The sequence below is a fragment of the Sphaerodactylus townsendi genome, linkage group LG04 (assembly GCF_021028975.2).
Source record: "Sphaerodactylus townsendi isolate TG3544 linkage group LG04, MPM_Stown_v2.3, whole genome shotgun sequence".
Taxonomy (NCBI): Eukaryota; Metazoa; Chordata; class Lepidosauria; order Squamata; family Sphaerodactylidae; genus Sphaerodactylus; species Sphaerodactylus townsendi.
The window spans coordinates 97,692,610-97,743,102 of record NC_059428.1 but is presented as its reverse complement, the minus strand read 5'-3'; the positions used below and the strand labels follow the sequence as shown (position 1 = coordinate 97,743,102).

At 42.1% G+C, this 50,493-nt stretch overlaps 1 protein-coding gene across 5 annotated transcripts; it reads right to left on the bottom strand.

Annotated features, from left to right (window-relative positions):
- Positions 1-5,406: 5,406 nt before the first annotated feature.
- LOC125432154 (interleukin-1 receptor type 1-like) lies at positions 5,407-33,364 on the bottom strand. Of its 5 annotated transcripts, none has more exons than XM_048495546.1 (12): positions 32,921-33,364; positions 31,069-31,272; positions 27,353-27,416; positions 24,746-24,965; positions 21,856-22,033; positions 19,918-20,086; positions 18,205-18,273; positions 17,983-18,103; positions 15,772-15,920; positions 12,430-12,573; positions 7,141-7,305; positions 5,407-6,157 (listed from the first exon to the last, which is right to left on the bottom strand). In XM_048495546.1, the coding sequence occupies exons 3-12, from the start codon at positions 27,408-27,410 to the stop codon at positions 5,766-5,768; spliced, it is 1,665 nt and encodes a 554-aa protein (XP_048351503.1). In that variant the 5' UTR covers positions 27,411-27,416; positions 31,069-31,272; positions 32,921-33,364; the 3' UTR covers positions 5,407-5,765. The 5 variants fall into 5 exon arrangements, 4 of the variants coding, with proteins under 4 accessions (XP_048351503.1, XP_048351505.1, XP_048351504.1 ...); XM_048495548.1 differs by having other exon boundaries at positions 31,213-31,272; XM_048495547.1 differs by having other exon boundaries at positions 33,236-33,364.
- Between the last annotated feature and the right edge of the window lie 17,129 nt (positions 33,365-50,493).

The window sequence follows — 50,493 nt, the reverse complement described above, 5'->3', positions numbered from 1 at the left end:
TCACACAGACTCAAAGCAGTGCACTGACAAACCTCTGACATCAGAGCTGGAGCAGTTGGGAAAGTTGATAAAACAACAGAGATGCTCAATATATCCAAGTGTTGAATTTATTTCCTTTTGAGGGAAAAAACATTGAAAGCAGGGGCAAAATGGAAATATGAGCAATACTTATCACTATTGTATCCAAAAGCGAACTACAAATACTCCCAATATTAGAGATGGAACTGTAACCTTCTCAACTGTAATTTGCCATTTTCCTGGTACCAAATTTGGGCACCCCTATTTGCTCATTATGCAAATAGTGGACAAACTATGAAATCAAGTCAACTGTGTATTTTGTACCACTTATTTTCTCCGTTAATGGAAGAAGTCACACTACAGTATGGTTTCTGAAGGTTTTGGAGCAACCCACACAACCTGCTCAAATGGTCCACTTTCCAGGTTCTCTCTGTGCCCTTGGTATGTACTTTCTCAAGCGGCCGCAGCTACAATTTTTCCAGAAATAACACAATTCAAGCATGGTAGCATACCATTTGAATAAGAAGCTGCAAATTTTCTAAGGCTCTACCCATACTGGCACCACTTTTTTCTGCATCCTCTTGCAGCTGCCAGTTCACCTCTGCACCACTGGAAGACTTTTTGAGGGCTTTAAAACATTGGCACACTACATTATAGGGCCATAGTCATTTCACCTTTTTTAAAAAGTCATCCAGTGGCATAGAGGAAAAAATGTAGGGGAAATGATGGTCGATGAAGTGCACAGAAAATGGTTCTGCATTCACAGCAGCAACATGTGCTAAACAGAGTATCTTGACTGTGTGGATTCAGTCTAAATTCATCTTCTTTCCTCAATTCAGTCCTTTAGACAATCTTTTAGCTCTTAGACATCCAGTCTTTTAATGCTAGAATGTTAGAATAGAATAATTTGTTAGCTACTGTTTTAAGCAGTTACATTTTCAAGCATTTCATAATGTTCTTTGCAAAAAGCAGGATTTACTTCCTTATTCAGAATTTAATTCCAATCTTAAAGTCAGTGGCAAATTAGCAACCCGGGGAGGTTCAATTTGTGAAGGTGGTGTGGGCCCATGTTGGCAGATTTGCACTCCCCAGGTCATTTATCCCAATAGAGGGGCAAACATACTGGCAGACAGATGCCTCAGACCTCCGGGATGTGCTGGGTGCTATGTCAGCGCTCCCACGCCGCCGCCGCCGGCTTTGTCGGCACAGCAGGGGCATGCCAGAAGCTCCCATTCCAACTTTGCAGCCAATTAAACTGTGACCTGAGGCTGTGGAAGGCCATTCCATTCCTTAGCCTTTATTGGCATCATATAAGTATTAACAGCACACAGAGCACAAAAAATAGGATTACATAGTTTAAAATTAAGTTATAAAACTCCAAATACAATATTATTAAAAGAGAAAAAAGGAAATAAAACCCATCAAATCTATCCTGAGATCATTTAAAAATATGGGAACTGTAGTACAAAGTCCTACAGATTAACACCACAACAAAGCTCTATTGCTACTTGCAAGAAACTAGCTACATCTTTGCATATAGTTGGATCAGAAATATTTAATAAATGATAGCTTTAAAATATCAGGAAGTCCAACTCTATAGATTAAGATGGGGTTTATAAATTTCTTGCAGATCACCTCATAACAAGGACAGTAAAAAAAATGTGTATTACAGTTTGTTTATTTGTTTGTTTGTTTGTTTAAACAAACTTATAGGCCGCCTTATCCCCAAAGGGCTCAAGGCGGCTCACAATATGGCTGTACAATCGAACAGCAAATCTACAGCATAAAACACTAAAACCATTTAAAACCTAAGCAGCAGTTTGCAACAGTAAAAGCTATACATTAAACAACCAGATTTATAAACAGAGTTGTTTAAGACAGGCGCCCGATCGAAGGCCAAAAAGAAGGGGAGGGAGTGGGCAGGGCCTGTGATGGAATCCATAAATAAATCAGGCCCAGCCATAATAAGATGGGAACGGCAGCCTCAGTTCCAATTTCGATTGTAGTTTCGGTGGGGGGCAGTAGATCCACGGCCGGCCTCTCCAAAGGCCCGGTGGAATAACTCTGTCTTACAGGCCCTGCGGAACTCACCAAGGTCCCGCAGGGCCCGGACAGCTGGAGGTAGGGCATTCCACCAGACAGGGGCCAGGGTCGTAAAGGCTCTGGCCCGGGTCGAGGCCAGCCGTATCATCGTGGGACCAGGGGTCACCAGCAAATCTGCCATTGCCGAGCGCAGCGACCTATGTGGGACATAAGGGGTGATGCGGTCCCGCAGGTATGTGGGCCCCATGCCACGTAAGGCCTTAAAGGTCAATACCAGCACCTTGAAAACGATCCGGAACTCCACCGGGAGCCAGTGCAGACGGCATAGCACAGGGGTGATATGGTCTGAATAACCACCACCTGTCAAAAGCCGTGCCGCTGCATTCTGGACCAGCTTCATGTTCCGGATCAATTGCAAGGGAAGGCCTGCGTAGAGCGAGTTACAGTAATCCAGCCTCGAGGTGACCGTCGCATGAATCACAGTGGCCAGGTCGGACTGGGAGAGATAGGGAGCCAGCCGCCGCGCCTGGCGAAGATGGAAAAACGCAACCTGGGTAACATAGGCCACCTGGCTCTCCATTGATAATGAAGAGTCCAGGCCAGGGGTAGGGAACCTGCGCCTGAGGGGGGATATGATTGAAGTCTACAAAATTATGCATGGGGTAGAAAATGTTGACAGAGAGACATTTTTCTCTCTTTCTCACAATACTAGAACCAGGGGGCATTCATTGAAAATGCTGGGGGGAAGAATTAGGACTAATAAAAGGAAACACTTCTTCACGCAACGTGTGATTGGTGTTTGGAATATGCTGCCACAGGAGGTGGTGATGGCCACTAACCTGGATAGCTTTAAAAGGGGCTTGGACAGATTTGTGGAGGAGAAGTCAATTTATGGCTACCAATCTTGATCCTCTTTGATCTGAGATTGCAAATGCCTTAACAGACCAGGTGATCGGGAGCAACAGCCGCAGAAGGCCATTGCGTTCACATCCTACATGTAAGCTCCCAAAGGCACCTGGTGGGCCACTGCGAGTAGCAGAGAGCTGGACTAGATGGACTTTGGTCTGATCCAGCTGGCTTGTTCTTATGTTCTTATGTTCTTATGTTCTGCCCTTGCACTGTGGCTCCACGAGCCGAGCCGCCGGCCCCATCCTTGCCCGCCCTGCAGGCAGCAAGGCGGGCCCACCAACTGCCCACGGTCAGCAGGGCCGCGCTACGGGCTTCCCCTCTCGCCCGCCCCGTTGGAGCGGGGCGGGTGCTTTCCTGGCGGCCGGCAAGGCTGAGCCGCCGGCTTCATCCTTGCCCGTCCTGCAGGCAGCAGGGCGGGCGCATCCATGCGCTTCTCAGAATGAGCGGAGTAAAAGGTTAAAAAAACCCTATATATATAGTGTTTATTTTAAATGTCAAAAATTATCTGCGGCTCCAAGTGTTTTCTTTTCCCGTGGAAACCGGGTCCAAATGGCTCTTTGAGTGTTAAAGGTTCCCTACCCCTGGTCCAGGCGGACCCCCAGGCTGCGAGCCAGGGATGTTGGGGCCAACGCGACCTCCTCCAAAATAGGCGGCTGAAATTCCCTCGGTCTCTCCCCCCGGCCCAGCCACAGGACCTCCGTCTTCGTTGGATTAAGTTTTAACCTACTCTGTTTCAACCAACCAGCAACCGACTCCAAACAGTGCTGTAGAGCTGCAGGGGCGGAGGCCGCTCCCCCCTCCATCAACAGAATGAGCTGGGTGTCATCCGCATATTGGTGATAGACCAGCCCAAAACTCCGCACCAGCTGAGCAAGGGGTCGCATGTAGATGTTAAATAAGAGCGGGGAAAGCAAGGCCCCCTGAGGAACCCCACAATTAAGTGGGGCTCTGTGGGAGGCCTCATCCCCGCACCATACCTGCTGGCCCCGACCCTGGAGAAACGAGGCAATCCATTGAAGGACAGTGCCTCGTATTCCAGAGGCAGCCAGGCAGTGGATCAAAAGGTCGTGATCGACCACATCAAACGCTGCTGTGAGATCGAGCAACACCAGCAGCGCCGATCCACCTCGGTCTAGCTGCATGCAGAGCACATCTGTGATGGCAATGAGGATGGTCTCCGTCCCATGCCCAGCACAGGAGCCGGACTGGAAGGGATCAAGCACCGATGTGTCCTCCAGAAAGCCCTGAAGCTACTCCAACACCACTCTCTCAATTACCTTCCCCAGGAACGACAAGTTCGAAACGGGGCGGTAATTTGCCAGATCTCCAGGATCTAAGGATGGTCTTTTCAAGAGTGGGCGGACCACTGCCTCCTTCAACCCACCCGGAAATACTCCTTGCTCAAGGGACCAGTTAACTATATTCAACAGGTGGGGTCGTAACTCCTCCTGGCAAGCTTTTATCAGCCAGGAGGGGCACGGATCCAGAGGACAGGTAGTAGGTCTAACAGCAGCTAGGGCCCTGTCAACATCGGACTCACAGAGTAGGGAAAACCGGTCAAAACTAGGACCCGAAGATGGGACCCGAAGAAGTTTCAACAGCACCCGCCCCACAGGGGGTTATGGAAGGCTTTCCATTGGTAAGGGGTTTTTTTTTCTGCCTCCCCATGATGCCAGAAAGCCCACTGGAGGCAGAGAGTTGATGCAGCAGCCGCTCCATCCCCAGCTGCCTGGAGCTGTGGATTGGAGCTGCCATGACTCAAACACGACTTGCCACCCAAGTTTTCCTTAACCATGACAGAATAACAGTATGATTCATATTGCATGGTCATCTGTTGATTAAAGGCAGACACAAGAATTCATAGGAACAGTTTTATTATGCTATCGGTAGCAATTATATATAATTATAAAAATATAAAGTTCTTAGAAACAAGTTTATTGCAAACCTCTCACATAAAAAATAAAGCATTTATATTTAACTACTGCTCATTGCAAAGTGCCCATAACTGAATTAAGTGTTTAACTGTTTGAATACTGTGCAGAGGCCTTAAGTATTTTTTTTAAAATCCTGTCCTACCACCCAACTAATATCAAATTTAATTTCATGATTTGTCAGAATTAAAAATCACAGTTTTAACATTTCACAAAAATATGAATCAAGCATTCTTTGTTTTGCATTCACATTTCGGCAAGACAACCCACCAGTGTTCTGTTTCTCCTTAGGAGATACTATAGTAATTATGCACAGTATATAAAACTGTATTTTTTAAAGGCTGAACAAACAAGAAGAAGAAGAAGAAGAAGAAGAGTTTGGATTTATATCCCCCCTTTCTCTCCTGCAGGAGACTCAAAGGGGCTTACAATCTCCTTGCCCTTCCCCCCTCACAACAAACACCCTGTGAGGTAGGTGGGGCTGAGAGAGCTCCGAGAAGCTGTGACTAGCCCAAGGTCACCCAGCAGCTGCTTATTGCAGCTGCTTATTGAAACCCTTGGCTTTTTGGCTAGAACATTTAAAAATGTGCATAAGCTGAAAAGTTTCTGTCATATTCCTTTCTTTTATCTATAGAGTAATACTTTGATATAAAGTAGCAGCTGTCTTCTTTTTCCTCTCAAGCATCCACATGATAGTTCCCACAGTAGGTCCAAAACCTCAGGTGAATGGCTGAACACAGAGCATTTCTGAAGAAACTCTTGAAGTGTTTCTGGGGATGATTTTAACCTTGTGCACCCATAAGCACTTTGGCACCATTAGTTCGAAAAGGAACAAATAAACACTGCAGTTCAGCCACAGATTTGTCATCCTTCCGCTATTCGAGAAGCTGTAAGAGTCACTGGCACCAAGTGATGGTCCAAAGAAGGTGGATTTTGTCTAACTGGCATCCGATACCTCACATTTTTCCAAAACTTTGTAGTTGCTAACTGAGACTGCTCTGAGAAATCTCCTTTCCATATGAGTACTCCATGTTTTTGTTTCAGATACTTTATAGATTCTGGCATGCTGGCATAGTCTTTTATTTTGCCCAGTAAAATCAGTATAACTTTAATTTCATCCCGAATAAGAGCACTGTACATAGCTATTTGTTGTTCAGTGGTATCTCTCTGCAAGCTGGAGGAATATGAACCTGGTGCTAACACAATGATCACTCTTCTGCTTAGTCTGAGAACTTCATCAATAACAGTGATGATAGCTGTGGAAACAAGATAACATACATGAAAAATGAAGCATTATTTTTCTGAGACGTTTACCATCAACCTTTTACAGACACCAGTATTATGACCATTTGCACAGAAAATATCTAATTCAGAGATGACCTACTGACCCTTTTACAGCCAGCATTCATTTTTCTCTGGCTCCCTATATCCTTCTTTCTTACATACAAAGTTCCATTTCTCACCATTCATGAAGAGGACAAGACATGATTCATTATCCACTGAATATCTAGTTGGCACATCCTATGCTGGTGTTACAACTGGCCATTGGCTCTGCTTGAGTAATTTCATTTGGCAAGTAACACTGGACACCCCAAAAGGAGTAGGAAAATGATGCTGTGCTTCTCAAAACCCAGAAAACAGATGCCCACTCAATCAAACAGCTTCTGAAGACAAGTCCAAAAGCAGTGCATTTTACGCTCACAAGGGAGCACCACTTCTACTGGGGAACACATAAGATGACAAAGAACCACCCAAGAAAGCTTGAGACTAAAATTCAGCACAGGAAGAAGAGCAAACATAGTAAGATAAGGCAAAAAGTAACATACATAGAATATTCGTTAGGCTCCACATATTTAAGCTTGACATGATGTCGAGAGTAAAGGGGTAAATGTGTGTGGGGGGTCCATTGAAGTGGGTCACGAGAGGAAAGAAGTGGTTTGACACATCTCCTCTTGCGAGTAAAACTAATTTACCCAGCCTTCAAAGGTCATCAGCAGCTCAGTGAAGAGATGGCAGAGATCAAGACAGGTATCCTATTTTTATTTTCCTTCCCTTAGTTTGTGTACCGGCTGTGTATCTTGAGTTTAAAAACACTGGCAAAGCCATGCTGGACTAAGCCCGCCCTCACACACTCATTATGACAGTATTCCAAAACAGGGCACTCACACAGGTTCGACTTCTGTTTGACCACTAGACCAATATTCTCCTAACTGTAAATATGTATGTTTCTAGTACATACCTTGCCCTGGTAAATCATCCCTGCCACATATGAAGAGATTATATCCACACTGTTTTTCCAAAACTTCAGGTAGCATTTTCAGCACAAAGATATCAGATGAATATATGCTGTTTGTTACGTTTGAGGGGTATACCACATAAGCATCATAAAGCTTTCCATCTGAAACTAGACAGAAGTATAAGTCTGATCAGTACAAAAGATTCTTCCTTGCCACTACTGATTTAAGGTTGTTTCACACATGCACATTTACCACCTTTTGACTATAGCATCAAATTATAACTTGAAGGTAGCAAGTACCCAATGAACGAGAAAACAAGAAAACTTTCCATTCCCCCTACACCAATTAAATTGCTTTTTCCCCAAGACAACAGTCAACAGACACAAGCTGAGTGTTATCTAGGGAGCATTCAAGTGATAAGAGTCATGTGTGAACCAGTTCTGTAATATGAGCTTTCATCAGACATTATTATCATCCCATGTAAATCTCTCCTCGAATCAATCTTCTGCTGTTCTGTTGCTGCTAAACTGTTGAACTACCATCCATCCCAAGTAACTTTTAAATATTTCCCTGAGTTTAAAAATCCTTCCAAGATAGCTGCTGGGAATGAATACAGAATTGTCTGAAGATTCAACTCACAAGTAGTTTCAAAGGAAAAAGTTACCCAAATCTTTAAACTAACCCTAAAGAGTGCAGATGGTCATTCTACTACTCTTCTGCGAATTTTGTTAAAAGAGAGGAAATTACTCCTCTTGCTATAAAAGACATACATGTATTAAACACAGTTTAAGCAATAATATGCACAATTCTCTCTTTGCAAAATACAATACAATGTATAGGAAAATGCCCAGATCATGACTTTCTACATGGAGGGAAAAAATAATATTCAAAGTAATTTTAATTCCTAAGGATTCCACAATGATATCAGTTATCAAATGTCAAGACAAGTTCCAAAGGGATGGTTAGTATCACTGAAGAATTTTGAGGTACTTTAAAGATTAACAAACTTATAGAGGAATCAGCTTTCATGAGCCAGAACACCATATGCACAAAGCATTAGATTCATCTGGCAGAAAGATTTCGACCCACAGCTACAAACAGCAGAAGGGTGGAGCAGAGGTTATTAAAAACAAAAAGTCTGAACATCCAGTTCCCTAAGATGAGGTATGTGACATTACATTGCACAGCACATTCACATGCATTGATAACATTTTTACTACCTGAGAAGAGAGTCCCTGAGGAATTCTACCAGATCTTCAACAATTTCCTCCCCACTATCAGTTCAAATGGTGGTAAGCTGATGATGCAGGTCCACTTTAGAAATAATCACTTTATACCAACAGCCTTCTGAACACACTCTCCCACTACATGCTGCCAAGTACCATCACAAGCACACTGTATAATCCATTGTTTACAGCCAAGTCCTGAGATAAAGTTCAATCTGCAGCATTCAACAACCATTCCCAAAATTACCTTGCTGACCTGCAAAGGTAAAGAAACAGATCAACAAGGCTAGAGAAGTTCCTAAGGATCACCTTCTACAGAAAAAGCCCAGAACAAAAAACTACAGAACACCTCTGCCAACCACAGCTAATAGGTAAAACCTCTCCAGATTATCATCAGGGACTGGTAACTAATCCTGGAAGATGATCCTTCTCTCATACAGGGGCTAGGGGTCTGTATTTGGGAAAGCTTGGCCAAATACACACATACACATTTTTGTGCCAGAAACAAATAGCTTTTTAAACTATAGCCAGCATCCCAATTCCAAAAAAGCTGAACGAATTGAGCTTTTTCAGGATCACTGGCTACAACAGCAGAAAGGGAAGGAAACTCTGTTAAAAGGGGAAGAATCCACTTTGGCACATTCACACCAAATTCCACAGGGCTTTAAAATTTAACCCTCTCTTTGGCTCCATTATAGCCTATGTGGAATCTTTCTGGGATCCAGAAGGGCTTTTTTTTAAGGTAGAGGCACAAAATCTGCAGCATAGCTGCCAGTGACTCTCCTTAGAAGAACATTCAATTTTGGTAAAGATTGGGTCAGGGGGTCCAATTTTATGGGCTCCCAGAGAGGGTCAATACATGAGATGGATTGACTCTATCAAGAAAGTCACAGCCCTCAGTTGGCAAGGCCTGAACAAGGCTGTTATCAATAGGATGTTTGCAAGAACATAAAGACATCGTGAGATGAAAGTGACCTGATGGCAATTAACACACAAAGAGAGTGCCCCCAGGATGGGAGCCAGCAGAGGTGGGATGCAGCCTATTCGCATCTATTCAGTAGAACTGGTTACTAAAATTTTCCTCAGTTCGGAGAACCGGTTATTAATGATTAACTCCACTAGGAACAAGGGGGTAATCCCTGTTCCGGGGAACAACAAATCTTGTCAATTGTTGCGGCCCCCCTGCTCCCCATGGCACCCCCTCCCCATGTGTGTATGAATGGTATGAAATAATACAATATACAGTAATTCTATTTTTGGGGGGGAAATTGGTGTAAAGGTTGGGAAAGTATTATAGGTAAAGATTTTTCATTTTTTTCCCCTTGAAATTTATATTGGAAAGAGAGGAGTTTAAACTGCTCTTTTAGATTAAGGATTTTGGATCTCTCCCTCTGTTAGTTTTCTTTCAAGTGGAATAGATAAAGTAGTTATAGGAATCTGAAGGGGAAGTAGAAAGTAGGGAGGGAGGGAAATATGGGAAGGAGGGAGGTAATATAGGATGTTTTATTTGGGGGAGGTTGAGAGAGAGAGATAATTAGATATGTTTGTAATATGTTAACAATTGTAAACAGTTTTTGGTTTCTCTCCTTACTTATGTTATTATTTAAAATCAATCAATATAATTATATTAAAAGGAAACAGTACACTACCATATGGTATATTGCTTTTTTAATACTTTAAACAGTCATTATTTGAATCTAGAGGCGGGGCGAAGGGGAACTGCACCTGCGTCCTTGCCACAGCCCCACCCAGGAATGCCCCACCCCCAGAATTCCTGGTCACGCCCCTGTTGTGCCCCGCCCAGCCCCATTGGGGCTACGCCACTGTTTGAATCCCACCACCATCGGAACCTGTAACTAAAATTTTTGAATCCCACCACTGGGAACCACGACTTGTTCACTGGCATAGCATGATGTGTGCTGTCACTGTGGCATTTATGTTGACCTGACAGCAACCATGGGTTGGAGAGACATGTTTTTGAAACATACACTCCTCTGGTTTCTCAGGCCTTCCATTGTCAGAGCTGAGAAATTAAGATGTAGGTACAGGCAATTGGCAAGATGACTCACAAAAAACAGTCAGAAAGCATCTCAAAATTCCCCTATTACAGGGGAAATTCTGAAAATTTTGCACCACAACAAAGGATCCAAAAATATCACTAGTAGAATTTGGTTCCAATAGTAGATGCCCAGAATAAATAGGATAATGAGTAGCATCACTCATTAGAAAAAACTGATACAATCTGATACCCAGAATTGTTATCCATCACTGGAATCACTGGTCCCTCCTTTCATCTGGACCCAGCCCGCATCTACCACAGAACTTATTCAACTGCATTCGGACTGCTGGTTCAGGCAACGTTTGATACTATCCGGTTCTTTAGCAAGCTTCCTCTCTCACCCTGATCCTCATGGCCTTTCTCCCTAAATATAAACCTTCTCTTCCTCCATACTAAGTGCTGCTCAGACAGAAAAGTCTCAGCCTTCCGCTTTCTTGCTCTCTTTGGGAACAGTGAACATTCACAACATACAATGAAGGTGGGTTCAAATTTGGACTTGCCCAAGAGAGAAATATCTAGAATAAATATGATGGCTTCCATGAGGAGTACTCCAATTTGCTTATTACTTATTCCACAAATGCCTGCAGTATTCAATTTATTTGCTTCATTAATAGCCTGCCTTTCTCACTGAGACTTAAGGTGAATTACAGAGTACAGGCCATCTGGGTACTCATAATTCCCCCAATTTTTATTTTATATTGCTGTCTCAATAGTCAGGCATTTTTCAGCTTTTCTTTCTGTTACTGTTATACATTCAATAAGGATTACAACTCAAAAATGAGCTCCCTCATTTGTCTGCTACTTGAAATGCCAACATATGGTACTGCAAAATTTTGCCCATTCCAGCACAGGCAAAAGATCCCTTGATCTGAGATTCTAGACGTACTCTTGCACAAGAGTACATGCCAGAATTTCTGGTAACATTTACATTGGTCAAACTGAATAATCTCTTTTCAAGAAAATAAATGGACACAGATCACACATTGAAATAGAAAGCAATGAGGCAGCTTTTACACTTCCCTAGACCTCCTATCTATATCTGGGGGAGATTCATACCTAATCTAAGTGGATAGTTTTTTGTCTGAATAATCTGTGCTCTGCAATACATACATTGATCTGAGAAACAAGGCATCCACCTGAATTCTTTTTGTAACAGCTTTTCACTCCTCTGATGCTTTTCTGCTGTTTGTAGCTCTGTTTCTTTCTCCCTACTCAATATAGACATAGTGTATCTGAGAGGCAGCCCCATCCAAAGAACCAGACACAGCGCCACAGCTGCCCCGCCCAACCGTTCCCAAGGGGGCTTTCTGGTGGCAAGGACAGGCAAAGAACACAAAAAAGCCTCTTCTCCGCCAGAAAGCCCCATTGGGCTTAATGGACTTACACCACTGAAAAGGTGATGCAAGTCCAAAGTTCCAGCCACCAGCATAACAGGAGCAATGGCTGGGTGGAAAATGACAAGCTTCAGCTCCTCCCCTGACCACACCCCCTCCCCATCCCCACTATGTCAGCGGCTGGGGCACAAGGATGCTGGTGTGGTACTCAGCATTGCATCCCACTGCTTTGAAGGGCCATTGCACCTGTCCAGTGGCAGATCCACCCCTCCACTGGGGAAAATGCCTCAGGGAGGGCAAATCCAATGGTTAAGCCAGGAGCCACTCCCAACAGCAGATTCAGCCCTTCCACCCTTTGGATGGGGCTAAAAATGAGCTCCAACTCTTATACCTTGTAAATAAATTCATCTTTAAGATTTCATGGAACACCTATTTTAGAGGAATTAGGAGGACATATAAAAAAACAGTTGTTTGTTCTTCAACTTAAGTATGTAACTTTGATTTATATTCTTTTTCTCAGTTTAGAGGAGTTGAAAAGATGTGTCCCATCTAAAAGGACAAGGAAGGGAACAGAAGGGTCATTTATTATTACAATCATTCTTACCATTACAGCAATTCTAGCTTTGCTTGCTTCAGTCAGTAGAGGATGTGAATCTATAGACCTCAACATACCTTCTTTCCTGAGAAGAGGCTTACAGGACTGTCGATACCACAGCACAATGTCAACTTTAAAAATGTTGTAAGTAAAAACTGCAGCCAGAATAAGAAGTATTGGTGAAACCAGTCCTCCAATCAAATAACCCTGAATATTTTTAGCTGTTTTGGCAAAGAAAGTAAGATTAGTGGATGGCATGAAAATTGGATTCAACAAATAAATGCATTACATTGTGATTATTTTGCAACAGCTATTCGAGGTGACAGCTGAATCCTGTTCACTCAAAATTCACAACTGAATATGACTGCCCCATCAGACTGCTTAGTGGAAGTGCACTCCTATGATTTAGCAATCATTTAAAAAGTACTCTCTGGTTTATTTGAGGTTCTCTGGCATCCATACAGTATAGAATCAGAGATTTTGTAAAAGGTCCCTAAGTCCATATTTTTATAAATTTCCTACATATCATTTTAGCAGCACGTTAGAATGTCAGTAATGAGATATCCTATAATTGATTTTACAAAGTCTCACATGTGTGAGCCTAATTTTAAACACCATAATAGAAAATAATCTAACACACTGGAGATTCTTACTGACTCCTGGACTTTACTAGAAACACCTGAATTATAAAACTGCACCCAGGAACTTCAGGAAAAAAACAACAGAGAGACCATTCCAGACAGGCACTAGGGATCCTTAAGAAAGGATGGGGGTGGGCAGTATAGAAGTCAAATAAATAAATAAATAAATAAAAAGCTATGAGGCACTTTCCTTGGAATCGGGAAACTGAAGAAATTTTATTCATAGCAGTTTTTCCCACTAGTATAAACCAGTGGGGGGGGGGGTTTGGTGTTGGGGGGGGGGGGATAGGGGAATGCTTGATGAATATGCTATAGCAATATATTGCCACATTTAAAACACCATTTCTGAGATTTCTACTGGCAGCATAAAATGCCATCTGTATTAATGTAAGGCACAACATTTAACCAAAAGCAAACTAACAGCACTCATGAAAAAGAAAGGGTGCAGTCAAAATTCCAGTATGTGGAAGAAGTGTGTGCCAAAGCAAATATTCAAGTGATCATTACTCTGACTGGTATTCTTGGCTATTGTCCAAGTGACCTAAAGGAATGAACAGCAACCACAGCGATTTTTTTTTTCATACAGATCTTTGCCATTTATGCATTCTACAGCCAGGAGGCTATGACAGATTACTTGTTGTAAAATGATTCATTTGTTATTTGCTTAGACTGACTAATGTACCTATCAGATAACCTGTTCCCATCACCCCCTTTGTCATGACTGCCTGATATGCTTACAACTACCTCCATGCTGCAGAAAAACCTTCAGGGTGTTTTCACAAACCCACATGTTTGTTTATGAAAAAGTTTAACTCCAAATGTGGAGGCAGCTGAAACCACCGCCAAGAAACTATGGACAGAAAATCAGTTATAAGAGAATTTGGCTTATAAAACTGTCAAGGCTTGCCCTAGGCCAGCCTGCACCTGAGAAGAAGAATCCACAAACAAAGAGGAACTCCCCACAATGTCCAAAGCTTCAGGAAAAACCAGCCTCCTCTTGTCCTCTCAAGTTCTCTTGGAACCTGTAGACTAGGAATGACCTCTGAATGGACCCATCTACCTCCTGCAGTTCCAGAGTCTATCCCCGCCCAGGACCAGAGGGGTCAAAGCTAAAGCCTGAAACAAATGGAGCAGTGCATACTTGACAGCTGGGATCCTGGCCCCTTCAGTCTCTCTCAGAAGAAAGATGCAAAGGATCTTGGTAGGATTAAGGACTTAATATGAGATCTTTGTAAGATCCGAGACCTGGCCGTCAGCACAGGGTTGAGGAACACTCTCAGTTCCATCTACAATTCTACACTCTAGTCTCAGTTTTTCTGGTTCTACATTTCCTGTCAACATGCTTAATATGGGTAGCAGTTTATTGCGCTTGTCTTGACCACAGGATTCTGCCCTGATATTTCTTGTGCATCTCCTACACCTTTGTGGTCAAGCTTGCCAGATACAAAATGGCACCATAAATCCTATCTGTCTTTATCTGCATAAGGCTAAGCAGTTTTTCCATCATTAGCTATTGATTTTCATTTGCAAGGATTCAGACCCATAAATCAAAATGAACGCCACTTTACACCAACACATGTTCAGTGATTGTAATTCTCGACAAAAAGAGAAGAAGATATAATTCTTCCATCTACTAGTTCTACCCTAGAATTACTCCTCACCTACACTGGGAACATTTTAATCTGCAGTTTCAAGATTTTATTCATATTTTTAAATAGTTTCTGATCTGTTAATTGGGCTTTAGCTTTTTTTAGGTTGCTGTTAGGTAGTCTTGTAATAGAAATGTATTTTTCCAGTGAATGCTTTTTCCAGCAGACTGCTAAGAATTCTACTGAACAGGTTTTCCACATTCAATTAACATCAACTTGGAAAATGATCTGTTTGAAACAGCTGAGTTTTGACTTAACTTTAATAAACACAAAATAAGTAAAACTTTTTAAAAAAAATTAGTGGGGCAGTTGAACACTTCTACCGTATCAGTAGAATACCATATCAGTACCATATCAGTATTTAAAAATGTTAACAGTTGAAGCAAAAATTCAAATCCTAGCTGAATACCAAGACATAAGTTATCACAGGCACACCTCAACTTCCTCTCTGCAAAAGTACTGGTGATGGTGGAACATGCAATCAAGTCACAGGTGACTTATGGCGACCTGTAGGATTTTCAGGACAAGAGACATTCAGAGGTAGCTTGTTGTAAAATGCTTACCTCTACAAATCAGTATTATAGAATACTAATTTTGAAATCAGTCTCCAAAAAAAAGGTAGACTATAAATGAAGTGAACAAGTAAATCATTCTCACAACCATCTGTTTAAATTAAAGATGACTGCATAGGATTTCAACATTTGTCCTTAGGTTCTCTAGATTTCAGTCATATTTACTGCTAAGAAAAATAGGGTTGAATCAAGTTCCTTGCCAACTGGAGTGCAATTTTCTACAAGAGGTTTTTCAAGGCTGGACTGATTCACTATGAGAATATCAGAGCTATGATACTAAGCTGACTGGAAGATCTAACTCAACAGACTTTAAATGCAATCTATTAGAAAAGATGTCTGAAAAAATTCCAGTGGACTAGGGACCTCCATAACTGTTGACAACTGAAAAGTGCTAAACTGGTCCTTGCAAAATTAAAGTTATGAAAAACTTCTTAGATGCTTATCGCTTAGCATGCTATGCCAGCTGCATATGTGTCTGCAACCGTGCATTATCTATCATGAATTTTGAAAAGCATCTTGTCATTATAATATATCAAAAAAAATAAAAGGATACTTACTTGGACGTTGTAGCATGATATACACACTTGTTTGTTCCAATTTAGGAGTCCATACAATACACAGAAATGTCAAGTAATGTTTATTTTTCATTGCAGTGATATTAAATTTTGTTCCTACTATCCATTTTCCAGAAAGTGATGAATGTCTACTGTTAAAAGACAACATCAAGAAAGAGAACCAAAGGAATTTATATTTGTGTGAAATTATTGGAAACTGTCTGTAAGAATGCAGGAAGTGTACCGCTGTACTGACCAAGGGTCCATTTAGTCTAGGATATGTTTTCACACAGTGGCCAAACAATTTTTCTTGAGAGCTAACAAGGTGGAAAGGGAAGTTGCCTCATGACAGTGTATTCAGAGGTTTATTGCCTATGAAAGTGGAGGTTCTCTTTAGTCATCAAGGCTAGCAGTTACTCATGGACCTCTTTTCCATGAACCTCTCTAATCCCTATTTAAGCCCACCTGCAGTCATGGCCATCACTACATCTACTGATCTTTTTTTCATTCTAAATATGCTGTCAATCATACCAAATAACACCAAGTAGGGGTGTGCAACCTTTTTTCAGTATGTTTCAGATACAGGTTTATTGGACCCAATTTTTTTTAAGCTGGAAAAGCCAAACACCCATACTGGTAGATGGTTCCAGAGTCCACAATTCGAGACATGATGTACGTCTGTCAACTGCTCTGGGCCCTACACAGCTGGCACTGTGCAAACTGGATCCTCTGTTACCTAGAAATGCTTCTAGACAGAGAATGTAAGGGGGTACCCCATGCTGACCAGCAGCTGCAGGCATTCCTGGAGCTGCCTCCTACAAGGAGTTTCGAGCAGGCATACTGTGTCTACGAGGCACAGGAAGAGATGGCTAAAGGGAAAGGGGTTCAGATGGCAGCACCTTGGGGTGCTCCTCCATCTCTTCCTCTTGCACCACCTCTGGCCTCTTGTCCTGTCTCCCTTCGGAAGGCCTGCTGGACTCTGGAGGAATCAGAGAAGGAGACAGTAAACACAGCCCCTTCTCTAGCTTCTCCAGAATTCTCTTGATCTCTGAGTTAGCTCCAGAACTGACACACTCTTGTCCCCAAAGCATATCCCAAAAGACAGCTCAGGCAGCTCCTCCTCTCGCTGGGATGACTGGAGGAGGGGCAGCAAGAACAGCAGACCCCTGTCCAGTGCCATAACCTGCAGTCACCTGTGCTCAATGATCAAATTATTGACTGGGCCTGCACAGCATGAAATGTTCCCACCAACCAAAAAGCTTCATTAGCACAATTCATTGTGGTTTTTATGCATAATGCTGTTTCTAACTAGGATATCTGGAGAACTGTATATTCCCACATAAATCTATTCAAAAATTGAGTCATTCTTCAAGTAACTCCTACTTTCAGAAGTTAATCTGGGTGTGGAAGGGTGACAGACCTTTTCTGTAATGGATCCTCAGTTTTTGAACCCCCTCCTCAAGGAGATTTTCTTGGCACCATGATTAGCACGTGGGTGAGAAACTAAAGTCAATCCTGATCACCCAGCCTTCTCATAATGTATTTTAACAATATTCAGTGAAATCATATTTTATACTGCTGACTGACAATTCTTGTTAGTTTTAAAATTCTTTAAAGTTTGTTAGTTGCACTGAATTCTTAATGTGGAATTAAAGACTCTAAATTGTTTAAAACAATAAAAATCTGTAACACTGTCTACTGAGGGGAGAATAAGAGTATAAAAGTGCAGCTGCCACTATTCTATGCTTCTCTGGCCTCTTGCTTCTGATTATTAGGCCTACTGAGTCAAGGTTGAGCAAGTGGCAATTAAGCAGAAATGAGATTGCTCACTCACTTATCAGATTGTGGTGATATCTGCTAACAACTCTTCACTGATGGAAACAACTATTCCTACATAGTTGTCAAACTTTATTTCCAGGTGCTTCAAGAGTTCAAGCGAATTATTAATCCTTACTGTATGAGATACACCAATGTTGTTTCCATAGTGACCTCAAATGGAAGACTAGAATTGGAGATGTTCCACGTGAGAAGGCTGACCAGGTTGCTTAATTTAATTTTAAGGTACTTCAACAGACAGGAATATTTTTCCATGGGTCCATCTGAGGGGAAGCTACAAGTGCTTACAATGTTAACCATGATTGAGCAGTTTTAATGCAGAATACCCTAAATATGTTCTATGCTAAAGACGAATGGAAATTCCATTTATGTACTTACATATATGTTTCCTCTGTCAACGTGTTGTCAAAATCTTCAAGCACTGTTCCATTGACCTCCCAGGCTGTAAATATATCTTGCGTGTCTCCGGAGGCATTACACTCTATGAGAACACTGGATCCTACAAACAAGATGACAATACTGCAAATAAGTATACAGAATGTTTGGAAAACTTACACAGTATTTTGGGGAAAAGTTCTGAATATAAAGATAATTGCTTACCAAGTTCTACTTCAATTGAATTGTTTTGGGGATAAATAACTTTGGGGATAAGTAACTTCTGTGGAGAGGCTAAGAAAGGAAAATACAGTGGTATTATTCCACAGTCTATTGTACTGGTACATTTTATGTTAAACTTAATTATGTTACTTTACTGGTACAGTGACTAACATGCACCTAATGAAGCAACTGCTGGCTCAAGATATGTTATGCTGGAATTAATTTTGTTATTTGTTAAGGTACCACTTGATTACTGTTCTATTTTAATAATCCACACTTAATGCAGAGTATACTACTGCTACCATTGCTGTACAATACAGCAGAGTTTGGTCTACTGGTAAACATTATAATATTCAGATACAAACAGAGTATTTTGGACAGCCAGAAACTGACACAATTCCATTTCTAGGTCTAGACATTAGTCTTTGCAATTTCACTGCACTCACTAATACATAAAAGAAAAAAGTTAACCTATTAAGAACCTCAAAAAAGCAAAGCATTTCCACAACGCAAGTACAACAGTACAATCTAGGCAACAAACAACCAAAGAAGAAGTGTGACTGTATATTTATTATCTCATCCATCTCTTTTGGAGGGCACGAATTCTCCTTACTGGGCCTTATAGCCCAATCCAGTTCCTCGGGGGTGACCAGGAGCCACACCACCTCCAGAAGGCTTCCAGGCAGCGTGGGGAGGCAGCAAGAAGAAAGAAAAAGCCCCGCTGCCCAGAAGCCCCCCATAGGGCTTAATGGAGCTATGTGATACGAAAGGACAGCACAACTCCAAGCCCCGGGCCGTGGTTTTCATGACCCTAAATCCGTGGTGGCGAACCTATGGCATTCCAGATGTTCATGGACTACAATTCCCATCATCCCCTGCCAGCATGGTAAATTGGCCCTGCTGGCAGGGGCTGATGGGAATTGTAGTCCATGAACATCTGGAGTGCCATAGGTTCACCACTACTGCCCTAAATCCTAGGTGGAAGCTAACTAAAGTTGGCTCCACCCTCAGGAACACCCCAGCTCACCATGCTGGCATCCAAGTAGATGCCAGTTTTGCTTTGCAGCAGCCCAGACTTCTGGGTTTTGCTGCCACAGTGCTGAGGGGCAGCCAGGCACCAGCATTTCTGTCCCTGCCACCAACAGGAGCAGAGGGGGCAAATGCATTATCACAGCCCTCCACCACTTCCTGTGAGTGTTCAGCCCCCCGATCTGGACTGGGCATTAAATCTTGGCAAAGATGTTGCAGCTAGAAGAAACTCAGTCTTTCCCTTCACCCAGCATCTGACACCATTTCATGTCACAAATGTCCTAGGGGAGAGTGAGACAGAATTTTAAGATATTGAATTTAACATGCTCAGGAAAAACAAATCTGCCACACTGGGAAAGTGCCATATGGGGAGAATGATTATCTCATAGGAAAGGAAACAGTAAAGGGAGTGACAAAAGGATCAACAACAGGAATTAATTCCTTTTTATCCTGCCCTTTATCCAAAAGAGCTCTGAGAGGTACATATTATTCTACATGCTTCCATTTTAATCTCACAACAACCCTAGGAGGCTGACAGAGCAACTGGCCAAAGGACTCCCAGACAACGTCATGGCATTGTGGGAATTTGAAAATGTCCCATGTCTTATTGCAATATAACAATATCATCTCAAGGATCAACTACTAAATCCCTAAGCCAAATATAAACTATAAAAAGACAACACATACCATAAGTAATCAGATCAATGGCTCGTGAAACATTATAGGTTTTTCCCATGTACGTATATGTTGTTTGGCACACATAGATACCTTTATCTCTCTCATTTACATTATTAACTGAAAGGCTATGTGCCAAAGTTTGAAATCTCTTATCTTCAAATAATCCTGGACTGCAAGCCTGAAATGTAATTATCATTCATGTTATTACCACAGAGGCAAGAAATAACAAACTGAATTATTACACAGGGATGATACAAGAAAAAATTATTAGTCAGCAACAATTTACTTTTTACAAGCTAGAACAACCAGGTTACAAGTATGTAAGAATTTTACTTTCCAGGCAGTGCAGACTTATTGCCCAGGAACATTAATAATCATTCTTGGTCTTTCGGATTTGTATTCTCATAAAAAGGTTTACTACTTTCCTTAGAGAAATTCATGGAATTTCAAATCTATAATAATTAGGAATCGGTCTATCTGTTCTCAAGTAATCTTGGGCATAATTTGGGCAATTGGAAAAAATCTGTTCATGACAACCATGCACTTAGTTAACTTCTCTCTCCCTTTAGCATGGCACATCAGGATTGTAAACAGAAGTGGTGAAGAAGCCTAATTACTGCGAAAGAAAAAAATCCAAATTAGTAAAAGTTGTCAGATTTTGATTAATTGGGATCTGACTGATTACATCAGAGTTCAGTATTGGCACATTTGGGGAGAGGAAGGGGCATATTAACTGCTGTTTGAGTATATTAGAAGTGGTGGTCACATGTTTCTATTGCTGTATAATTTACATTGAGTCTTTTATCATACAGTTTATTTATTCTATACATTCTCAACAATTTTCCTAACACTAGTTCTTTTCTGAAGTGATTTTTAACATCTAGGCAAGAAGTACCACTTGTGGGCACATTTGAAATTCTGACACAGAGCAGAGGACACATTTTGCGGCAGCCATTTTGTGAATGTGGCCACCACTCTGTCAAAATTTTAAATGTGCCTGCAGACTCAAAAAGGTTGGGGACCTTTACTAAATTCAAACCAACACTAGCATACTTATTAAAAGCACATAAAACATTAATTAAAAACACAGGGCAAGAAAAAAAATTACTGTGGGAAAGACATTGGAAAAAAAATCTTCACTTGCTGACAGAAGACAGGGAAAGAAGGGGACATACAAATATCCCTGGGGAGACAGCAGGAGCAGACTGGAAAGTAAAAGTGCTTCAGGAGCAAGGCTAAAACTCAGTACTGTTGGGGTCAACTCAGTGGTGCAAACAATGGGAATTAACCCACCCACTACTTCCTCCTGAAAACTTGCAGTCTGAGCCAAGTACACCTTAAGGCTCTGGGAATGTTGCTAGAGCTTGGTTATGCTTGTTCCTAGCCAACAGTAGCCTGATAGGGCAGTGGCCCACTGGAAATTTTTTCATTAAGTTAAATGACCAGTCCATCCTGGGGCAGAGTTCCATCGTTCTGGAGAAATGGCTGAGAAGGCTTGCCAGCCATCTGATCTCAGAAGGCAAAGGCACCCAAAATAGAGCCTCAGAAGATGACTTTAGCAGTTGGATAGGTTCATAAGTATCTTTCAGGTATTTTGACTGACTACAAAACTATTCACATTTGTCTGTTTTCAAATGGTAGAAATGTTATTTGACTCATGGTATTGGACACCATCCTTAGTCCCTGTAGACACTGTCTCTCTGTATGTACATGTGAATGTTGGTGTACAAATTAAAAACTAGCCAAGATATGTATTTTTTAAGCAACTGCACTCATTCAGGATAAAATCCTTTGGAAGCTTTTTTAATATACGAAAAAACTCAAGAAGAGCAGGTTTACCAACATTTTTTCAATAAACATTATTGCTTTTTTGTTACTGTTATCTTAAAGAAAGTGACATTCAAAGTTTCATTTATCAAGTAGACACACATACACACATTACATTACCTTGGACCACTGTAAAACAAGTGGACTATTTTCACTTTCAAAATACTCCACATCAGGACAAACCAAATATCCATTGTTTTCTAAGGGTAGCTTTTGTGGATAGGCTGCATTTTTGTTGAAACATAAACCATCATCATTCTCAACAACTTGAAGTTCCTTGCGATCGATTTCTGAGTTTCTGTAAAGGGAAAAAAACCACATTGGTACTTGACTTATGTATTATATACACACTAGTGACAACACCAACATCCTATCAACCATGTTTAGTAGAAAAAAAACTAGTAGCATAATTATAAAAAGATCTAGAATGTTAGAAATAATATTGAAGGATTCAATACAGGACAGAAGGAAAGACATAATGAACAGATTAGAAGGGGAGAAGGTGGACAGGAAGTTCATTTCATAAGGCTTATAGAGTACTAGAAGGAATTCCAACGTAATAGTTGAATAATTCTGTTGGATAAAACTTTGTGTTTACATTCATATCCTATCCTATCTTCAAGAATCACAGCATAATATTTTATTGTATAGTCAAGAGGCAGAAACCTCACAAGGCTCTCCACTGATGTTCAGTAACTGGGAGAAAATGAATCTGAACCTAGGTCTCCAACCTTATGCTGTAGCTAGACAACACATCCATACAGATTCAAGATGATCTATTTGAAAAATACGCTCAGAGATCAAACTCTGGGTGCTGTTTAATCGACATCTGATCCTCAAGCATATTGATTTTGTAGTCCAAATTATTGAAATAACATTTACTTCTATCACATTGTGAACTCGAAGCATCCTTTTCAGAAGTTTATAACAATCATGTTTCCATGTTCAAGCACATCAATTACGAATGTTTGCATGAGACGGAATGGTTCTCATCTTCTCACCAGATGAAAACTAACAAAAGGATTCATAGATGCTGTAACAGGTTAAAAAGATTTGCGAGCCCGACTATCAGAGAAGCAATCCAATTTAAACACAATCACACTTCAAATGTAATCTGTGATCATTTCATGTCACAAAATTAAACAATCCTGAAATTGGAGATGTTACTAGTGTGTGGGTGGGGGAAGGGGAATAAAGCCTATTCTGGTTGGGATTGGGCTCATTTTAAAGGAGCAGATAAGTAGCTTGGGGTGCTCCTGGATCTACAGTTGGCAGTGACAGCTAAGGCATAATTTACTAGCTTCAGATGGTGAGACAGCTGCAGCTGTTTAGAGACAGAAAAGATCTTGCCACTGCGATGTATGCCCTGTTAACAGGTGGATTCCCGCTATGTTCTCTACATGGGACTCCCCCCTGAAGTCTATCCAGATGCCTCAGTTGGTGCAGAACACTGAGCCAGAATGCTGACAGGATTGGGTCTTAGGAACCTAGTTAAGGTTCCTAGTTAAGTTAATCTTGTTATATTTGCACTCACTCCCAAGTTTCCTTTTGGGCCCAATTCAGCTAGCTGATATTGACCTTTAAATCCCTATACAGCTTGGAGGCAGTGTACCTGAAGGAACACCTACTCTCATATGAATCTATTTGACCTCTCTGGTTATCTTTAGAGGCTCTTGCTTCAGAAGCCTTCTCTATCTGAGGCTAGTCAGATAGCAACCTAAGAAAGAGCTGTCTTGGTTACATTGCCAATACTTTGGAACTCCCTTCCCAGGGACACTTATCTGTCTCCCTATTATAAAGATAGTTTCGGAGGGTAGCCATGTTGGTCTGCAGTAGAAGAATAAGAAGAGTTAAGATTTATACCCCACCTTTCTCTCCTGTAAGGAGACTCAAGGTGGCTTAAAAGCTCCTTTCCCTTCCTCTCCACACAACAGACACCTTGTGAGGTAGGTGGGGCTGAGAGTACCAAAGAACTGTGACTAGCCCAAGGTCACCCAGCAGAAATGTGAGAGTGCAGAAACACATCTGATTCACCAGATAAGCCTCTGACACTCAGGTGGAGGAGTGGGGAATCAAACCCAGTTCTCCAGATTAGAACCCACCTGCTCTTAACCACTACACCATGTTGGTCTGAAGGAACAGGTGCAAGTAACAATTTAGGGACCAACAAAATTTTGGGAATATAAGCTTTCAAGAGTCAATGCTCCCTTCTTCGGATACTTGACAAAAGGAATCTTGACTTTTGAAAGTTTATACCACAAAAACCTTATTTGTCAAAGTGGTACTAGATTGGAATCTAGATGTTATAACTCATATTGGACTGTCTCAAAGTTTCTGAATTTTTATGTGTTTATATGTCTATATTTTTGTGTCTATATTACATTTTATTAATTGTTTTAAATATTTTGACTATATATGTATTTTAAATGCTTTTAGTGTCTAAAATGTTTTCAGGTTTTGTTGTAATGTTTGTTATCTTGGGAACCCTGAATTGGGTGGAAAGGCAGCATTACACGTTTTAAATAAATACATAAATAAAGAGATATTTAGTTAAAATTCTTTTAAGAATGCCAAGGTATATACATTTACACAGAAGAATTATGAATTATGAAGAATTATGCCAACATCATAACCACTGACTATCGAACTAGTCTTAATGCTTGAAACTATATTAATATTTTAGGGCATAAAGGCAGACTGTAGATTATTGTCCTTAAAGTAAAGTATTTGCGACTGGCATGAAAAAACTTCAGTGACTGGGAAAAATATAAAATTTAAATACATAACCAATTGCCCCACTGGCTCTGTTAATATGAGTCAAACTCTGTTTTGACACTGTCAGATATTTACACTCTGCCAGAAGAGTTGTTTGTTTTTACCTGGAAGTATCAATTCAAGATTTTATATGTGCCTTCTTATCACTATTTCTGAAGTAATTACCATTCGGATATATCAAACTATAATATTGTTTTTTCATCTTACAGAAAGTATTAACTTCACACTGACATACCCTCTGCGACACTCATAAAATCCCGAATCTTCTGTCTTGGCAGGGATAAGCCAAAGCAGGTTTCTTCGCTGATGGATCCTCAAGTAGTCGTCTCCCATTAGCGGTATAATGCTACCATTTCTGTACCAAGTCACATTACTGCTGGAATTCTGCGAAGGTAACAGCAGACAGCTGATAGCCACGGCCTCTCCTACAGGCACAAGGATGACAATATGTGACCCTAAAAAATGCAAATAAGAATTACTTAAGTGTGTTTGCAGTCCTGCTTCAATGGATACTTCTCGGTATCAAAGATGAAAAGTGCATTGAGCTTGCATAAAATAACAGCAAATTCTGCTCAGTATTAATGTGATACTGATCTATGCGAATTTGACTTTTGCTGTATTGTTCATATGGGGGAAAGTTAGTTCATTGTCCTTATTTGTCCTGCAAGTAAATCAGGAATCTTAAGTACTGTTACTGGCACTGCCTATTAAGAATCTGAAGAATTTCTGGCTATCACAGGACAATCAGTATAACTCATCCCCTCTATCTTCTATTGCTCCTGGTCTTCACCTTTCTAGCTGAAAATCTCTGAATTGCACAAACAAAATATGCAGTGCAAATATTTTTCTCATAAATGGGGACCTCAAGTCATTTATATGGTTCTCCTGTATTTTATTCTCCCAACAACCCTGTGAGGCAGGCTAGGCTGAGACAGTGTAACTGGCCCAAGGTGACTTAGAAAGCTTCCAAGGCAGAGTGGAACTGGAAACCAGTACACCACACTGGCTTTCAAATATCAAATTAAACAATGGAACTGTCAGGCATAGTTGATCAGCGGACACAATTTGGCTTAACAAAATTGGACATACAAAAGCCCACAAGGTCAATTTTGTCCCATTCAATATGACACATTTCACAAAATGTGCATAGGCCTAGTTGTTAAGGTAAGCTGACTCTTTGGACTGTTGATTTCGATTTTTATACTGGAGGAGCATTGCCCTTCAAGATGCCACAAGAGTGTAAGCTTGCTAAGTCATAACCATCATAACCAACAAACTCAAAAAAACCCAACAGTCTTTTTTGCAGAGTTTGTTTGATAGTTAACTCTTAGCTTTATTTATTCTTTAAATTTAAATTTATTAGCCGCCCGCCCCCGAAGAGCTCAGGGCAGCATACAGCAAAATAATATATGATACAACAGTTATTAAAACTGTTATTAAAGCTTCATGCACTGACAAAAAAGTAGAATGAAGCTTTCTACCTGTAAGGTTATTAGTACAGCTACTTCTTTATTTTTAATAAAAGAAATTTTACCAAGAGATATTTAAGAAACTTACACAAACTCCCCACATAGCAAAGAAAATTGTTAGCAATTACAAAGGAAAGGACCAATATGAGCATCATCATGAGGAACTTGACAGAATTTTAAAGAACTTGGCAGAATAAAATACCTCAGAAACAGTGATGATCCCCTCCTCTCCTTTTACAGAAAAGGAAGGAAAATTTATCCTCTATTCAAAAAACCAGATTGTTTTGACTACCTTTTTGATAAAGGAGAGATAGGAATAGAGGCTGCTGAACAAATGCTTGCTCACTGGAAAGTCAAATAGTGACTCATATGTTTAAATAAACTACAGATGGAAATTTCACTTTATTTCAGGACAGCTTTTCAGACCACAAATTCTAAGAGTGGGTAACTGAGCAAGAATGGATTTTCACATACTGTATATTCTCGCGGATAAGTCGAGTTCTTCAGCCCTTTTTTAAGGCTGAAAAATGCCCCCTTGACTTATATACGAGTCAGTGATCCCCCCACAACGCCCCCCCACACTTACTTTAACAAACACAGCAGGCTTGAGAAGAGGCCTGCTGCCTGTGGTCCCTTCCAGGCTGAAACGGCCTGCTGGGGACTACATTTCCCAGGAGACCCTGGGAAATGTAATTCCCACCAAGTCCAAATGACTTCCTGAAAGGGAACACAGGCAGCAGGCCTCTTCTCAAGCCTGCTCCGTTTGTTAAAGTAACTGTGGGAGGGGGGCGCCGTGGGGGGTGGGCGGGCGGGGGGGGGGCGCTGAACAGGGAACCCCCTCTGCCCCAGGGAAAAGGCGGCTGCCTTCTCACTGGGGCAGAGGGGGAATGGCGGCAGCACCCTGCTCTGTGCAGGGAACTCCTCTGCCCCAGAGAAAAGGCGGCTGCCTTCTCCCTGGGGCAGAGGGGGAATGATGGCGTCACCCTGCTCTGTGCAGGGAACTCCTCTGCCCCAGAGAAAAGGCGGTTGCCTTCTCCCTGGGGCAGAGGGGGAATGCGGCGGTGCCCTGCTCTGTGCCGCTGGCTGCTACATTTCCCACCTTCGACTTATACACAAGTCAATAAGTTTTCCAGTTTTTTGTGGTGAAACTAGGTGCCCCGACTTATACTCAGGTCGACTTATACACGAGTATATACGGTAATATGCATGTATGAATAAGCTTCAGTCAACATACTAAAACAAACCCTTTTTTGGACTGATATTTGTGACCAACATGTACTGTTGCATAATTTTATGAAAACTAAACCTTCATGATGATCATGCTCTATCTGCAGTGTAAGCAAGCAAGCTGGCAATATACATATTTCACTTACTATTATGCAATGAATAAGCCACAGAGATCCAGCAAGCAAGCCACAACACAGAGATCATCTTTTGCTGTTAAAGAAATAGAAACATGTTTGAATTTGTATTGTCTTGTTAAATGTTCTTCAGAAAGCATATTCACAAAGCATATGTACGAAGAAAGAGATATTACTATGATGACACATTAGAATACATTCCATTTGGAAGAAAACCAAACCAGCTCACAAAAACTACAGGTATGGATTCTAAGTATTACAGCAGGGGAAGAACAATCTTAGCCAATAACATACTGCATTCCAGACTCCCACTTCATCACCCTTCCTACTAAGTGGTCCCTTCTGGGAGCACGATTTCAAGGGATATGATTGGACGGAGCCCAGGATAGATGGCAAAGTTCCCTTCCATTACTATTGCTATGCTCATACCACATAGGAAACAAGCCACAAGCCTGAAAATCTTTGACTAGTCTACCAAGATGAACATATTCCTAGTTCAATTGAATTGCAGCATCTTTTATAGGCTTGTACTTGGGAGGGGGTAACAAATTCTTACTCAACAGTCCACTTAATATGTTTGCTATATATTTATTTTTATTTATTTATTTATTTTAAATCCTTTTATAATTTCCATCCCTGGGGCCTAAGGTGTACAACATAAAACATAATAAATAGAAGTTATTAAAATCTTCAAAAAAACAGCTAACTTCCACAAGATAATAATAATAATAAGGGGCAGGCGCCCGCCCAACCCCATTTTTTTTTTCGCTAAAATTCCCTCCCAGAGAAAAAGAAGTTGGGGAGGGTGGCGAGCCACATTAGATGGTATCTGAGGTGACAGGCCGGCTGGGGCACCATTTCAGCGGCTGGTCCCTCCAAAGGCCCGGCGGAACAACTCCGTTTTACAGGCCCTGCGGAACTCGTTAAGGTCCCGCAGGGCCCGAACAGCAGGGCAAGGTCCTCGCGAGGGCAAGAATCAAGAGGGTCCAATAGCATGCTCCTCAAACATATTTTTTTAACCTTTTTCCTCTTATTCCACAAGTTCCTTTTCAATAACAAATTGCTATATTCTATCTCAGCCTCCTGTCTGCATGTAAAACTAGTTTAACTCAATGTGCACTTGGCATTTATTGAGCTATAAACAGACTGTGAAAAGAAGTCCCTGAGGCTAAGGATACTGAAAACTCTTTATTTCCTCCTTGGGTGTTTCCGCACAGCGCATTGCCAGCAGAGCTCGACTTGGGTTCAGCCTGGGTTGTCCACACTGGCACAGATGTCGATGCAAGTCCAACTCTCCTTCGACTCGGCTAAGCCGGGTCTTCTCGATCCCTGCTTCGACCTAGTACTTTTTGGGTGAACTCATGTCCAGCTCAAATTTGCGGACTGTCTGCTGAGCTCGACTCACCCCTCCAGCCAATTGCATCGTTCCTGTCTCTGCCCAATCAGGGCTTAGTTTCCCTTTAACCAATCTCGGCGCGCTTTTGGCCAACCAATCATAATCGACCTTTGAGAGCAGGCATACAGCCGGAAACTTGCGGCGCCCGAAAAGCATTTCCTGGACTGTCTCTTTACTTTAGTTTATTGCTGGAATGCTGGGTACAGATTAGAGCAATTTGAGTTGATAGCGAATCAAAACATGCTTTCGTGTCACATTAATTCCCATTCTTAAAGGATTAAAGTGTGTGCACATGGTACAGAGACTGTGGGGGGGGGGGGAGCTGCTGTTTGGCTGTTGTTTCCCATTCGGACAACAGCATCCTTCCCGAAAGGGAGGGGGGGAGAGGACACCAAGGAAAGAGGTTGCAGAACCACCCAGAATGGCTGAAGGATGATTACTCCAGAAGGGATAGTTGACTCTGAACAGGCAGCAGTACTGGGAAGTAATAAGAAATACTGAATTGTGACAGCTCCTGTATTTGCAAGAGGATCAGAGGATCCATGTGCAGAAGGCTTAGTGGGGGGGGGGGGAGAGTCGGTGAAAGGTAACCAATCGGGGAAGAGGGGCGGATGACACACAGCAGAGTAGGAAGACACTTCCTTGACAGAGCTATTAAATGACAGGAAGGAGATGCATCAAATGAGATGTGAGAGGAAGGAAGGAAGGAAGGAAGGAAGGAAGGAAGGAAGGAAGGAAGGAAGGAAGGAAGGAAGGAAGGAAGGAAGGAAGGAAGGAAGGAAGGAAGGAAGGAAGGAAGGAAGGAAGAAGGAAGGAAGGAAGGAAGGAAGGAAGGAAGAAGGAAGGAAGGAAGGAAGGAAGGAAGGAAGGAAGAAGGGAGGGAAGAAAGAGGAAGGAAGGAAGGAAGGAAGGAAGGAAGGAAGGAAGGAAGGAAGGAAGGAAGGAAGGAAGGAAGGAAGGAAGGAAGGAAGGAAGGAAGGAAGGAAGGAAGGAAGGGGCATGAAAGGGTATCACAAGAAGGCAAAGAGCTCCTCCCATTCAGGATCCACGATGGTTCACCAGCCTGTTTGTGTGGAAGCACATAAAGTAGCAACTTCGCAACGGTGTCATAAAGTTCCTCCGACCTTGCGACACGCATTTTATGGAGACAAAAGATTTTCACGTTTCCCGTCATGGGAAAGGGAACCAATCAGGGCAGAGGGGTGGATGTCGCACAGAGTCAACCCCAACCACTGAGCTCAGGTAAGGAGAGCCAAGCACAGCAATGTGTGGATTAACCAACTTTTCGTGGCAGCCCGAGCTCAGCCGCTGTGCGAACAGACAGCAAGTCGAATTCATGAAGAAAAATTTAGGCAGACGTAAGTCGAGCTCAACAGAATGTGCTGTGCGGAATCACCCCTTGAGGAGAAGAAAAAGACCATAGTACAGCACTGTTATATCACTCTCTTTGGTTTTGTTATCTGTCTTGCCACATTATAGATAAAATCATATGATATACTAGTTATCTGTGTTACTTCCTAAAAGAGAGTGGGTTCTTATATCATTTTTGGCACAATGAGATTCCTTAGCTGATGTCATTTTAGTCTATCTATGATTTAGCATATCTACGTTTTAGTCCACTTCTCAAAAATGTACTCAGAAGCCATTTTATAGCACTTAGAAGTTATTTTTACAGCACTGATATTGTTTGCGTTACATAGCTTATAATAACCCAAGTGCAGATCTAGAACTACTTTCAGCTGTCGGAGCATTCACTTATGAAGAATAGTCAGCATTACTGTCATACAGAGGCAGCTCATACTTTTAAAGAGAAGTTCTTAGAAATAAAATATGAATGAAGAGTAGCGATGATATGTTAAAATTTAACAGCGGATAATGTATCAACAGCATATCTCTACATACCATAAATACCATAAATTTTGTAATAACACCACATCACTCTTAATGAGTCACTTGATTTATAACCCTCTCTTTCTACGTCAAAGACATATACATGAACACATTATTTATCTAACCATTAACATTATTTGAACTTTCACTTTTTACCTTCATGGATTTCAAACAATGTGAGCCTTCATAAGCCATAATTGTTACTAGAATGCCAGACTGCAGCCAGCAAGATCTGACTTCAAACCCCAACTCACCCTTCACATTCACAAGGTAATCACAGAACCAGTCATTCTCTCCCATCCTAAACTACTTCATAAGGTCATTATCAACTTGGTCTCAAGAATCTGAAGACTTGCTGTTAATTACTTCTGCTGTACTGTTCATCCTTTTTTTCATGATGAATGCCAAGTTCACAACATTTGACTTTCAAAAGTTTACTGACCTTGAGTGACTTATGAACTCAGTCTTGGAGGAAAAACACCCTTTGTTTCCTTTCTTTTTTGGGGAGGAGAAGGGGACTACTGGGTTGAACCAGAGGCTACAATCCCAATGATTGGTTGCGCATGTAGTATATGAAGATACCTACACCGGTGGTGGAGTTCACAGCTTTAGCTGATCTTTCAGAGGCTGGAATCTTTCAGAATGCCTGGAAAGAGATGACAGGTATTAAAGCAAAATTTGATCTAGAGCCTAGAATGAATTCCAAACACTGTGCTAAATATGCTGAAACCAGAGAGGCACAAAAACCAAAAGGTGATGCTTATTCAAGCAGAGCAAGATTTGCCATGCACACTTTTAATATGACTAGAATAAAAATGTTGGATTATTACTAGTTACATCACTTGCAACAGAAAAGGCCCAGTGAGAAACACAACAAACAAAGCCTTCAACAATACAACAAACTACCATCGTGTCAGCGTTAAATTCACTATTGGCAAATAATATTCATTACTGAAGAACAATTCATGGCCGTTTTTCATAGCATATTTAACCATCCTTTCAGCAATCATTCGTTGCACACATTGGTGCTTATTAGCTACCACAGGACACAAGGCAGCAAAAAGAACAGAGACTTCTATGATATTGCCACTAATCATCAAATGACCTGTGAAATATGGAAAGCACACTTTTTTTATTTTTGGTCTAGTTCCAGTCAACTTATAGCAACTCCACAGGGTTTTCAAGAGAAGAGATATCCAGAAGTGGGTGGGTTACCATTGCCTGGCTCTGTGGACTGACCCTGGAATTCCTTGGTGGTCTTCCATCCAAATTTGACTAGATTAGGCTAACCAGGTTAGGGCAAAAAAAACAACCAGAAATCTAAAATCCATGCAATTATTGGATATTGAGGCAGAAGTAAATGAAGCTAAAGAGAAGAAGTTCCCAAAGACATGGAAATTCTGTGGGATTGACCCCCAACTGATGGAATTTTTTTTCAGTTTTTCATAGTTGGACATTTGGGGAAACATTGGGGAAAAAACAGCCTCTATTTTGGAGCAAGCAAAATATTTTTAAAGCAGGCCTTTACTTACTCTTAATGAACACTACAAGTATTTTTATACAACCTAAATACAATAATCATATGTCTATATGCCATACATTTCATAAACCTAACAGAAATGATAGCACAATCCCATGTAGTAACTCCAGTCTATGGGTTGAATTTGGAGTAACTCGGAATCGATTAGGCTGCTATTCCTTGAAGTACTGCAACACCCTGATTTATTTTCTTGCTACAAAAATGTCAATCTAATTTCAAACCCTTAAAAATAAATAAGATAAAGAACTTGGAAACCTGAGCAATGAGCTTGAACAAACACCTGTTAAGTGTTTGTTCCGATCCTGCTGGAAGACAAGATCCAGAACGCCATCAACCTTTGGAGTCCAGGGTTCAGAAGTGCCCAAAGTCAGGTAGGAGAATTATTTAAAGAGTGAGCAGCAGAACTAAGCCACCTTTGCGCACCCCAAAAGCTGCAACTTTTCTTCTGACCGGACTCTTCTCCCTGCTGTCAGTCCAATTCCGTGTTCCAGATCGCTACAGGCAAAGCGTTCACCGGCCAATTCCTCTACGGGCATTATAGCTAGCCAACAGCATAAACTGGGAAGACTTTAGAAACTATCGCTTAAAAATGCATTGGAAGATTTCTATGGGGAAAAGGACTTCTACTCATGAAGCGTACTTTTTAGTAGCATGTTCAGGAATTTGTTTTTAAAGCTGCCGTAATAAGGCTGCAGCAGTTAGATTCTGAGTATTGTAAAGTGTGCACCTGGTTATGGGAGGAAAGCTGATTTACCTTAGGTTTGTATTACTGGATAGCTCTTGTGATCCTGTCACCAGCAAATAGACGCGATTGAGAGCACAAAGCTCTCCCTGGGTGCCCTCGCCGTTCACTCGCGACTTGTGCAGGAAGGGGAGAGGCGCGAGTGAGTCACCCAAAGCCGGGAAGCAGCCCTGCCGAACCTCTCTCGGTTTGGCAGGCACTTCGCCGACCCGGCTCCACGCTCTGGAAGCGCCGCGAAAGCAACCCAGCGGCGTCCCTAAGGCAGCTGCAACCCTTCTTCCGAAACTACCCCGCCGGAGCTCCTCAGTGCGCAAATCTTCTCCTCACCTGTCTCCCGGCGCCTTGAGGCTTTGCAAAGGAAGCGCGGCTACCAGACCCGGTTCCCCGCCCGCCGGCTTCCACGAAGCTCCTCCTCGCGCGCCTCGGGCCCGGCATTGCTGGCGAAGGGGGCGCTCACCCGCTCACCGACCAGGGAGAATGGAGGAGGCGCCGGAGCAAGACAGGCGTCAGAGGGGCCTCCCATGATCCGCTTCCCACTTGGGAGGCTGGACTGGCGGAAGCCGCGGTTTTGGAGAATGAGGCCCGCTGAGCTCCTTCCTCCGGAGAGGATTTGGCTGTAGAAGCGGCTTGGGTCACCGTGGAACCGCAGCGGGAGAAATAAAACGTGGAACTTTAAACAAACAACAAACATTGCCAATGTCCCTCATCTATCCATCTATTATCTGCCCAAGTACACAAATAGATGCACAAAGTTCAAAACATCTATTATCTGCCCAAGTATACATGATGATGATGCTATTGATCAGATACATGATTTAAATGTAGACAACAGCTGCAAGAGGCCCAATATAGTTCAGAGTTTTCAGTTGCCTGATGGAAATGCCCTATCTGGAAGATTTTTCCCCATTACAGAAAAAAAGACAATGTGCTGTATGTTCTTCCCCCATACCAAGGCTAAGAGGACATTTCCCATTAAAAAAAGATATGTCATGGGGAGTGGGAGCCGTGGGGAGTTACCACCTCTTCTAAACACCTGATCTATATTGAGGCTGGGGAAAATAGCTATATTTGCAGCTACAGTGGATGTCAGAGATTGTGTGTGTTTCCCCACTTACCTTTGCTGCCCTTTGCTGAGCGCTACTCTCAGCCCGCGGCATCTCTGGCGCACGCGGGGTCATAAAAAGGCGCCATTTCAAGGAGCACCAGGGATGCCGTGCGCTGAGGGGGCATGAGAGCGGCATCGTCAGGGCGGCTGCGTTGTCACCGCCCCTGTAGTGGGGAGTGCCAGGGGACCCCGCGCTACTTGAGGAGAGTAGCGCGGGGCTTAAGCTAAGTGGGGAAAGGGCCTGTGACCCTCAACCAGTGCGAATGTAATTTGCCCCTTACATATGAATACACTGTTCTGTGAATCTATTGCCTTTTTAGAAACATTACATTACTACAGTTCAACCCCTCAATTAATTTCATTGTTTGCAAGTACAATTCATTAGCGCAATCAGCATATGTATCAAATCCGCTAACATTGCTCGAACTATTGAACTGGTCAATTGATTAAATCTTTTTAAGATAGTTGAGCGCTTACCACTTAACCACATATCAACAGCTTCCCTTCTCACAAGATGTTATCTACTTCGTTTGCAATAACATGCACCTACATGCTAGATAGAAGAAACGTTTCATGTCAGCACAGCCGAAGTCAGAGTAGGACGTTCAGGAGTCAATTGCTTTCCTTGATTCTGCTACCAGAATTTTTGGATACGTATTATTACGGGGAAACCCAGAATTACCACTGGTTGAGAAAGGGCCTAAAATGTATTTCACAGTGTTATTTAATTAGTTCATAACAGTGTATGATAACTAGTCATGTTTTCAATCACCAATTACACGAAGGAAGCAAGAATAGACCTCTTTGAAGTGCATTACAAACATAATAATCCTTTCAGGAAATCTATTGTCCAACTTCCAGCAAGCTCTTATATTAACCAAAGTTTCAGTGTTCCTGGGAATATAAACAAACACACCTTTTTTAAAATTTCCTGTTGTTGCTGAAAATTATAGTCTGAATGATTATGCAATCCTAAAAGTTAGTAACACCCTGCTGAGATATACCAGAGTTACACCACTGAAGTTGGTTTCAATGGACTTAGATGGTTATAATTCTATTTAAATCTCTGTTGTTAGAGAACAATTCAAACGAGGTGTGCTCAGAAGCAAGCCTCGTTATATTAAGAACTTTTGGCTTAGTTTTGGTTCTGAACTGAAAGGAATTGCTTTAAAGCTTTTGCACAACTTTGTTGCCTGTATACTTTTCTTCTTCATGTTCCCCCTGGCCGCCCCAAACCACCTTTGGTCTTCCTGCATAGTAGAGTTGCTTTTGCATTTCATCTGAATGGTATGCTGCCCTTCATAAGGTACTACCCTCTCACTGCCATTTTTTGTGGCTGTTCCTGTTTCTTTTCAAAGTTTGCTTAATATCAGTAAACCAAAGTAGTCTGCGTATTTGTTTAGTCCTTTACCGTGTTTTCCCAAAAATAAGACAGGGTCTTATATTCATTTTTGCTCCAAAAGATGTGTTAGGGCTTATTTTCAGGGGATGTCTTAATTTTTCCCATGATTTTGTGCCCCCCACGTGACCAGATCAGCTGCGCTGTGGAGTCTGTAACTAGGGCTTATTTTTGGAGTAAGGCTTATATTTCAAGCATCCTCCAAAAATCCCAAAAAATCATGCTAGAGCTTATTTTTGGGATAAATCTTATTTTCAGGAAAACAGGGTATTTATTATTTATTCTTTGTAAATTAACTCAAAGAGGAGCCCTGGGGAAGCAGCACAGGCTTTCACTCTCTTCTCCACATAACAAAGTAGTAGAAGTAAACAGCAAGGCCTCCTTTAAATAGCCATATTCAGTAGCAGCTGGTGATGAAGGGAGGATATAACCAACTGGGGCTGGTTAAGGGCAGAGGTGGATGAAAAGAGCCAGGTCACCCACTTTAGATCTCTCCCAGACATTGTTCCCCCACACCTCAAACAGCCCTAGGGAGAGCAAGAGACTGCACCCATGCCAACTGCCACTTGGCTTCAGAGAAGTTGAGGCACCAACAATGGAGAAACAATGCATTCAAGTACCAGTGTGAAAAGACCCTCAATGGTATTTCAGCCTTCATTACTGTGCCATGGTAGTTCATTTGTAGTTGCATCCAAAGAGCCACCTCTTGAATGCAGCCTTACTTCTCTGCCACAAAGACAGGGGAAAGGGAAAGCTACCGGGATTATATGGAAAACTTGACTTTAGCACACAGACACACAGTTCAAATGGAAGGCTTCCTCCGTGGGATGCCTTTGCACGAGCTCCTGCAATCAAGAAGAACATGTGGGAAAAGAGATGTAATTCCCACTCAAACCTGCTGGCATTGTCTTGTTCCTGCACTGCCTCCCATGGCTGCCATTCTGTGGTTGCTCCCAGTTGTCCAGATGTGCCTACAGGCTGAAAAGGGTTGGAGACCACTGCATTAAAGTGAAAAACTGAAATCACCAGGTGTTTTTTTGTTTAGAAAGACTATGGCAGGGGTCTGCAACCGGCGGCTCTCCAGATGTTCGTGGACTACAATTCCCATCAGCCCCTGCCACCATGGCCAGTTGGCCATGGTGGCAGGGGTTGATGGGAATTGTAGTCCATGAACATCTGGAGAGCCGCAGGTTGCAGACCACTGGACTATGGCAAGACCCTTGAGTTGAAATGCTTACAATAACAGCTGTAAACCTGACAGTGTAGATCAGGGGTAGGGAACCTTTAACACTCAAAGAGCCATTTGGACCCGTTTTCCACGGGAAAAGAAAACACTTGGAGCCACAAATAATTTTTGACATTTAAAATAAAGATAACACTGTATATATTGGGGTTTTTTTTACCTTTTACTCCGCTCATTCTGAGAAGCGCATGGATGCGTCCGCCCTGCTGCCTGCAGGGCGGGCAAGAATGAAGCCGGCAGCTCGGCCTTGCCGGCCGCTGGGAAAGCGCCCGCCCCGCTCCAATGGGGCGGGCGAGAGAGGAAGCCCGCAGCGCAGCGCAGCCGGCCGTGGGCAGTTGGTGCGCCTGCCCTGCTGCCTGCAGGGTGGGCAAGGATGGGGCCGGCAGCTTGGCTTGTGGAGCCGCAGTGCAAGGGCAGAAGAGCCGCATGCGGCTCTCGAGCCGCAGGTTCCCTACCCCTGGTGTAGATTGATCAATCTGCTGCTGCCAATCTACACCTTTCTACAACTAAGTTGGTTAGCTGATATGGTTCACAACTAACATTCAGGAACATAAAATTGTTTGCTGCTACCTACTCTGTTGCCAAATTCACCTTCTTTGTCCTGTACATTCTCTTTGGGACCTTTTTGAGTTTAGCAAAAGAGACTGCCCAGTTAAAGGTCAAGGAGTAGAGAGTAATCCCAACAAAATGGAGTCTGAATGATCATAACAACACAATGGTGTTATAGACTATTTGCCTTTTTTTACCATATTTGTGAAATGACCCAAGTTTTCTTATTTCTATTGTAGGAAACCAATTGGTGATAATCAATATCATCCTTCTGCATTATCGATCAGCCTTTGCTAGTACTATTTTTCATCCTCTCTGGTTTCTAGTAAAACTGAAAAAAATATCTCTGTGTGTGAATAGGAAGCCTTGTCAGTCACTGATGAATCTGCAGAATATGGCACCCAGGCCATACTTAAATTACATCCCCTTCCCAAATTATGCCCTCCCCAAAAAATTGTACCCCCTGGGAGGGGTGGAGGGAAAGGGTGCCCTCAATCTTTTGCTTACCTCTCCGGTGGGTAGGTGTTGGGAAGAGGCTGGTAGATGGGAGGATAGGAGGAGGAGGCAACAATAGTGGCAGGAAGTGCAAAGCAGCTTTCGTGGTGGGAGGGGCACCAAATGCATCTTCCGCATGACACTCGCAAGTGGTCCTGGGGCATCTGCCCCCTCTGTCCCCCTTAGGTATGCCACTGTTGTCAGTTGATTGCTGTCAACTTTTTAGAATTTAACAGTTTGCCAACATGCCGTTGGAAAGAAAAAAAACATTGCCCTTGCCCCCCCCCCTCTCAAAACAGTAGCAGTATATCTTTTCCTCCCCCCCCCCTTTTTATTTGCTGACATAAAAGGGTCTGATTGACTCTCTGGAAGTTTTTCCACCCTACCCTGAATATGGAGAGTCAGGCATCCAAAACAGTTTGTATTTGGTCGTGGGAGAGTTTTGGGACAGGAAGAACAGAATAAACACTGTTTTCTATCACTGCACAGATTAAATTGCAGGCACCAGATTTCTAGTGGTGTTGGCTTGGCTTTTGTGAAGTGGCTGACAAGTTTCAGCAACTCCAGCTGAATGCATTCTTGTTTTTCAGCCAGGGATGTAGTAAAGAACAATGACAAGGATTTTGTGGCTGACCAAATCGTTCTCCCTTTTGCCCAGTCAAATAGGATAATGAATAGAAAGAATAAAGGCTCTCATGGGGGCATTCTATCAGTGGCAAGATTAGTTCATGAGTATGCCTATTTAATTTTTTATGTAAACTAGTCTTTGCTTCCACATAATTATGGTTAGACTGCTCCTCAGACAGAAGACAGCATTTTAGAGAAATGGAACAGAAATTAAATATGGCAAAGCAAGTTATTTAATTTTTGTCCCATGTTTTTACATAGTTTTATTAAAGACAAACATGTTAAATGTTTCAGTTCCTTTATGATGTAAGCAAAATAGGTTAAAAACAAAGAAGCCTGTAAGAAAATAGGATGATGTGGTTAAGTGACCTGATTTTAGAAAAATGTCAAAGCTAACAGACTGATCTGGTGCAGAACTGGGTAAATTTTGTATGTGGCACATGCACAGTGTGTTAGGAAAATTAATGTTTTATGCAGATTTTGATGATGTTTTTTAAATGGATAATAAGTAGCTGACAGCATTAAATTAGCTGAAGCAGCTAATATATTTTATTCCTTAATTTGTAAAGTATTTTATGCATTTGTTAATAATCTCATGTATGCAGTCAAATGTTGCAGTACTACTGGTGTTATTTGATTGGTTAAGTAGAATAAATTGGATCCAAACAGCTTTTGTACTAGTAAAATTGGGAAGAAGGTTTCCCTTTAACCATCCCAAAAGACTATGCTGAGAACCAAGGAACTTATAGAAACAAAATGGTCATGAGGAGAAAAATTGATGCACTGGAGTAAAAACCTAGTTGGATCCAATCATATGTTTCATGTTCCCCATTCTAGGAGAAGTAGGAAGTTCTTGGACTGACTGCTATAGCATCAGTTTCCTTGTGAGGAATATTGTAGAATTCTTGTAGTAGCTGCTTATTTCTAAACACACACTTCAACAACCAGTGGCGTAGCGCCCAAGGGACAGGGGGGGTGACACCCCAGGCGGAGCAGCAGCGAAGGCATGGCCGGGCCATTGAGGGGGTGTGGCGGGGCATGGCAGGATGTTCCATGGCAGGGGTGGGCAACGCCGCGGCAGGGGCGCAGGGTGTGCGCACACCGTGGGCGCAGTTTCCCCTCACTCTGCCCCTGCCAACGTTACAGAACACACTATGTTCTGTCTAACTTAATGCATCATGTGAGATGCTGGTTCTTCTTACCTCCCATGCATGTTCTGTCTGATTGGGATTAGAACCATGGTGCGTGAGGAGAAGGAGCTTCAGCCCCCCCACCCCTTTTCCCAACCTGAAATTGTGGGGCACTATTTAGGAGAGCCCAAGTGTTCCTGGAGTGGGCATGCAAGCCTGTGGCAAGACAGGGTGCCAGTTTCTGAGGTATGCCCTACCAGTTACTTCTCTATTAGTGTCATAGTTCAGACTAAAACGGATATCAAATCTCAATTGTGGACTTTGATACTAAGGGTGCGGGTTTTGATCGCCACATTCCTCTCCACCCCACTCCCTAGGTCGATTATTCACTGGTGCTCTGCCCTGCAGTGAGGGTAAGTTTCTTCTGCACTGATGTAATCTCACTTGTGGCACCAAAGATCCCAGAAATTCTGCAGTTAGTGAAAGTGGGAAACATTTTTTAAAATGAAGCTTAAGAAGAGCCAACGGGCCCTAGGCAGTTAGTTGTTCTTAAGCTTCATTTTTTTGAAACACCTGAGTTGTCAAGAAGTAAATGGCTGATCTGCAGTTTCAGGATGAATAGCAGAATTTCATTCCGGTTATGACACTGTGCTTTTGGCTTTGCTTGACTATTTTCACATATAGTTTGAATAGATTTTATTAGGTCTCACAATACTGTTGGCCAGCAAAGGTTAGTGACACATGTGATCACCCGTGAGGTTTTTCTGGAACAACTCTTAATATTTATTTTGACTCCTGGCTGGGAAGTTCCATAGGAATGGTAGCTCTCCATCCATCCCACCCCCGACTTCCCAATGGTTCCTTGCAAGATTCCAGCTCACCATTCTCCATCTCAACATACAAGAACAGACTGTTAAAAGTTTGGTGTAATTGTTATTGATGAGATCACAGTTGGTGATTGTTTCTCCCCACCAAAACAGACCTATTCAGCATCTCCATCCTGGTCTCTCTCCTGGTTCAACATGCATATACTCACTTCACTAAAGATCATCACAGATTTGAGGCTTAGTGCCAGGGTATAACTAATCCTATTTTCCATGTGACCTGAGCTCTGTGGCTTTACCTGAAGGCAATCAGCAACTATTGTTTCAGTTGGGAACAGGATGCAAGTGAACTATGACTGAATCTGAACAATTGGTTTCTGGGCTGTGTGTGGGGTATGGGCAGCATAGCCAGAAACTTGGGTTGCCAAACTTCTGGAATTACAACTGATATCCAGCTGATAGAGACAAATTCCCCTTGAGAACCTGGCTGTTTTGGAAGGTGGACTCTATGGCATCCTCCCTCCCTCTCCCCGAGGTCCCTGTCCTCCCCAAACCCCACCATCCCCAGGTGCCACCCCCCAAATCTTCAGGAATTTCTCAATCCAGACTTGGTAACCCTACTGATAGAGACTGAAGCATTGGAATGTAATGGATCATTCATATTTACATTGTTAAATGTGTTCCTGAAACCATCTCTGCATCTAGATCAGACAATCATACCTGCTAACCACCTTGTGTTTTCTCAGGATTGAACTCCTGATGTACTTCATGAAAATATTCTGGATGTTTTGAACAGTGCCAAACCTCCTGACACCATATAGCAGGGTATAGATCAAGACTGGAAAACATTTGCTTGAACAAGCAGTCAAGCTCTATTATTTGTTATGGTGTTACAGAGCTTGAATTTGGATCACTGTGAATCAGTTTGTCCAACATGACCAAAGGAATGATAATGTATCTTAATGGTTGCAAACATCTCACCAGTGAGCCTGACATGTCAGAAAGTGACTCTGGCCAAGTGCCCTAGGCCATCAGGATTTGGAATAGATGAGCCCCCTTTCTAACTGAACTAAGTGGATCAATTTAGATGCTCATAGAGACACATAGAAAAGCAGACAGTCTGCTGTGAGTCTACTGAAACATCTGAAGCATGTAGGGTTGCATTATAGGCATCTAGGGTGGTGTCATTACCCTCTAATGTCTTAGCCTGGGTCTTGCTGTATTTCTAGCTATGGAAAGCTTCTTGCTCAAGCAGCCTGGGAAAGTTTGCTTGTGCTAGGCACTGTTATCTCTTGCAGCTGTATGGGGCTGGAGTGAAACCCATTAGGTTCTCACCTCCTTAATCATTATCACTGTCTGTGGAATGTGTGTGTGTATGTGTGTGACCATATTCCCTCTTCCCACCTCCCTCTTCCTTCTAAGAATGCATGAATGTGTGCGTCTTCTTACCTTTGGAGAAGGAAAGAGGGTGGTGGATCTGATGTGTCTCTGCTGGGGAATGTAATATTTTGCCTGTCGCCTTGTATTCAGTTCAAACAATATAGTCATCAGCTTTCCTATGTTTGTTATCAACAAATGAGAATTCTGCTTCTAAAGTACTGATTCCTTTCTTTGAGGAAGTCGGGGTTGTGACAGGTGGGTGGCAGATTGGCTGCCCGGTAAAAATACTTCTTTGCCTTGACCTGTGCTCTAATGGTATATCTCCAAATATAGTAAACACTACAAAAAGCTACCTAAGTCTCCAGTGTACACTTCTCCAACAAGAATCAACTCAGGTACCCACTGCCCTGGAATTTCTCATCTTCTAGGGAAGTGGAGCCTCCGAAATAATAGCTGAAAGTTCTTTTTTTACCATAAAGTTCTCAAAGCAGCTGACAGCATTAAAAAAATAGTTAAGAATCTAAATATTTCTTCCCCTCCATTCCATTCCAATATAGTAGTTTCCATTGTTGAATGTATGCTTTAGCTCTTCCTCCTGAGAGATTGCAAAGTTGGTTCTACGAGGTATGCATATCGACTTGGAAGAGTGTGTGTGTGGTTTTGCTGTCAAGTCACAGCAGACTTATGGCAACTGTGTAGGGTTTTCAAAGCAAGAGATGTTCACAGATGGTTTACATTGCCTGCCTCCACATGGACTGAGAGGTTTCTGAAAGAACTGTGACTGGCCCACGGTCATCAGCAAGGTTTGTATGGAGCAGTGGGGAATTGAACTTGGTCCTCCACATTAGAGTCCACTGCTCTTAACTACTGCACTATGCTGGCTCCTTTACTTGGAACAGACATCACTTCATTCTGCTGTTTTCCATTTGCTAAATAATGAACACTTCATTCTAGCACTGGCCTCTAAAAAAAATTTAAGAACATGGAAAAATGACAAAACAAACTTCCCATAATCAACAGCTGAATATCCTGATTCCTGACTCTCCCTTGCAGTGCATGCCAGCTCTCTATATCCTTTTGATAGAGATAAGATACACAAAAGGAAAATACATTGTGTGTTGGGGGAGGGGACAACAGGGACAGTTCTGGGCAATATGTTTGTTTGACTCTGTTGGTTAACTATCCCTCCAGGAACAGCAGAGCTTAAGTCTGAACTGGAAACTGGGAGCTGCACGCATTGCCAAAGAGTGTCAGCAAAAGCATGGAAATTGCACAAGATGGATTGTTGACTCAAGCAAGCTCTTGAGTGACACTTTAACCTCTCCTCTCATTTATTTGTTCAGACTCAGTTTTGAGGAGTATGACCATTACTCATGGGATGTGTTCATCTGTGTGTCCATTTTCCTGTCCTGCAGAAAGACTTATTTTCACTAGACATGTTTTACCAGCATGTGTGGTGAGATGTTTAAATATGGATCACCACGTTTATTTATTTATTTATTAAACTTTTAGACCACCCTCCCCCGAAGGGCTCAGGTTAGGCAGCCTACCCAATAGCCAAGTTCTTATTGTTAAGCCAGCACCACCATTCTACAATCTTTTCCATGTCTTCTGCACATTATTGGCAGCCCATTCCTGGCAGCATGCTGTTTTCTAGACGTCTATATATCTATTTCTCATGTGGGTAAATCTGTAGACCTCTAAATATATCCACAGAAGCAGACCTGTGCTGATTACTGCACTGAATTTCTGCTAGAGTATAATGCTAAATTTAAATCCTTGCATCTACACATCTGTGAGTACATATGTGAAAATGAAATCATTTACTAAAATGTATTGTGTGGTAACAAAAGAGTTTTAAAACAGCAAGTATTAACGCATGACTCCCAGTTTAACTAGATTTCTTTACATGTAGAAAACCCACAATACATTGTGCCAAATTCTTTTCCTTCACAGTGTCTCACCCACACCACAAAACAGAAAGCCAAAGAAAAAACAATCAAATCAGAAGAACCAGGTAACCAGGAACCCAGCAATCAGTGGTTTTAATGACTTTTAAAAACTATTTGTGATGTATTAACGTTTTGGATAATTTATCATACGTAACCCACTGCTATTCATTCTATTATTAGGTGTCCAAGGCCAGGTACTGCCTCCTAGTACTCAGCAGCCTGTTCCAACCCCCGCCTTGTCACAAGGCCCTTGCAGGGATCCTGAAGCACCCACAACCGGCAACCATATACCCTGGACTTACCAAAAGGAGCAGGGAACTCCAGGAAGCCAGAAGCTGGGAGAAACTGCTGACAAATGGCAGGAGAGTCTAAGCAACAACAGCAGGGCTCTACAGTTCCAGATAACAGAGTGAAGGCAGCACAGCCCTAACCAAGCTGTAATCAGCAGTTCTCTGTAGACTTAGAGTATGGGGTGGGGCCAACACAACCCCAGCCAGGATGCAATCAAGGAGGAGGGCCAGGAAAGCTGAAGAGACAGTCCCAGACTGGCAGGGCTAGACAGACAGCCTGCCAGCCACTAGCAAGTTAGAGCAGGGAGCTCCCAGGAGGAAGGGAAACTCTTGAGAGGGATAAAAGGGAGGCCAGGCAAGAGGAAGATTGGTTGGTGTGGTGCATGGCCTCAGGAATGCAGGAGTGTTTTACTTCCTGATGGAAGTAAATAGCCTATGAACAGAAGCCAGAGATGTGCCTTGTTTCTTTCAGAAAGCTAGCAAAGTCCCTACATGGCTAAGGTGGCCTACCTTGCAGGGGCGGCCAGGAGAGGAACACTCACATTAGGCCTTTGTCAACCTTCCTAGTTTTCCCATACACATCCCATTCAATCCAATGGATCAAACTTTGATGTATTTATATAACCTTAACTTTTACCTATACCCAGCAATATTTTTTCTTAAGGTAGTTGACCCCTAAATTTAAAGTGCACCAAATGGCCATGTGAAAAAGCAGTGGCCATATTGAAAGTTAACTTTTAGTTCTTTTTACATGTCAGAGAATGAACTTGGGGTCCCCCCCCCCCACCGTTTCTTCAAATCAGAATGTGGTTAGAAATGTAACGGAAGAAAAAACAATAATCCTATAAGGTATTCTTAGATAAAGAATACTTTGTTTTAGCCGTGTTAAGATTTCTGTAGTTATAAAATAACCTTGTTTGATTTAACATGAAACACATCCCATATCGTAGTTCAGTAAACTTCCTGTGTGCTATTTATGACTTATCTACCATCAGTAAACTGAATGTGCAACATGTGATTTGTGTAATAAAGTTTGTTGTGACATCACGAGAATCTGATGACATTACGCTACAAAAAGCAATGCAACCTAAATCAGTCTTGCAATTTGTGAGACGCATAATCTACCTTAATTGACTTGAACACATTCTTTATGATTTTAAACTTTTTCAGCAGAAGAGAAATATGGCCATTCGGGCAACAAAAAACCTGACGAAAGTACGTAGGAAAAGGCTGCATACCTTTGAAATGACTGGGAGAACTCAAAGAGTATGGTCGTCCTTTGTCCTTTGCACACACTCTTCTTTCTTTGCCTCATTCCATTTTTCCACCTAAGTATGCCTCTTCACTCTTATCTCTGTCTCCTAGCATAGGTACCAGCATAGGTACGCTAGTGGTTTTATTTCTGCAACCACTTCCTTCAGACACAGTGGCTCTTTTTTCTTCGTTTCCAAGAACTTCTGTGTGCTAAAATGCTAGGCCAGGTGAAAAGAGAGTTTCCTGAGTAATGTAATGAAGCTGCCGATAAACATTTGGTTGATACACCTGCACTTCTGTGTTGAGATGCTAATCAACCTTTGTGCCTTGAAGAGCTACAGTTCTGCCCCGCTTGTATAATACAGGAGCAATAGTATGCCATCAGAGGAGCAATTCCACTAGTGAAAATTCTGTGGACGATTTATTACATATGGATGCTTTACACACAACTCAAGCATGTCTGTATTTTTATACTAGTGGCTTGGAATATGTGTGCATTGAAAGAAAGCATGTCACTGGGTTGTGTCCTACCACTCTACTCAGCAAAGGCTACATTCTTCTCCCCCTTAGCCAGGTAGCATCACCACCAAACTGTGTCCTATCTTTCCTAACAGAGAAAGCAAATAATACCTTTCTTATAACTGGGATCAGAATCTGGCCAAAAGCATATGGAGCAGTTCTGCTTGCTCCAGATACCATAATTGAACAGGTTCCTATTTGGACTACACAGTCCTACTGTAGCTCTTTCTACACAAGTCACTCTAAACAATTCCAAAACATTTTCAATCCCCTCCTTTACCACAGTGTTTGTACTCACTCACCTCCTCCAAACATTTCATGGCCACATGAGGACATTTTTCATTTTTTGGGGGGCGGGGGGTTGTCATAGAAATGATGTTTCATTGATTTTTTTCTTCCATTCTCTGTAGCTCATCAATGCTTCGTAGATTCAACAACAACAAAAACACAGAAATGACAAAAAATAAAGAGGTGAGGGGGAAAGGAGTGAAAACAGGGACACAAAAAAATGGTGCCATAGGGAAAGATGGGCAATGGCATGGAAAATGGCAGTGGGAAAGATAAATGTTGTAAATATGATCTCGCAGCAAGGGAAGACAGCTTGGAAACATTTCAGTCAAAAGAATAGTTGTAAAGGGTTTTTTTTTTTTAAATGAAGAAAAAGGTGCTTGGAAATGTTGTCAGAACCAAAGGGGGGGAAAATAGTGTGAACTCCATGGTGGAAACGTTTTATTATCAGCCTGAAAACACAAATTTCTCATATGGAAAGGGCCTTCTTTTCCCTTTTGGATCATTTGCAGCCCTCACTTGGAATCTTATATTAAAGTTATTACTTTGCTTATATAACCTCCCTTAAGCAACTATTTCACCTGATTTCACTCTGCACTAGGTCTAAACATGTTCTCCAAGCTGTAGCGTCACTTCCTCATGGGAATTTTAGAAGTATGTAATTCCTGGCGTTTTTTAAGCCAATTACCCAGCAGCTACATAGGCATGGAGTGAGAGGTGATAAAAGGTAACCCACTTATACCTGGGCTTTTGTAGTGTACAGTCAAGCTTGAATGTGTCTCCAGACTTTCAACAATAAGGTCTCTATCCCACTGCTTACATGAATGGCAGAGGGGCATGAATCAGAGGTGGGATCCAACCAGTTCTCACCACTTCTCTAGAAGTGGTTACTCATTTTTTCTGAGTGCCGAGAAGGGGTTACTAAAACAACCTCCCTGCCCAATAGGGACTGGAGGTGCGTGTGTGCGGCAGCGCCACTGTTTGAATCCCACCACCATCGGAACCTGTTATTAAATTTTTTGGATCCCACCACTGGGCATGATGCCACAGTATCCCAGCGCATTGCACATGATCATTCTGAAATAGAAAATATAGCTCTAAGTATCAAACCACAGATAATACAGGACAGAGCAGGTTTCAAAGCAGATTGGGAATCAAAGGCATAAAGGTTTAATAATAGAAAGGCTATTTTCTGATAACAATATTTTATTGGGAAAATTTAAGCAAGATGTTTCCTAATACACATTTTTCTATCTGAAAGGAATCACAGCTTGGGAATGCTGTAACTGACGTGAGCCCCTTTCGCACATGCGGAATAACGCACTTTCAATCCACTTCAAAGCTGGATTTTACTGTGGCGAATAGCAAAATCAACTTTCAAACAATTGTATAAGTGGGTTGAATGTGCATTATTCTGCATGTGTGGAAAGGGCCATAGATTGCTGGGGGTTTGCAAGTGTCTGTCACAACTCAGTTATAAAAGGGTTAACTGTTCTTATGTAAACAAATTGCTAAAATCACTGTTTATGACCTGATCTACTGATTAGCTATTGGTCAGTCAGATAGCCATTACTTACATGTTAGTGAGCACGCACATCTGAAATTATGAAGTTAACTCTGTTTCTTTATTTGAACAGACACAACACCAGAAAGGAGACACGAGGTAGAGACATCATATGAGACAGCAGATAGATAGCAAGATGTAACCAAACATACAGTGTAGATGTGTAATAGAAAAGAAAGGATTTCTTAGGGTGCTGTGGGTTTTCTGGGTTGTATGGCCGTGTTCCAGTAGCCATACAACCCAGAAAACCCACAACACCCTAGTGATTCCGGCTGTGAAAGCCTTCGACAATACAAAGAATTTCTTATTATATCTCCATGTAACCCTCCCTTATAGTTAGTAAATGCATTTATAAAAAGCAACTGAAAATCTGCCTCTTCTGTTCTACTCTGCTAATACACACACACACACACACACACACACACAATATAGATCATATTCAGTCATTGGCAGATGTTTTAATCCTCCAGCGGTTTTCTTGGCTGGAAGAAATCTGAAGAAAATCTGTGAGAACATTTTCTGTAATGGTTTACTTTTACTGTTTTTGTAAGCAAATCTCAAAAGACTTAAGATATCCTCCTTAACAGACTGTTACTGATTGTTATTTCAGATTTGCTTCCAAATGTCAAAAAATATCGTAGTTATAACTGCAGCTACAACTAGACCTCATAAAATTATGATGAATAGGAAAGAGCAATTAACATAATAATATAGTAACTGGACTTTTTTGTGGATGGAATTGTGAGTTTGTGCTTAATGCATCCTCTAGATGCCCATCTGACTGGTAGAATACCAGCTCTCTTACTTACTGATTTACTTGTGTAATGAGCTGTTTTTAAGAGCTCAGTATTCAGGAGATACATTTTTAAGGCACAGATTTATGCTACCAAAAAGAAAAAAAAATCTACCGAAATGAGCCAGCCAGCAGATTTCATGAAATCTTTTTCTTTTAGCTGGATCAGTATCCTAATAAAGTGATCCTATGAATATTTACTCAAAAGCTAGTCTCAGCATACTCAGTACTGTTTACTTAAATGTGGTTCTACAGTAAAATAAAATAACAGACATACAATCAATCTTAAACAGAGTTGTACCTAGAGATGTGAGGACCTGGGGAAAAAGCAGAAATTCTGGGAGATCCCACATTTTCTTTCCCTGAGGCCTCTTTTCATTTTTTTTCCAGTGTGTGGGGACCTCTTATGAATTTTTTTCTCTTTTTGAATAAGAAAAACCTTGTTCTCTGGGGTCAGACCTCCTATACTTATCTCTAAAAAGACAGAGGCCTCCAGACCATGCCAAGGGAACCATCTAGGGAGGACGACAGAAGCCCAATGGTATGCTGCAGGAATGGTTTCCCAGTTCACCAAGTTCCCAAAAGCCCAGTGGGATGCCGCAGGAGCAACTTCCCAGTTTGCAGAGATGTTGTTGGCTAGTATTTCTTACCAGTAGCCATCTCTTGTGGTGACAGTGGTTCTCAACCTTCCTAATGCCGCGACCCTTTAATACAGTTCCTCATGTTGTGGTGACCCCCCAACCCCCCAACATGTATCCATTTTACAGATGGAGAACACTGATGCAGAGAGTCTTAGGTGACCCCTGTGAAAGGGTCGTTCAACCCCCAAAGGGGTCGCAACCCACAGGTTGAGAACCACTGCTCTAGGACCAGCTGCAGAGGCATGAGGTGACAAGGGTGGCAGGGAGCAGCAGAACCTGCCTTACGTGATGGCCCATTCCTAATATGTTGTGGAAACCAGGAAGGCTTATTTGGAAACAGGAGGAAGTAAACCGCTGCAGTGAGCTCCTTAGGCCAGCGGGGGAAAGGCACAAGAAAAGGATCCCAGTTAGGCAGCTGCCCACTGGGCATGGGACATGCCATTCCCATAGGCTCATCTTCTAGGTGGAGGGAGTGGATGATGCTGGAGCCCTTTAAAAGGTGCACCCTTGTTAGACAAATAAAGGCTGTCCAAACAAACAGTCTTGTGAAGTAGCTTTTATTGCACTAAACAGTGGAGACACTCAAATAAGTATGTATGTCACAAAAAAAGAGAACGAAGACATTCCTTTATACATACTTCTCTACCGTCTAGAAAGCCCATGCTAATACTGATTGGTTGCTCAATATAAGGCAATATTTCTAACATGACAGATAATTGGTCTAAATAGATAAAGAACACAGACACCATTCAAAGATAGGACTAATCTATTCCGGGTTGATAAACACAAGATGTCTGCTGCTTGTACTGGCAATAGTAGCATGTTTCAGTTACCAACCCTGGCCTCTGACCCTGGCTTCTCCACCTTACAATCTAAAGTAGACATTGCTATCTGTTGTTTGTTTTCTGTCCAAAATAGCACCATTTGTCCCACACCCTGGGAGAACCATAGAGGAAGGCCAAACCTTGCTTAAGGCAACCAGGGCAAGGTTACTGGCAGAGCAGGAGAGGAAGACGTACTGTAACCATCCTCCTTGCTCTTTTCTGAGGTTCTTCCCCCAGGGCAAGCCTCATCAAAGGAATCCTGGAGGAGGAGACAGGCCTGGACTCCAGCCCAAAGCCAGAATCTAACATTTGTCTTACAAAACATTTCACCAAATGTACAACATGAAAAGGTATGATGAGTTAATGTCTCCAATGGAAAACTGGGAAATGTCTGGAAAACCCTGAAGAAAAAAACCTTCACAATTTCGGCAACAATATGCAATAATGTGTTTAACAATAATACAGTACCAAAGGGTTACACCATGCTGGCTTTCAGATCATTTGTAGTATCTGCCATTTGAAGCATTAATCCTTCCCTTGCATAAATGTTTTAACTTGTTCAGATTCGTGTTGAGAGCCACTGCATGGCAAAAAAACAAACAAAAACCCACACCCCATAGCAGATCATAGAACGTCACAGAAGCATTGAGCTGCCAAACTAAACAAATGAATTCTGATAAGCAGAACATATTATAGAACAGGAAATGC

Bases quoted from the DNA above. Each gene is read 5' to 3' on its own strand.
- LOC125432154 (XM_048495546.1), bottom strand. From the start codon at position 27,410: ATGATCTCTGTGTTGTGGCTTGCTTGCTGGATCTCTGTGGCTTATTCA. The intron at 18,274-19,917 runs GTATGTGTTGTC...TTCCTTTCTTAG, and splicing joins CATTGATCTGATTACTTATG to CCTCTCCACAGAAGTTACTT. The intron at 7,306-12,429 runs GTATGTTGAGGT...ACTTCTGTCTAG, and splicing joins GCCTCTTCTCAGGAAAGAAG to TTTCAGATGGAAAGCTTTAT.